This window comes from Lolium perenne, chromosome 6 (genome assembly GCF_019359855.2).
Source record: "Lolium perenne isolate Kyuss_39 chromosome 6, Kyuss_2.0, whole genome shotgun sequence".
Classification (NCBI taxonomy): domain Eukaryota; kingdom Viridiplantae; phylum Streptophyta; class Magnoliopsida; order Poales; family Poaceae; genus Lolium; species Lolium perenne.
In genome coordinates, this window is record NC_067249.2 from 148,290,113 (window position 1) to 148,362,201 (window position 72,089).

The window sequence follows — 72,089 nt, forward strand, 5'->3', positions numbered from 1 at the left end:
CAAATACCTCACACTTTTAATTGACTTACTCGGTGAGCTCCCACATTTTATATGCATTTCTGCTGTACATATATATTTTCCATCAGGCCTGTTATATCTATCTGGATGTCTTGAGTTTGATTGGTTTTTATGGTTTACAAATATAGTCTGCTTGTGCAATGCAAAACTTTCAGTAGTAGCAGTTGTCATGGTACCTAAATTTGCGTCCTAAAAACATTAGTAAATTGACCATCAGTTACTTTCCTTATATACTTTGTACTTTATAGTGTGAGAAATTGGAGGTCCTAAATTTTTGTAGCTGGTACACTTAAAAGTTGCACACTCTACAATCATTCTAATGTCGTGGAAATTTTGGTGGCTACGCAATGCGTGTTTGTTGGTGTGATCCTTAGGTGCCAGGAGTTGATCGACTCCATCTTTGACAAAGCAGAGTTGTGACAGGTCGCTGGAGTCAAGACACTTTGACAGACCATTTCTAGTTTAGATATTGTTGCCTTTTGATTTACTATTTGTTTAGTCCTTTTTGGGGTTAGATAGATAATGAAGGCTCTTCTTTACCAGTTCCCTGTACTTAGTTTTTGGTTAAATACACTCTGTAATATGCAATAGCTGAAAAGTCAGTTATGATTTCTTCTTGGGAAATCTTGTTTAATTTCAGTGCTATTTCCCCTCAACGCGTCAGTACTTTTGGTTTTCTCTGTTTACAAGTTTGTCTAAAACCTTTGGCTTACGTGTAAGCCTATATGTCATTCTGGCATAGGAACTGTACTCCTGTGAACTCTAAATTGATAAAACAATGCCATAAGTCTTCTAGTGATAACAATATATGTAACACAACTGCTCCAGAGATATTTTCCTGCAAAGATTGCATCATCTTGTATGTAGTGAAAGTGAGGAGGAGCCATTTGCTTGCTAGAATAGGAGATGAAAGTTGCTGCACAGGCTGCTTTGGAGATTGTCTAGCAGAAGTGCAGAACCACTTCCATGTGCATGTGTAAGAGAAACTGGAGGCAACATTGCATACACAATAGAGGGAACAAGTATTTCTAGATTCTTGTGTCTCCACACTTCAAGAACCACAGAAACAAAAAAAAGATGTTGCTGCTCAGGCTGCTTTGAAGATTGTCTAGCAGAACCACTTCCATGCGCATGTGCAAGAAACTTGAGGCAACTTCGCGTATACAACAGACGGACTGCTAACAGAGGTATTTCTGGATTTTGTGTCTCCACGCTTCAAGAACCACAGAAACAAAACAAAATTTTGAAGGAATGATGGAGCAAGTGCGGTCACGCCAGAAATTGTGGAAATCGTGTGGACAACGAGGCATCACTCGACATCTACAGATAAAACATATGTACCCATTTAAGCTCTTAGTATTACCCTTTTGCACCAAAGATGAGGTTGTGATTAATCAGTGCCAATTGGCAAATATGATGGAACTAACTATTCCTGTGCAATTGTGCAGTTACATAGGAACGTATCCGGTGCAAATGGGGTAGATCCTGAAAATCTGAAAATTTTACATATGGACCATTGGATTGTACACCAACGTTCAGATTGTGAACAACCATTCCACGTCCATCCACTTTGCAAATAGCCAAATAGGTACCCACATATGTTTTCTGTTTCAAAATGTCACTCCTTCTCTCATCTCTCGCCTCCCCTGTCTCTTGCTTTGTATTCAGAACACACAGACTTTATCTTAGCTAGAACATCTACGAAGACATGCAGGTGGTTTCCGGTAAGGTGCTGCACGTCGGCGACGACGCAACGAATCAGATCGGAATCACCCTACGCTCGCCACCGCGCTACCGCGGCTGATGCTAGATCCGGCGCCCCCGTCGCTCCCCACCACAGAGCACCGGCCATCTCTTCACGTCCAACTCTGGACTTTTCTCTACTTATGTCCAGATCAAGCTCCTTCATATCTGGCAGATTCAATTTTGATTTGGACTCCAGATTGTTGGATTCTTTTGGCCATGAATTTTGAGATGCGTTTTTTCTGTTCAGAATGGCAAAATGAATTTTGAGAATGCGTTTTTGAGATACTTATCTCACGTTTCAGGATCTATGCGACCTGCTAGTTCTTCAGATCCATGGCCAACTCCAAGTCTCCAAGGATACAGCGAAAAGACACATGTGTGAAATCTGTGTAATATATCTTGGCTCCAGGGGTTTTCTGCATATGTCTGTTGGTGGGAGGAAGTGTAACACATCTGGCCGTCCATACACGATCTAGTGGTCCATATCTGAAATTTTCACGTTTGCAGGAACTACTCGTTTCCACCTGATATGTCCCCGTTACATAGGTACCCACATATGTTTTCTGTTTCAAAATGTCACTCCTTCTCTCATCTCTCGCCTCCCCTGTCTCTTGCTTTGTATTCAGAACACACAGACTTTATCTTAGCTAGAACATCTACGAAGACATGCAGGTGGTTTCCGGTAAGGTGCTGCACGTCGGCGACGACGCAACGAATCAGATCGGAATCACCCTACGCTCGCCACCGCGCTACCGCGGCTGATGCTAGATCCGGCGCCCCCGTCGCTCCCCACCACAGAGCACCGGCCATCTCTTCACGTCCAACTCTGGACTTTTCTCTACTTATGTCCAGATCAAGCTCCTTCATATCTGGCAGATTCAATTTTGATTTGGACTCCAGATTGTTGGATTCTTTTGGCCATGAATTTTGAGATGCGTTTTTTCTGTTCAGAATGGCAAAATGAATTTTGAGAATGCGTTTTTGAGATACTTATCTCACGTTTCAGGATCTATGCGACCTGCTAGTTCTTCAGATCCATGGCCAACTCCAAGTCTCCAAGGATACAGCGAAAAGACACATGTGTGAAATCTGTGTAATATATCTTGGCTCCAGGGGTTTTCTGCATATGTCTGTTGGTGGGAGGAAGTGTAACACATCTGGCCGTCCATACACGATCTAGTGGTCCATATCTGAAATTTTCACGTTTGCAGGAACTACTCGTTTCCACCTGATATGTCCCCCAGTTACATATGCATATATTAAAAAAAACAGTTATGGTTTTAATGTTTATGATTCAGAATATTGTTGTACTTGTTTTATGACTTCATCAGATTTAATGTACACATGCTGAATCTACACCATCCAAATAAGTTGTATATATGTTTTCTATTTATCCTTTGATTAATGTGGAAATGATGAGCCCGTTTTTTCTATTTTCCAATTAATTAATGTGGCAATGTTGATCCAATGCAGAATCCCATTTTACCTCGTGTAGTAGTATAATCTACTAATGGAGTATGATGGTAACCACATCAATTTTTTCTTGCGATGCAATGCATTATGTGTATGCTCATGCCCATCAGGACATTATACTGCACTAGCATAGTTTTTTTTTCGTGGGGCATTTAGTTGTGAGTATGCTGGTGAGATATTAACTAACAAATAGCTGTACGAACGAAGTATTAAAGAGACAGCAAATGCTAGACAGACATACCCTGTGTATCTTAATGCCGATTGTCTAACTGAAGATTTCCTGAAGGACGACCGTGCTCTGTCTCTGGATGCCAACTTTTATGGGGACGTGGCAATGTTTATAACCATGTGTAATACTTATTTTACTATACTTCATCGTGCAGTTGCTATTTTAAACATTAATGCATAATGATCCTTCGCAGTCTTTTTAATACATGATATTTTTGGTGCCCATTAGTTACCCCTTTTCTTTACGATTTTGGACCAGGTTAGGCTATTTGTGGATTATTGGACACACACTGTTCGGAGTTAAAGCTGTATAAAAATGCCTCCCCAAGAAAGAAATCATAGAAAATATGATGTAGCTAGCTGAATTCCCTATGCAATTGTGCGGCTACACATGCATGTATTATGACTTCAACAGGTTCAATGCACCGTCCAAACAAGTTGTATAAATTTTCCTCGTTTTCCTTAGATTAATTTGGAAATGTTGATCATGTTTCTTCCTCTTTTCCCTTCAACTAATGTGTGGCAATGTTGATCCAACGTCAGTGTTAATAATTTTTGGCTGACTCAATGATCAATCGATCAGTTAGTCACTACGCATAGGGTCACAAAGTAGCCAATTAACCGAGTTAATCATTTGATCCGCCTAATTATCTCTACCTGCAAGCCAACCGAGTTACCGATTAATGATTTGGTCAACATTTTCCAATGTAGGAGAACCCGTATTGACTTTGTATCATAATATAACTGAGCATGGTGGTAACTGCCGCTTTTTTTCTTGCAATGCAATACATTTCGAGTATGCTCAGAGTCTCAGTCAGTGCAAGACCGCCATTTTTCTCCTGCCAAGCTTACTGACAACTCGAAGCGTTCTCCTGCACCCACCCACTAAAAGGTGTGCATGTCCTAGGAGATGGGTGACGAGGGTGATGCTTATGGACAACGGAAAATACGTGATCGAACCTAGGTACTCATGAACCTGGTAACGGACCGGCAGGGGCGGAGCTAGAACTATTCATGGGTATGCAATGAATATCCAATGTTTTTGCCAAAAAAAAAAATAGTATTTAAGCTCCTATATGCATGCATATATATGTTAGAGTTCTTTTGTACGTGTTTAACTCGTCTGTAGGGAAACAACGTGCTGTCCAGGCCATCCCGAGTTCAGCCCCTCCAATCTGGGCCAAAATACCCAATTTGGGCTTTCACCGGGCTGGTTCCCCTTGGTTTGGCCTGCAGCCAATCGAATCCAGCTCCTGGAAGCGACAAGAGGCATCGAACGACACCGCCCAACGCGAACCGCTCCTCTTCCTCTTCGTTCCGCCCTTGCTCGGGATCGATCTCTTGCTCGCCGTCGCCAGACTCCCGGCGCCCGTCCGCCCCGCCCGTCGCCCTCCTGCTCGGCGCTCTCCACTCCCTGCCGGCTACCACAAAGGTATGAACCGACTCGCGCAATCGCGCTGTCCCCTTTCTACTGGGCTTCACCCTGACGCCGTAGAACAAATTGAATCAATACTCAATTTAGTCGATATGAATCATAGGATTAGGCGAACGGCGGATCAGCGGCACACCTAAATTCCGGCACGATCGCTGCAGCACCATACAAGAACCAGCAGTTCATCAATATTGTCCGTCAGGCACTACTGTCAGTGAGTGAATTCACAAGAAGTGACCAGTTCACTGTTCACGCACGGTAAGAATAGCTTCAGTTATAATATGTGATTCTATTTTTGTCCAATTGTGATTCTCCTTAATTAGTAAAAAGAATCATTTGTAGATCTAAAAAATGAAGCACAAGCAGCTGATTTGAAACGTTTGTGGGATAAAGCTGCAAAGAAACCGAAGATAGTTACTGAGGTTGGAAGCCAAAACCAAGATGAAAATGTGAGCAATCCTCCTTCCAATAAAAATGTGAGTTAAATAGCATTTTTATTGTTCTTCCAATACAATTTATTTACTTGAGAGCTGAGAGCGTTGTCACTACTATGAAGTATCAATAATTTGTAATTCCGTTCTTGTTATTCTGAAGCTACATATATTAATTATATTGTTGTGTTGGATTTTTTTTAAAACTTTGAATACCCAATATAAAAATCATGGCTCCGCCACTGCGGACCGGACCCAAAGTTTGTATTCTCTAAAAGTTCTGAAAAAAGAAAGGCATGTAGAGAACACATTACGTGCCAATTTTCATACTTAAATTTGAAAATATGTAGCTTAGCTAAAAATGGTAAGTTCAAGCACGAAGAAAACCCCCTCCCAAAATCTATGTAACTTAGAGGTTGGTTAACTATGTAACTTAAAGTCATGTAAGTAATATCGGGTTCAGGAGTACCCATGTTCAAAATATTCCCGTTAATAGACAACCTCAATGATTGTTACTTTCTCATATATATATGGGTGTGTGTGTGTGTGCACGCACGTTTGCTTGGGTAGCGATGTTGGTTGTGTGCACCCACATGTTTCACGGCTTTTGAGGTAGTTGTAATGTTGGTTTTTTTTTTGTTTTTCTTTAATTAACCAGGCAAGAATGCAAATGACAATATTTTGTCTTATTTTAAAAGTAATAACTTACACATGTTGTAGTACTAGCATGTTTGCAAGCCCACTAGAAATTTGAGCCAATTTGCATATAAAATATAAAATTTATGTTATAAAAGATATACCATTGTATTTATATTTGAAAGAAGTTTTCAAAGGCTTACTTTTGTGCAAATAAATCATATCTTGCTAAAAGCAAAAGATTCAGATGAAACCTCACTAAGACCTTGTAGCAAAAAAAATGTTGCGGCGTTTTCCCCCCTTGGTGGGTTAAAAACCAAAAATACATTGTAGCATTTCAGAAACACCGACGCAGGAAAAATAATATGAGTATGCAACAAAATTTGTGCTATTATGACATCGTAAACAAAGATTCGGAGTATGTGAGCCTTTTGCTACTCGCAATGATGAACAGTAAACCGCACCATCTAGAGGCACATGTTGGTTCCGGCACGGCGGCACGCTATGCTTGCGACTCACGTACGGAATAAGCGCTTCATCATTGTTTCTTCCTTCCTCGGACACGCATGTTTCGGCTCCCCTTTAAGACTGTCGTCAGTGATCGATCCAACACGTACCTAGACGCCAGTGGGTATACACGGTACATAACATGTAGTCGTCGCCACCACGTCGCCACCAGTTGCTGCATCGTAATCTCTCACACATCGAAGATTAGCTTGTTACGATCCCACTTGATACAGAGCAGAGGGACTATAGGATTTTGGATTGTTCTGGCTACTCGAATCTAGTAGGAGAGGAAGAGGATACGCTGAAGAGGGAGATTATTGTCGGTTGTGTAGGTCTTGGTGCCTTCAGTTTTTTATTTTACCTATGATCTTTCACAGAACTTTGTTTAATAAAATAATAAAGAAAATCGTATGCATCTATCGATGTACAGGCTGAGATATAACATCTATTTCGAAAACAAAACTAAAGAGAGATCAGGGAGGAAGGAGCCAGTCCTCTAGTTCATGTTCTAGTTCTTCAGACACCGCATCCATTTGCTTGGATCTACCGTTGCTCGCTCCCTTCTGCTTGTAGTGTAGCCTCCTCGTGGCAGCAGCCCATGCTGCAGCGTCCTAGACGGGTTCCTAAGAGCATCTCCACCTACACCTCCTAAATAAGCGTCGGTAGGAACATCAACCTAATTTTATTAGGGGCTACGGTATTACCTCCTTAAGTATGTGGACGGTGGTTCCACACCAGCATGCCCCATAAGACCAGCCCCCAAAAATTTAGTTTTTTGAAAAACTTCACAAATTTAAATAGAGGTTGAAATTCATTGAAATTTGTACGACACATTACGAAATTTAAATTAAAACATTAAAAAAGCTAAACTAATAGAAGGCAAGGTAGTCCCTACTCTCCGTGACATCGACGTCGTCGTCGGAGGAGGCCAACGCGTCGTCGAGCCTATCGTAGTCCTCCTCCTTTGGGGTCGAAGCCGCCTCATCCACGAGGTCGACGACATTGCCGACGTCCATTGCCGAGCACCATTCTGCGAGCCGGTCGCCTGTCGCCGAGACCGTTTTGAACGAACGGTTCATCAATGCCGCCTGGATCTCAAACTCAATCTCCCACCACCGCTTCTCCTTCGGCGGCAGCGATGCGGGGAGGACGAGCTTCTCCTTCAAAGCTGCCTCCTTCTTCGAGTGCCGGAGGTACGGAAGCATGCATGCGCAGTGGCGAAGGAGGATCCTCCTTCTTTACCGCCTTCTCTTCTTCGTACGAAGGAACGCTGGCACCAAAGAAGACTCGTACGGGCGTCGTGGATGATGATGGCTCGTTGTGGTGGTGAGTACGGCGTGGAAGCCCGAGCCCGACCGATACTGTGTGGCGAAGGACGCTCCCCGAAGGACATGGTCGCGTCGCGGGCGGTAACCGTGCATGGCGACCATCTGGTCGACGTCTCACCCATACCACCATGCAAGCCTGCCGATGCGGTTGAACCGCCCGAAGAAGCGGGCGGTCTTCGCCTCCCGCTCGCTCTCGAATCCCATCCACTCGCCACTGTTCGACGTCGATGTGAGGTCGTTCTGCTGCGACGACAGTAGATGCGTCTCGCGTTCCAGGATGAGGGTGCGGAGCTCCGCACCCTCCCCCCGGCAACGATGGAATCGCGCACCCGCCGTTCGACATATGCCAGTTGTGCGCCAAACTATAATCCGGCGACATGACGAGACGAGCTTTCTGAACCATCGGCACCTCCTCAAGATTGAGGTTTTCGCGGGCATTGCTCGAGCTCACCGTCCACGGTGCTGGTGCCGAAACTGCCGGCTTTATGGATGTGCGCCATCGCCGAGAAGAAGGTTGGTGGCGGCTAGGTTTTTCGGAGGAGCGACGGGAACGAATGGAGACGGTTGCACCGATGAGGGCGGTTTATAGTGGATGCCGACGCACTGAAGACAGTGGGAACTCTGCCATCGCCGCGTGGGTGGTTGTGAAGCAACCAGGCGGCGTATCGTCGCATCGCTGCCTCGGGAACCGCCGCGTCCATTGAATACGACGACCAGCCTCCTCCACGCGATCATTTAAAACGTGTTGCGACGTTTGTATCGCTGACAGAATGGCTCACTATTGAAATCATATGTGGCACGAGGCGCAAACGTGCCCATTTCACACGCCGTCTGTAAAGGCGGTTGATGACGATTTTATTGGACTCGAAAACTCACCGACGATTTATAAAACGCTCCAATATAAGTCCGAAAGCACGAGGCGGCTTCTATGAAACTATAAATTCCTTCTTAAGGTAGGCGATGGTGATGCTCTAACCACACTTACCCGCGCTCGCCTGTGCGTACGAGGAAGCAATACATACATGGAACCAACACGGCGCGTCGTCGTCGGCGAAGTACATACGCCGGTGCCGGGGAGACCGTGGCGCGCGCCGAGCTGGCGCGACAGTTGGGGTGGGTTTTGGAAGGTTTTTCTTTCTTTTGTTTATGTCGCTGAGATCAAGTTCGGTTCGGGTACGGCATGAGGGCATAAAAGAATGGCGCCACTTGCATGTCGCTTGCCGCTAGCTAGGTGCATGCACCCGGGCGAGGAGGAGGGCATCTTTCCTGGAGGGAACGCATGCGCATGCAGAGCAAGATTTGACTCCTTCCCCCCGAAATTTTCTCTTTAATTTTTGAGTGTAAATGTTGCGTGCAGCTGAGAGTCGATTCCGACGCAGGTGCGCTGTCAAGATTCCGACGCATTACGCCAGCAACCCTACGTACGCCGTGGTCTTACAAGGAGAAAAAAACCTTGATTTGACCTTAGCCACTCAGCGTTTTTGGTAGGTCGCACGGGCTTCTTTTTAGATAAAAAAAAGGGCACGGCCAACTTTAAAATAATAACACCTTTAACAGTGAAACGATACATGGTATTAAGGCTGATCATAGTGGGGAGTAACTTAGACTAGTAACATATGCTATGTTACTAGTTTAAGTTACTATTTATAGTGGATATGTAAGTTAGTAGTAGTAACTTATATATGGTGTCATGCATTGTGTCATTAGTATTTTGTAGACTCATTTTATATAGGGGTGTGTGATGTTATGGTAACATACACTAGTAGAAAAAGGGGCAACCGTCTGAGGTTTTAATACCGGTTCGCTTTTATACCGGTTTGTGCGCCCAGGTGGGAGAGGAGCATCTGTATCGGTTCGTGAACCGGTACGAAAGGTCTTTCGCCCGAATTTCAGGCCCATGTGGGGCTAGGGCTGGACCTTTGGTACCGGTTCGTAACACGAACCGGAACTAAAGGGTGCCACCCTATATTATCACATCGCCCAGCCCGACCCTGCTCTCATTTTCTCTTCTTCCTCTCACACTCTAAAATATTTTACACCTCTCACACTCCAACAAATCTCTATTTTTTCTCCACCATTTTAACAAGATTAACGGCATCCATCTATCCAAGGGTTCGCAATATCATCCTTCTTCCGGCGTTCCTAATTTAGCTCATTTCTTTGGTAGTTTTAACTCGTACTATTTTTCTAGTGCTAACAAGGTGTTCGATGAAATGCCTAAGTTAGGAATTTTATTTTTTTATATGCAATTTGAGCTCAAATTAAAGTATGTTTTGTAGGTTTTAGTATCATCCCCGTCCTCACCGCCGTCGATCACCAGCGTTGTCCCCTAGCCGGCACCGTACCACCTCGGTGAGCCTCTTCTTTTTTATAAAAAAAACTTATTTTTATGTGATGAACTTGAATATTAATTAAGTTGGTCACTCATATATCCATGATGTTGTGTAATTAATGATTTTTGATATACTTATATAATGCAGATGAGTCGACAATGGATGTACGGTGACCGGTGCCATCCCGACTTCATTAATGGCTGATGCGTGCAGTTAACACACGTCCGTTGGGAACCCAAGAGGAAGGTGTGATGCGTACAGTAGCAAGTTTTCCCTCAGTAAGAAACCAAGGTTTGTCGAACCAGTAGGAGTCAAGGAACACGTGAAGGTTGTTGGTGACGGAGTGTAGTGCGGCGCAACACCAGGGATTCCGGCGCCAACGTGGAACCTGCACACCACAATCAAAGTACTTTGCCCCAACGTAACAGTGAGGTTGTCAATCTCACCGGCTTGCTGAAAACAAATGATTAACCGTATAGTGTAGAAGATGATGTTTGTTTGCGAAGAACAGTAAAGAACAATTGCAGTAGATTGTATTTCAGATGTAAAGAATGGACCGGGGTCCACAGTTCACTAGTGGTGTCTCTCCCATAAAATAAATAGTATGTTGGGTGAACGAATTACAGTTGGGCAATTGAAAAATAAAGAAGGCATAACAATGCACATACATATATCATGATGAGTACTATGAGATTTAATCAGGGCATTACGACAAAGTACATAGACCGCTATCCAGCATGCATCTATGCCTAAAAAGTCCACTTTCAGGTTATCATCCGAACCCCTTCCGGTATTAAGTTGCAAACAACAGACAATTGCATTAAGTATGGTGCGTAATGTAATCAACACAAATATCCTTAGACAAAGCATTGATGTTTTATCCCTAGTGGCAACATCACATCCACAACCTTAGAACTTTCTCTCACTGTCCCAGATTCAATGGAGGCATGAACCCACTATCGAGCATAAATACTCCCTCTTGGAGTTACAAGTATCAACTTGGCCAGAGCCTCTACTAGCAACGGAGAGCATGCAAGAACATAAACAACATATATGATAGATTGATAATCAACTTGACATAGTATTCAATATTCATCGGATCCCAACAAACACAACATGTAGCATTACAAATAGATCATCTTGATCATGATAGGCAGCTCACAAGATCTAACATGATAGCATAATGAGGAGAAGACAACCATCTAGCTACTGCTATGGACCCATAGTCCAGGGGTGAACTACTCACACATCGATCCGGAGGCGATCATGGCGATGAAGAGACCTCCGTGAGATGATTCCCCTCTCCGGCAGGGTGCCGGAGGCGATCTCCTGAATCCCTCGAGATGGGATTGGCGGCGGCGGCGTCTCTAGAAGGTTTTCCGTATCGTGGCTCTCAGTACTGGGGGTTTCGCGATGAAGGCTTTAAGTAGGCGGAAGGGCGGAGTCGGAGGGCTAACAGGGGCCCCACACGCTAGGGCAGCGCCGACCCCCCTTAGGCCGCGCGGCCCTAGTGTGGCGGCGCCTCGTCGCCCCACTTCGTTTCCCTTTCGGTCTTCTGGAAGCTTCGTGGAAAAATAAGACCCTGGGCGTTGATTTCGTCCAATTCCGAGAATATTTCCTTTGTAGGATTTCTGAAACCAAAAACAGGAGAAAACGACAGAATCGGCTCTTCGGCATCTCGTCAATAGGTTAGTGCCGGAAAATGCATAATAATGACATAAAGTGTGTATAAAACATGTGAGTATCATCATAAAAGTAGCATGGAACATAAGAAATTATGGATACGTTTGAGACGTATCAAGCATCCCCAAGCTTAGTTCCTACTCGCCCTCGAGTAGGTAAACGATAACAAGGATAATTTCTGAAGTGACATGCTATCATAATCTTGATCAATACTATTGTAAAGCACATGAGATGAATGCAGCGATTCGAAGCAATGGTGAAGAAAATGAGTAAACAACTGAATCATATAGCAAAGACTTTTCATGAATAGTACTTTCAAGAAAAGCATGAATAAGACTTGCATAAGAGTTACTCATAAAGCAATAAATTCTTAGTAGAAAGCTTTGAAACAACACAAAGGAAGATATAAGTTTCAGCGGTTGCTTTCAACTTCAACATATATATCTCATGGATAATTGTCAACACAAAATAATATAACAAGTGCAATAGGTAAACATGTAGGAATCAATGCACACAGTTTACACAAGTGTTTGCTTCTAAGATAGAAAGAAGTAGGTAAACTGACTCAACAATAAAGTAGAAGAATGGCCCTTCGCAGAGGGAAGCATGGATTACTATTTTTGTGCTAGAGCTTTTCATTTTGAAAACATAGAAACAATTTTGTCAACGGTAGTAATAATTCATATGTGTTATATATAAGACATCCTATAAGTTGCAAGCCTCATGCATAGAATACTAATAGTGCTCACACCTTGTCCTAATTAGCTTGGATTAACATGGATTATCATTGCATAACATATGTTTCAACCAAGTGTCACAAAGGGGTACCTCTATGCCGCCTGCACAGAGGTCTAAGGAGAAAGTTCGCATTGGATTTCTCGCTTTTGATTATTCTCAACTTAGACATCCATACCGGGACAACATAGACAACAGATAATGGACTCCTCTTTAATGCATAAGCATTCAACAACAGATAATATTCTCATAAGAGATTGAGGATTTTGTGTCCAAACTGAAACTTCCACCATGATTCATGGCTTTAGTTAGCGGCCAAATGTTCTTCTCTAACAATATGCATACTCAAACCATTTGATCATGAAAATCGCCCTTACTTCAGACAAGACGAACATGCATAGCAACTCACATGATATTCAACAAAGGTAAAAGTTGATGGCGTCCCCAGAAACATGGTTACCTCTCAACAAGCAACTTATTAAGAAATAAGATACATAAGTACATATTCTTCACCACAATAGTTTTTAAGGCTATTTTACCATGAGCTATGTATTGTAAAGGCAAAGAATAGAATTTTAAAGGTAGCACTCAAGTAATTTACTTTGGAATGGCAGAGAAATACCATGTAGTAGGTAGGTATGATGGACACAAGTGGCATAGTTTTTGGCTCAAGGATTTGGATGCACGAGAAGAATTCCCTCTCAATACAAGGCTAGGCTAGCAAGGTTGTTTGAAGCAAACTCAAGTATAAATGGTACAGCAAGACTCACATATGAACATATTGTAAGCATTATATGACTTTACATCGTCTCCTTGTTGTTCAAACACCTTAACCAGAAAATATCTAGACTCTAGAGATCAATCATGCAGACCAAATTTTAACAAGCTCTATGTAGTTATTCATTAATGAGTACAAGGTACATGATGCAAGAGCTTAAACAAGATCTATATGAGCACAACAATTGCCAAGTATCACATTATTCAAGACATTAAACCATTTACCACATGCGGCATTTTCCGTTTCCAACCATATAACAATGAATGAAATAGTCCAACTTTCGCAATGAACATTAAAGATAAAGCTAAGAACATATGTGTTCATACGAAACAGCGGAGCGTGTCTCTCTCCCAAACAAAGAATGCTAGGATCCGATCTTATTCAAACAAAACAAAAATAAAAACAAACAGACGCTCCAAGTAAAGCACATAAGATGTGACGGAATAAAATATAGTTTCACTAGAGGAACCTGATAAGTTGTCGATGAAGAAGGGATGTCTTGGGCATCCCCAAGCTTAGACGCTTGAGTCTTCTTAAAATATGTAGGGATGAACCACGGGGGTATCCCCAAGCTTTGACTTTTCACTCTTCTTGATCATATTGTATCATCCTCCTCTCTTGACCCTTGAAAACTTCCTCCACACCAAACTCGAAACAAACTCATTAGAGGGTCAGTGCATAATTCATATATTCAGAGGTGACATAATCATTCTTTACGCTTCTGGATATTGCACAAAGCTACTGAAAGTTAATGGAACAAAGAAATCCATCTAACATAGCAAAACAAGCAATGCGAAATAAAAGGCAGAATCTGTCAAAACAGAACAGTTCGTAAAGACGAATTTTAAAGTGGCACCAGACTTGCTCAGATGAAGATTCCCAAATTGAATGAAAGTTGCGTACATATCTGAGGATCACGCACGTAAATTGGAAGATTTTTTTAATTTTTCTACAGAGACTACTGCTCAAATTCGTGACAGCAAGAAATCTGTTCCTGCGCAGTAATCCAAATCTAGTATTGGCTTTACTATCAAAGACTTTACTTGGCACAACAATGCAATAAAATAAAGATAAGGAGAGGTTGCTACAGTAGTAAACAACTTCCGAGACTCAAATATAAAATAAAGTGCAGAAGTAAAATAATGGGTTGTCTCCCATAAGCGCTTTTCTTTAACGCCTTTCAGCTAGGCGCAGAAAGTGTGTATCAATTATTATCGAGAGATGAAGCATTACCTCGGGCATTGCGCCCACCTTTCTTATTATTTTTCTTACCCTTTGATTTAGGGAATACATGTCTACCTCCTGGTGTAGAGGTGAATTTTAGGGTGCCTTCTCCCACATTTATGACTGCTCCCAATAGTTTCAGCAGGGATCTTCCGAGTGTGATTTGTCCTGTTCCTACACATTCAATAACAAGATAATCAGTGGATACTGTTCTTCCAAGAATGGTTGTATGCACACCCTCGGCTATTCCCTTAGGAATTATAACAGAGTTATCAATAAGTGTTATTCCTTCTCCCCCTTCAACGAGTCCCCAAAGTGTCAAAGATTCATAAATACTCTTGGGCATAAGGCAAAATTCAGACATAATATCACAATTGGCATGAAAAGTTTCACCACCAATAACAACTTTAATAGTAGGGTCCCATGTTGAAGGTTCAGAGTTCACTAAAACTTGATCAAGACAGTTACGAACATAACTATAATTTTCTTTTAACCAAGATGCACTTGTCTCAAGAGTGTTTAATCTATTATAGATGCTAATAAGAGCTGATTCAAAGTTATTAGCTGAACTATGTGATGCAACTAATTTTTTTATGGCATTAAAAGCTTGATCACCATCGCAATGAAGGAAATCTCCTCCCACTACAGCATCCAAGGCATATCTATAGCGAATCATAAGCCCAAAATAAAAATTACTAAGGAGCAAACTTAGAGTCATTTGAGGTTCAACTTTACGATAAGAATCAAAAATTCTAGACCAAGCATCTTTAAAACTCTCCTCATCCCCTTGTTTGAAAGTAAAGACTAATTCCTCAGGTGAGGAAGTAACAGGTACAGAGCTAGACATGATAATAAATCAAAGTAAATGCAAGTAACTAATTTTTTGTGTTTTTAATATAGAGAACAAGACAAGATAATAAATAAAGTAAAGCTAGCAACTAATTTTTGTGTGTTTTGTTTTAGTGCAGCAAACAAAGTAGTAAATAAAGTAAAACAAGACAAAAACAAAGTAAAGAGATTGGAAGTGGAGACTCCCCTTGCAGCGTGTCTTGATCTCCCCGGCAACGGCGCCAGAAATTTGCTTGATGCGTGTAGTTGACACGTCCGTTGGGAACCCCAAGAGGAAGGTGTGATGCGCACAGTAGCAAGTTTCCCTCAGTAAGAAACCAAGGTTTAATCGAACCGGTAGGAGTCAAGAAGCACATTAAAGGTTGATGGTGGCGGAATGTAGTGCGGCGCAACACCAGGGATTCGGGCGCCAAGGTGGAACCTGCACAACACAATCACAGAACTTTGCCCCAACGTAACAGCGAGGTTGTCAATCTCACCGGCTTGCTGTAAACAAAAGATTAGATGTATAGTGTGGATGATGATGTTTGTTTGCGAAGAATAGTAAAGAACAATTGCAGTAGATTGTATTTCAGATGTAAAGAATAGGACCGGGGTCCACAGTTCACTAGTGGTGTCTCTCCCATAAGATAGCAGATGTTGGGTGAACAAATTACAGTTGGGCAATTGACAAATAAAGAAGGCATAACAATGCACATACATATATCATGATGAGTACTATGAGATTTAATCAGGGCATTACGACAAAGTACATAGACCGCTATCCAGCATGCATCTATGCCTAAAAAGTCCACCTTCAGGTTATCATCCGAACCCCCTCCAGTATTAAGTTGTAAACAACAGACAATTGCATTAAGTATGGTGCGTAATGTAATCAACACAAATATCCTTAGACAAAGCATCGATGTTTTATCCCTAGTGGCAACAGCACATCCACAACCTTAGAACTTTCTGTCACTGTCCCAGATTTAATGGAGGCATGAACCCACTATCGAGCATAAATACTCCCTCTTGGAGTCACAAGTATCAACTTGGCCAGAGCCTCTACTAGCAACGGAGAGCATGCAAGAACATAAATAACATATATGATAGATTGATAATCAACTTGACATAGTATTCAATATTCATCGGATCCCAACAAACACAACATGTAGGATTACAAATAGATGATCTTGATCATGATAGGCAGCTCACAAGATCGAACATGATAGCACAATGAGGAGAAGATGACCATCTAGCTACTGCTATGGACCCATAGTCCGGGGTGAACTACTCACTCATCGATCCAGAGGCGATCATGGCGATGAAGAGACCTCCGGGAGATGATTCCCCTCTCCGGCAGGGTGCCGGAGGCGATCTCCTGAATCCCCCGAGATGGGATTGGCGGCGGCGGCGTCTCTGGAAGGTTTTCCGTATCGTGGCTCTCGGTACTGGGGGTTTCGCGACGGAGGCTTTAAGTAGGCGGAAGGGCGGAGTCGGGAGAGTCACGGGGGCCCCACACGCTAGGGCCACGCGGCCCCCTCTAGGCCACGCCGCCCTAGTGTGGCGGCGCCCCGTGGCCCCACTTCGTCTCCCCTCCGGTCTTCTGGAAGCTTCGTGGAAAAATAGGCCCCTAGGCGTTGATTTCGTCCAATTCCGAGAATATTTCCTTACTAGGATTTCTGAAACCAAAAACAGCAGAAAACAGCAACTGGCTCTTCGGCATCTCGTCAATAGGTTAGTGCCGGAAAATGCATAATAATGACATATAATGTGTATAAAACATGTGAGTATCATCATAAAAGTAGCATGGAACATAAGAAATTATAGATACGTTTGGGACGTATCAGGCCCGACGCAACATCTAAAGGGTGAGGGTAGGTTAGCCCTCACCGCATTTAAGGATAATGGTGAACCGGAGCATCCCGAAGAGCACTGCCGCAAATTTAAAAATCAAGCCGGAGTTCTTGTTAGGGACCATGTACCGATCATCATTCAAGAGTGGCATAAGCCGAAGAACGCGGAGACTGAAGCTAGTTATGTCAATGACGCGCTGAAAAAATTTCTTTGGGAAAGTCTACTGACACGCTTCAGCCTACCGGAAGACATGATGGAAGGCCAGAAGCATAAAGTCAAAGAATGGACTCTCAAGAAGATGGCCATACAATTCCAGACCTGGAAGAAAAATTTATGTGACAAATATAAGAATGAAGATCCAGTATTCGATGATAATCTAGTGAAGATAAAAGATCACTGGCCCGCATTTAAGAGGTATAAGCAATCGTCTACTTTTGTGTCCCGATCGGTCACAAATACGAAAAATGCTTCAAAGAAGAAACTTTGGCATCATTTGGGGTCAGGTGGCTACAAGACTTTGATGTCTACGCCCCCTCCTTTTCCTGTAGACAGTGTTGGGCCTCCAAGAGCAGAGGTTTGTAGAACAGCAGCAAGTTTCCCCTTAAGTGGATCACCCAAGGTTTATCGAACTCAGGGAGGAAGAGGTCAAAGATATCCCTCTCATGCAACCCTGCAACCACAAAGTAAGAAGTCTCTTGTGTCCCCAACACACCTAATAGGTGCACTAGTTCGGCGAAGAGATAGTGAAATACAGGTGGTATGAATATATATGAGCAGTGGCAACGGCACCAGAAAAGTGCTTTGCCCAGGACAGTAAACAAGCAGTAGTAACGCAGCAGTAGTAACACAGTAAAACAGTAAACAAGCAGCGATAGCAGTATTTAGGAACAAGGCCTAGGGATCATACTTTCACTAGTGGACACTCTCAACATTGATCACATAACAGAATAGATAAATGCATACTCTACACTCTTGTTGGATGATGAACACCATTGCGTAGGATTACACGAACCCTCAATGCCGGAGTTAACAAGCTCCACAATTCAATGTTCATATTTAAATAACCTTAGAGTGCATGAAAGATCAATACGACTAAACCAAGTACTAACATAGCATGCACACTGTCACCTTCACACCATGTAGGAGGAATAGATCACATCAATACCATCATAGCAATAGTTAACTTCATAATCTACAAGAGATCACAATCATAGCCTACGCCAAGTACTAACACGGATGCACACACTGTCACCATTACACCGTGCAGGAGGAATAAAACTACTTTAATAACATCACTAGAGTAGCACATAGATAAATTGTGATACAAAACACATTGCAATCATAAAGAGATATAAATAAGCACTTCACTATGCCATTCATAACAGTGAATAAGTATTCTGTGAAATATAGCCTAAGAGACCCACACGGTGCACACACTGTCACCTTTACACACGTGGGACAAGGAGTCTCCGGAGATCACATAAGTAAAATTCACTTGACTAGCATAACGACATCTAGATTACAAGCATCATCATATGAATCTCAATCATGTAAGGCAGCTCATGAGATTATTGTATTGAAGTACATAGGAGAGAGATGAACCACATAGCTACCGGTACAGCCCCGAGCCTCGATGAAGAACTACTCCCTCCTCATGGGAGACAGCAGCGCTGATGGAGATGGCGGTGGTGTCGATGGAGGAGCCTTCCGGGGGCACTTCCCCATCCCGGCGGCGTGCCGGAACAGAGACTCCTGTCCCCCAGATCTTGGCTTCGCGATGGCGGCGGCTCAGGAAGGTTTCTCGTACCGTGGCTTTTTCGTATCGAGGTTTTAGGTCCAGGGGCTTTATATAGGCGAAGAGGCGGCGTCAGAAGGTCGAAGGGGCGACGACACCATAAGGCGGCGCGGCCAGGGCCTGGGCCGCGCCGGCCTATGGTCTGGGTGGCCTGTGGCCCCCCTCTGGCCTCTCTCGTGTGTTCTGGATGCTTCCGGGGATTCTAAGATCTTCGGCGTTGATTTCGTCCGATTCCGAGAATATTTCTTTACTAGGATTTCTGAAACCAAAAACAGCAGAAAACAGCAACTGGCACTTCGGCATCTTGTTAATAGGTTAGTTCCAGAAAATGCACGAATATGACATAAAATGTGCATATAACATGTAGATATCATCAATAATGTGGCATGGAACATAAGAAATTATCGATACGTCGGAGACGTATCAGACTTCCATTCCGAAGTGGACAACGTTTGAAAATAAACTGATGGATGCAGGAATCACTCCACAGACATGGGACTGGCCCGACCGGTCCAAGTTCTGGTTTTTCACACATGGGGAAGGATTGGACCCAAAGACAGGGCAGATCGTTGCGTAGGGAAAATGGAAGGAAAAAATTGAAGCAATCACGGCGCATCTTGTAGATGCAATTGAAAAGGTCAGAAAGGGAGAGTACATTCCTGATAGAGAGAATGACGAGCCCAATGTTCTTCTCTAACAGTATGCATACTCAAACCATTTGATTGTGAAAACCGCCCTTACTTCAGACAAGACGAACATGCATAGCAACTCACATGATATTCAACAAAGAGTAGATGGCGTCCCCAGGAACATGGTTATCGCACAACAAGCAACTTAATAAGAGATAAAGTGCATAAGTACATATTCAATACCACAATAGTTTTTAAGGCTATTTTGTCCCATGAGCTATATATTGCAAAGGCGAATGATGGAAATTTAAAGGTAGCACTCAAGCAATTTACTTTGGAATGGCGGAGAAATACCATGTAGTAGGTAGGTATGGTGGACACAAATGGCATAATGGTTGGCTCAAGGATTTTGGATGCATGAGAAGTATTCCCTCTCGATACAAGGTTTAGGCTAGCAAGGTTATTTGAAACAAACACAAGGATGAACCGGTGCAGCAAAACTCACATAAAAGACATATTGTAAACATTATAAGACTCTACACCGTCTTCCTTGTTGTTCAAACTCTTTACTAGAAATTATCTAGACCTTAGAGAGACCAATTATGCAAACCAAATTTTAGCAAGCTCTATGTATTTCTTCATTAATAGGTGCAAAGTATATGATGCAAGAGCTTAAACATGAGCACAACAATTGCCAAGTATCACATTATCCAAGACATTTTATCAATTACTACATGTAGCATTTCCCGATTCCAACCATATAACAATTTAACGAAGAAGAAACTTCGCCATGAATACTATGAGTAGAAACTAAGGACATACTTGTCCATATGCAACAACTGAGCGTGTCTCTCTCCCATACAGTGAATGCTAGGATCCATTTATTCAAACAAAACAAAAACAAAAACAAACCGACGCTCCAAGCAAAGCACATAAGATGTGACCGAATAAAAATATAGTTTCATGGGAGGAACCTGATAATGTTGTCGATGAAGAAGGGGATGCCTTGGGCATCCCCAAGCTTAGATGCTTGAGTCTTCTTGAAATATGCAGGGATGAACCACCGGGGCATCCCCAAGCTTAGACTCTTCACTCTTCTTGATCATAGTATATCATCCTCCTCTCTTGACCCTTGAAAACTTCCTTCACACCAAACTCGAAACAAACTCATTAGAGGGTTAGTGCATAATCAAAAATTCACATGTTCAGAGCTGACACAATCATTCTTAACATTTCTGGACATTGCCCAAAGCTACTGGAAGTCAATGGAACAAAGAAATCCATCCCACATAGCAAAAGAAGCAATGCGAAATAAAAGGCAGAATCTGTCAAAACAGAACAGTCCGTAAAGACGAATTTTATTGGGGCACCAGACTTGCTCAAATGAAAATTCTCAAATTGAATGAAAGTTGCGTACATATCTGAGGATCACTCACGTAAATTGGCATAATTTTCTGAGTTATCTACAGAGAATTTTGCCCAGATTCGTGACAGCAAAGAAATCTGTTTCTGCGCAGTAATCCAAATCTAGTATGAACTTTTCTATCAAAGACTTTACTTGGCACAACAAAACACAAAACTAAGATAAGAAGAGGTTGCTACAGTAGTAAACAACTTCCAAGACACAAATATAAAATAGAGGTACTGTAGCAAAATAAACACATGGGTTATCTCCCAAGAAGTTCTTTCTTTATAGCCATTAAGATGGGCTCAGCAGTTTTAATGATGCACTCGCAAGAAATAGTAGTTGAAGCAAAAGAGAGCATCAAGAGGCAAATTCAAAACACATTTAAGTCTAACATGCTTCCTATGCAAAGGAATCTTGTAAATAAACAAATTCAAGAAGCATAATGCAACAAGCATAGAAAAACTAGACAAGCTCAACTTCAAGATTTTAAGCATATAGAGAGGTGTTTTAGTAACATGAAAATTTCTACCACCATATTTTCCTCTCTCATAATAACTTTCAGTAGTGTCATGAGAAAACTCAACAATATAACCATCACATAAAGCATTCTTATCATGAGTCTCATGCATAAAATTATTACTCTCCACATAAGCATAATCAATTTTATTAGTACTAGTGGGAGCAAATTCAACAAAGTAGCTATCATTATTATTCTCATCAAGTGTAGGAGGCACAGTATAATCACAACAAAATTTACTCTCCATAGTAGGTGGCACCAAAAGACCACTATCATTATAATCATCATAAATAGGAGGCAAAGTATCATCAAAGAAAATTTTCTCCTCAATGCTTTGGGGACTAAAAAGATCATGCTCATCAAAACCAACTTCCCCAAGCTTAGAATTTTCCATAGCATTAGCAACAATAGTGTTCAAAGCATTCATATTAATAACATTCCCATTAGTATGCATATAAAGTTCCATGGGTTTTTTAATTCTCTCTTCAAACACATCATGTCCTAATTCAAGATAAAGTTCATAAAGATCTCTCATATTTTTGTTGTTTTCCATTATGCCTAACTAGTGTAAACGAGAAACAAAAAGTTGCAATTGCAGGATCTAAAGGAAATAGCTTCGAGCACACACACAATGGCGCCAGAAAAGTACTGTTACCTGGAACCGGAGTATGAGTGCCTTTTACCTTTCCTCCCCGGCAACGGCGCCAGAAAATAGCTTGATGTCTATGCCCCCTCCTTTTCCTGTAGACAGTGTTGGGCCTCCAAGAGCAGAGGTTTGTAGAACAGCAGCAAGTTTTCCCTTAAGTGGATCACCCAAGGTTTATCGAACTCAGGGAGGAAGAGGTCAAAGATATCCCTCTCATGCAACCCTGCAACCACAAAGCAAGAAGTCTCTTGTGTCCCCAACACACCTAATAGGTGCACTAGTTCGGCGAAGAGATAGTGAAATACAGGTGGTATGAATATATATGAGCAGTGGCAACGGCACCAGAAAAGTGCTTTGCCCAGGACAGTAAATAAGCGATGTAACGCAGCAGCAGTAGTAACACGGTAAAAACAGTAAACAAGCAGCGATAGCAGTATTTAGGAACAAGGCCTAGGGATCATACTTTCACTAGTGGACACTCTCAACATTGATCACATAACAGAATAGATAAATGCATACTCTACACTCTTGTTGGATGATGAACACCATTGCGTAGGATTACACGAACCCTCAATGCCGGAGTTAACAAGCTCCACAATTCAATGTTCATATTTAAATAACCTTAGAGTGCATGAAAGATCAATACGACTAAACCAAGTACTAACATAGCATGCACACTGTCACCTTCACACCATGTAGGAGGAATAGATCACATCAATACCATCATAGCAATAGTTAACTTCATAATCTACAAGAGATCACAATCATAGCCTACGCCAAGTACTAACACGGATGCACACACTGTCACCATTACACCGTGCAGGAGGAATAAAACTACTTTAATAACATCACTAGAGTAGCACATAGATAAATTGTGATACAAAACACATTGCAATCATAAAGAGATATAAATAAGCACTTCACTATGCCATTCATAACAGTGAATAAGTATTCTGTGAAATATAGCCTAAGAGACCCACACGGTGCACACACTGTCACCTTTACACACGTGGGACAAGGAGTCTCCGGAGATCACATAAGTAAAATTCACTTGACTAGCATAACGACATCTAGATTACAAGCATCATCATATGAATCTCAATCATGTAAGGAAGCTCATGAGATTATTGTATTGAAGTACATAGGAGAGAGATGAACCACATAGCTACCGGTACAGCCCCGAGCCTCGATGGAGAACTACTCCCTCCTCATGGGAGACATCAGCGTTGATGGAGATGGCGGTGGTGTCGATGGAGGAGCCTTCCGGGGGCACTTCCCCGTCCCGGCGGCGTGCCGGAACAGAGACTCCTGTCCCCCAGATCTTGGCTTCGCGATGGCGGCGGCTCTGGAAGGTTTCTCGTACCGTGGCTTTTTCGTATCGAGGTTTTAGGTCCAGGGGCTTTATATAGGCGAAGAGGCGGCGTCAGAAGGTCGAAGGGGCGACGACACCATAAGGCGGCGCGGCCAGGGCCTGGGCCGCGCCGGCCTATGGTCTGGGTGGCCTGTGGCCCCCCTCTAGCCTCTCTCGTGTGTTCTGGATGCTTCCGGGGATTCTAAGATCTTCGGCGTTGATTTCATCCGATTCCGAGAATATTTCTTTACTAGGATTTCTGAAACCAAAAACAGCAGAAAACAGCAACTGACACTTTGGCATCTTGTTAATAGGTTAGTTCCAGAAAATGCACGAATATGACATAAAATGTGCATATAACATGTAGATATCATCAATAATGTGGCATGGAACATAAGAAATTATCGATACGTCGGAGACGTATCAGACTTCCATTCCAAAGTGGACAACGTTTGAAAATAAACTGATGGATGCAGGAATCACTCCACAGACATGGGACTGGCCCGACCGGTCCAAGTTCTGGTTGTTCACGCATGGGGAAGGATTGGACCCAAAGACAGGGCAGATCGTTGCGTAGGGAAAATGGAAGGAAAAAATTGAAGCAATCACGGCGCATCTTGTAGATGCAATTGAAAAGGTCAGAAAGGGAGAGTACATTCCTGATAGAGAGAATGACGAGCTCACACTCGCTCTGGGGAATCCTGAACACGTTGGACGGGTACGAGCTCGCCCAGGTCTCACCATGAAGGAAGCGTGGCCGGACAGCGCTGACACTTATAGAAGATTTCGCGAAAGAAGAAGAAGGAGTCCGACAGGTTAACGGAATTTTATAAATAGGGTGGAGGCGCTTGAGAAAAATCAGAGGGCACCTGATCAGCCGTTGTTTCTACAGGATCATCAAGCCGATGCTGCCCCATCTCAGCGAAGAAGCAGTGTGGGTTCCTCGCATCTTGACGGATGTTTGAGGAAGCTACCCCGTGGATTATGTCACGGAGAAGACAGATTGCGAGCTACATATGTTATTTAGGACCGCGTCCGTTAAGGTGGCGGTCGGCTATGTTTACCCAAGTGAAGATGGAGCAACGCACCATCATATGCCCATTCCACCTGGTTGTGTTCGTGTCGGGGTGGATGAAGTTGTTCCGGGTTTTGAAACAGTGGAGCTTGATTTTCCTAGAGGTGACGATGAGAAGACACTGTCCGATGTCAAGCACGGTTTCACCCTGTGGCCCAAGAAATACATCGTCCTTTTGCAAAGACCACCGACTCCTCGTAGCGGTCCACATGAGCAGCAAATGCCATCGACTCCTCCTGGTAGCAGTCCACATGAGCAGCCAAGTCCACACCTACCCGAGAGGGACCCCAGCGTGAGTCCACCATCTCGAAATCCTCCGCATAAGACAGCGCCCATTAAGCGAAACGGTACGCTGCCTAGGAAGGGATCTAGAAAGGAGAAACCACTGCCGCCTATTGAGAAGTTACCTTGGGAAAAAAGTATCCAGAATGAAAGGACGAGATGTCGCCTAGAGGAGGGGTGAATAGGCGTTTAAAAACTCTTGCGGATTTATCTTGTAAGAATGCAGAATTAAACTAACTTTAGTTTACAAGCACAAACCCTAAATATGCTAAGCTCAACTAAGTGTAACAATAACAACTAGAGCTAAGCAAGATATGCACAAGATATATGTAGCACAAGTGATAGCAAGATATATGTACTTCAAGCACGATGGCTATCACAAGGAAAGAGAGCTCGGGTATAGAAATAACCGAGGCACGTGGAGACGAGGATGTATTCCCGTATTCCCTTCCTTTGCAAGAAGGCACGCCACGTTTGGAGGAGTGGAGGTCCCACGAAGGATTCCCCGCGCCACGAAGGCTCACCCTATTATATGAGCCACACCCACGAAGGATAATGGCCCTTTACTTATGGTTAGCTTTTCCTCCGCTCCGGAGATGGCAAGCTCCACAACCACTTCACAAGCTCCACGAAGGAGAAGCCCGGGCCTCTTCACAATCTTCCTTGAAGAGATCACCGGAGCACCAACCGCCAAGCCAACTAGGAGGTCTCCCTCCAAGATTAACAAGCTCACGGTCTCTCACTCGAACTAATCGTGGTGGAGAGCTCAATACTATGCAATGATGCAAAGCAAGAACACTAGAGGTGTTCAGGTCCTTCACACTCAAATCCCACCAAAGCAACAAATGCTAGGATGAGATTAGAGAGGAAGAACAAAGAGGAAATCAACAAATGACTCCAAGATCTAGATCCAAAGGGTTCCCCTCACTTAGAGGAGAGATGGATTGGTGGAGATTGTAGATCTAGATCTCCTCTCTTAGATCCCTCAAGAATGAGCAAGAATCATGGGGGGAATCAAGAGAGAGGGCAAGTTCTTCAAAGACAACAATGGAGGAGAGAGAGTGGAAGAACTAGCTCAGCTCAAGGTGGAAGAAGGCTATTAATATCTAGGGGGGAAATAACCGTTGGGGAGAAAAAGGCACTGAAAAAGGCACAGGAAAAATCGGCCCAGCCGGTGCACAGGCCGACCGACCGGACCAGGCGCTGAGGAGGCCGGTCGGCGGTCCGGCCCAGCCGGGGCAGAGACCGGACGGGGCTGGCAGGCCGCGCCGGGCGAGCAGGCCGCAGGGGCGAGCAGACCGCACCGGGCGAGTGGGCAGCGGGGAGAGGGCCCAAGCCGGCAGGGAGGCCGGTCGGTCCGGGCCGCACACCGAGCAGGCCGGGACCTGGGCCGGACCCTGGCCGGATGCTTACAGTACATGGCCCGGTTGCCATAGGCCCACCAGCCGGCGCGAACCGAGCAGGCCGGTGGCAGGCCCGGTCGGCCGGGCTGCAGGCCGCAATTCTCAGGCCCCTTTTTTTTTTCTTTAAAGTCCTTTCCCTTTTTCTTTAATAACAAATGCTCCCGAACTCCGAATTGAATGAAACCAATTTTGTTTGAAAGATAACAACAAATGCTATCCGATAGAAAGTGAAAACACAAGAATCTGTAGGAGGGGATTTTATCATGAATATAAAAGGTAGAACCTTATATCATGAATAACCGATAAAATCATCCAACCTTGAAAGTGTCATAGAAGAGTCATACGAATTCCGTTTTCGATGAACATGGGCTTGTTGTAAAGCTAGCAACAAGCTCAAGAACCTCTCACAGAGAAATACCAAGAAGCAATAGGGATATGCAGAGTATGCAAAGGATTGAGCTCCCTAAGACGATGTGATCAAGTTACCCAACCGAAAGCCCCTCTTAATAGTGCGGCTATCTATCCTATAATCCGGTCTCCCATCAACCACCTTGAGACCGGTAAAAGGAAAACCTATCAAGGCCATACCTTTGCCTTGCGCATCCCGCTTGATCTTGATGATAACTCTTCAAGCTCCACTCAAGCCGGAATGCCTCACTTGATCATTGTTGCTTCGTGAAGACTCACAAATGCTCCCCCATACACTATGATGGGAAAGCTCCATTGATGCACATCTTCACATGTCCATTATCACCAAATGGACGGCAAGCTTCAAGCATGTGATCCACTTGAGATGCTCATCTTGAACTTTCCCAACTCAACCTTGTATCTTCTCATACTCTATCATACTATCTTGAGGTGTATAAAGAATTATTCACTTGGAATCAAGCTCTCAAGATCTTGATCATTCATTGCTTATCACATAGGATAGAGCATGGCTAATATTGAGTTCCACATAAGAACTCCATCTTCATTTCTTCTTCTTGATCATATCACATATATATCTTCAAATCGATGATCTTGATGCCAATACACAAGGTATATCTTTATCTTCATGGCATCCATACTTGAATCCAACACATGGAATACAAGTAATACCTATGGAATATTCCTTCATATAAACTCAATGAAAACATTAGCCATAGGGGTTGTCATTAATTACCAAAACCACACATAGGGGCAATATACCCTTACAATCTCCCCCATTTTGGTAATTGATGACAACCACAATAAGAGGGTTTATATAATGAATATTAGAGACAAGTACGCAGCTTATCCGAGAGAATAAGTTGTATACAAGAGGTTGTATTTGATATGGTCAAGTAACACAAAGCTACTATCCCATATCAAAACTAAATCTACTCACACAACTACAACTAATGCAAGGGATGTGAGTAGAACCAACATATATAGAGTAAACTCCCCCACAATGTATGCACATGTGATGAACATGAATTCATTGCATACATTGTCAAGATTATCCTTCGGGACAGTTTCCACTATATATATACAACCATGCAAGACATATAAATATGGAATGCATGAGAGGCAGAACACTTAAGCACAAACCAAACTTAAGTATAAAACCATTCCCTTAAACCATCTAAACTTCTCCCCCATTGGCATCAAGTGCCAAAATGGGTGAAAAATTTAGAAAGCCAATATAATGTGAGTTCCTCCCAAGGTGTGCACTTCTCATAATTTGAGTGGAATCAAATGCACATATCCAATGATGAATACTTGAAGGAAGTCAAACTATATTGAGGATCAAAGATTGCACAAGGATAACATGGTGAAGAAAGATTTAACAAATAAAGCAAGCAATCAAAGATCCAATTGGCCGGACAAACAAAGATATCATGATAAGAGAGATATAGTGCTATAAATGAAATAAGGAAGCTCCCCAAGGTTCGTGCATAATTTATAATGTTTGCATTTGAATATAATATACACAAACATGGAATCCTCACTCCCTCTATATAATTTAGAACACAACCAAGATAAAGAGAATATTCTTATCAAGAACAACTTGAGTCCACCAATTACGAGATATGAGTGTATTAAGAAAAACAAATAAACCAAGCACTCATAAATCTTCTTTACCAACACCACTAAAATCAAAAAGGATAAAAAGATGGTCGGCAAAGAACAAGGATATCAAGGTGATGGATTAACACTCTCATGTATATAAGTTTCTAAAGTGGACAATGTGATCCATAAAGAAACATGCACACACAAGAGGTTAATAAAATAAATAAGACAAGATATCCAAGATGAAGTCATAAAATATACCAAAGGATGTTTGCTTTCAAAAGCATATATAACCTATGGCTCCAATTTTAACTTATGGTATATAAATGAGCTTCAACCAAGAAAATCTCAAAAACATCACAACTTACAATAAGGGAAGTAAAGCTAGTTGGAATGTTTTGAGAAAGGCAACAAGTATCACAAATATAGATTTATTTTAAAATTTCATCAATATTGCACATAAGAGCTCGTTGAGGAATTGATATGCAATAAATTTCTAGAGGGCATATTTGTGATAGGTGAATCATAAATATGATATATATATATATTCCTATCATATGCATCTTCTCAAATTTACTCAAATGTACAATAAGAAGTTTTCCTTTAAAAAGGATTTTTCAAGAACCGTAATATTTTCAAAATAAATAATTTCATGCCAAGATGCAACCTACAAGAGGTTGGATGCTATATGAGTATGCATGAATAAGATACTTGTTACCGAGATAGCAATGGCATGATGTAGTAGATATGCGTTCATCAATCATCCTAGCTTGACTCCAATTCTCATATGGTGACAACACCTTCCTTATAGATGAGACAAGCCTCCATTGCATCTCCAATGTACCTAAAACAACATTCAAGTACATCTTGGTCCCCAAACTTATTGGGTCCAAAATGGTTAGACTAACCACAATACATAGGATACACTCCATATCAATATGTGCATATTTATAGATGAAGTTGGAATTTCATGCACATCTTAGCCATTTAGGATTTGATGGAGTATACCCTATAGAATGAATCAAAGAAAGCAAGCATGCTACAAGTATAAACAAATTACATATAAGCATGCACAAAGACTTTAAAGATCCAAGAAAGATACAATTTGGACAAAACATCAAATGAATTCAAGAAGGCATAAAAGTGTGACCAAATAAATTTGTTGTCCAAATTATATCAAAGACGCAAATCACAAAAGATTTGTTAAAAAAAGTTCAACAAATAAACTAAGTAAAGATCATTGAGCATAAAATATGAATAAAGCCACACATGCTCAAAGATTTATCTCATTCAAGAAAATAAGATATGTAAGAAGGAATGAGATAACACACTCCAAAAAGAGCAAGGTTCCAACAAATAAACCAAACCCTCTACACTTTTCACAATGGCACAATGTACCGTAAAGAAAAGTTTTGTCTTCCAAAACGAATACTTGATATGAATCAAAATAATTTATCAAAAGATTTTTCAAAGGGACAAGAAATAAACATGGGAGCAACAAAGATTTCTTGGAAATAAAATAAGGCAATAAGAAGCAATCCAAGGTGAAGGTGATCCATAAATTTAACCACATACAAGGTTATCAATTGTCAAAGACAATGAGAATATTGGAATTAACTTCCGGTGGTATATCAACAAGGATATTAAGGATCAATTTCACAATCAAAGGCATAGGATAAGTATATAGAATTAAGCACTATGCACGGATGAAGATTCTTGATAGCTTCAACTAGTCAAACAATCACGCACGGCAATGATTAGAATAACTTGAAGCAAACGGTGTCCCAAATAAGATATAGAGATATGTATTTGAGGAAAAACCGTACCAAGAATTTCTTACTCAAACAAGAATCCATAAGATGATCAATAAAAGCTTTTTAATAAAAGTGGAGCTTGTTTGAGCAACCATGCCACTTAGGAACAATATAATTAAGAGTGTCAACTCTAAGTGGCATAACCTCATATGTTCACATTTTCTAGGCTTGTGATATGTACAAAACATATTACTCCCCCATAATGTGATAAAACATTTCTTCTAATCAAGAGGCAATTAAAATTGACTAGAGATGATTAATGGACATTTAGAATTTGAATTTCTCATGAGTATGACACACCACATAGTGACTAGATAATCTTGTAATATCAATACTAAGTGGTGGTACCCATGAACACACATTTGAAAGGAAGAGTGATGCACAAGGTATATCACTCCCCCAAAATGGGATGTTCCATTAATCACTCAAAGAGAGCCAAATAAGATGTCATCAAGATGCATAGGCTCAAAAAAAATATACAAGTATATGATGACTCAAACAAACATACTTGAATACACAAGATAGGTAAGTAAGACACAACTCATACAAACACATATTTGGTACAAAACCAAACATGCAAAGGGGCAAGTAACTTACAATAAATATGATGAGTTGAAGTATAAGTTACCGCAAAGAGGAACATTGGATATAAGATATAGATGATAATCCATACGACTTGGCTTGGTCAAAATATAATATATGAAGATCCCTTAATTCTTCATGAAGTAGACAAGTCTTTAATCCCCTCCACATGCACCTATTGATCAAGTTTGAGCTTGTTGGTCCCCAACCAAGTTGGGTCCTAAGAAGTTAGTCACAATAGGCTTGGCAACCCAAATGGTTCTTTTCTTGAAATCACTTTGAGTTCCAACAAACTTGGCAAACACATTGCCATCCCTATCCTTACCAAGAGAATAATCATCATCAACAGTGATAGGGTTGGATAAGGTACCACTTAAACATGAAGAAGCAAAGTGCCCCTTCTTACGGCATAAGTAGCAAGTGTTCCCCTTTCTCTTCTTTATTGATTTCTTCTCTTGGGGAACTTTATCTTGATTCTTCTTGGGAAGTGGCCTATCTTCAACTTGAGGTCGAGCATGACTTGACCTTGACCTTGTGGCTGTTTCCCTTGTTGTTTCTCACTCAAGTGCTTCTTCTTCTTCAATGGGCATGATCTAACATGATGCCCTTCAACCTTGCACTTGAAGCAAACCAACTTGGCCGGATCCTTGACTTTGTCTTGGCCCTTCTTCTTGTTGCTCATGCTCTTGGACTTGTTCTTATCATTGAAGTTGAATCCAAGTCCACTCTTGTCATTGGGGGATTGTTGCACACTTAGCATCCTGTCAAGTGCGGATTTCCCTTCATGACGCTTTTCCAAGTCTTTCTTCAAAGAAAGGACTTGGGCCTCGAGCTCTTTGATTTCCTCTACATGGTTAGTAGAAATACAAGTACTAGAGGAAGTAGAAGCTTAATTGTTAGAGCAAAAAGGCAAGGCAAGTAATCCAACACAAGGTGTATCACTAGTTTGACTAGATGGATTACAAGGACTAGCACATGGAAATATAGAATTTGTAGTAGAGATTGTGCTAATGTCCACATGAGGCTCACAAGATGTTACCTTAGTGATACTAGCCTCATGAGCTAACTTTAGCTCATCGTAGGAAGTTAGGAGATCCTCAAGAGAGTGTGAGAGCGTTTTATTGCTTTCTTCCAATTCCCTACAATTGCTAGTTAGCCAATCAAGTTGAGCCCTTAGCTCAACATTCTCCTTTAAGATAGATGCTTCACAATAAGTAGAGTTAGTAGCACAAGCATCAACAATAGATTTTTCATTTTCAAGCTCATAGGATTCAATTTTTTGTGTAAGCATAAAGTTAGTATGCTTCTCATCTTTTAGCTCTTGCTTGAGGACATTGAATCTCATTCGCCCATTTTCAACATGGGACTCCAACTCCACTATGGTTTCCCTGTATTTATTCAAGGTTTCCATAGAGTGTTCAAGATTAGCACGAGCTTCTTTATTACCATGGAGAGAAGCATATACCATCCCCATATCATGCAACAAGGTATTATATTCTTCATCATTATCATCATCATCATCCTCATTATTAGAGGATGTGTTAGGAGTCAAAGTAGGGGATACCTTTGATCCATTTGCCATAAGGCACATGTGCATACCGGAGGATGGTAATGAGGATATTCTTGAATCCCCATTTAAAATCGTGTCTTGATCCATAGAGTGTTCGGTTTCCTCTACATTGTTAGTCAACAAACAACTAGAGGAAATAGAAGCATTTTGATTATGGAAACAAGACAAGGCAAGCATATCATCATGAGATCTATGTAAGCAATTTACACATGATATGCAAGGACTATCAACACAAGCATGTAGACTATTTTTAGTGCTATACGTGTTCAAGTCCAAAGAGGAAACATTACAATGGGATAGAGATGAAGAATCATCACTATTGAGCATAATATCAATATTGCAATTTTCCTCACCACTCACCATATCATTACCTTGTGTCTTGCAACACGTTGGTGAAGTGGAAGAAGATGATATATCATCACGGCCGGAGGTGGAAGCAACTTGGAGCTCTTCATGATGTGAAGGGGAAGAAAGCTCCTCGGAGACACCATCGACCAAATGAGAAATGGATCCATCAAACATTTCTTTAAGCTTGATCCACATCTCATGAGACGATTTTCGCTTTATATATATCAAGAACCTACGAAAATCTGGTCTCAAGGAGAATAAAAGCTCATTAGATACTTGAGCTTCAAGATGTAAGTTTTTCTCATCCTCTAAAGATAGATTTTGAGGATCCATCGAAGGAGAAAAACCTACATCTAGAAATCGCTCTATATTTGGACACAAGGTCCGAAGATTACAAAGCAAGCAATTTCTCCACAAAAGATAATTTGTGCCATTAAAGATACTTGTGTCATTGTGCACTATATATTGGTTTCCAGTTATTGGGTTTGTGAGAAGCCAAGAGTCGACGGTACAGACGATGTCGACGCATCAGACAAGTTGTGTCGTCGTTTCTATCGGGTGCGCGACCATTGCTAACGGGTGTCCTAGCCGTGCGGGCGGCGGGGCGACGATGGTTCTCGGTCGTGTGTGGGATGCTTTGTCTGCTCGCACCAGATTCTGAAGGTCAGATCTCAAACTTTCATCTGGCTATCTCAGCCTCGCCAGTCTTGTCTTTCAGTGTCCTTGGTGTCGGCATAGAAGCTGGATGGGGAGCTTGTGGGTCGTACCGAGACTGGCATAAATCATTGATCGCTCTGACCATAGAGACAATGACACCGGGTGCCGTTTGACTTCATGCATGTGCTCTTGAGGTCTCATCTCCCCACCCCTACATTCGTGTCATGTGATTTCTCAAAATCTACTTCAGATTAGATGGCGGCGACGCTATGGGCTTCATTCCCTTCTTGGAGGCATCGTATGGGGTTTGGTGGTAGGCGATGATTGTTGCCATGTTTGGTGGGATTCTGATGGCGGTGTGGTTGAGGTGTTGACTGCGACAAAAGTGAGGACAACGTATGTGTCTCTTTGATTGGGGTTCATGTTGCAGGTTGTAGCGTGATCATTCCTCGGGCTCATCTCTGCGGTCATTGTCCTGCTCTTGCCGTCCGTGCTCGGCTACGTTGCAGCTTCGTGTTCAGTGGTGGCTCCCAAATTTACCATTTGTCGTCTTGGGTGTCATTGGTTTAAGCTATAAGCTGTGCTCGTCGTAGCGAGGAGGTCTATATGGTCCAACCTTCTTTGGTGGTCTCCTTGAGTGCACCTCTCCTCGTTCCAGGGTGAACGTCTCCTCATTTGACGGTGTGGCGCCATTCGGACCAATAGAGGTAGCCACAAAAGCTTCATGCATTTTTTTTAACATCTCTGTTTCTTGTATACTAATCGAGAAAGATCGTTTAGATTTCTACCACGTATGATGAAAGAGACACCATATACAACATGTTTAATTAACCCGAAACACAGAATCATCTCCACATAATTACTCATGTTATTTATTAGTTTGATTTATTCTCTTGGTACCTAAAATACTTCCTCCGTTTAAAAATAGGCGCGCGTGTCATTTTTATCTAAATGTGGATGTATCTAAACAAATTTTAGATAAAGATGCGTATGTATCTAGATAAAGTTGAGACAGCTATATTTAGACGAAGTGAGTATAAGTCTGTGGCCTTATTTATACAGTAGTACTATATATCGTGGCCATCCGTTGGACCAGCTGCAAAGCGCCGCATTTGAACACGTATAAAATCCAAGGCTAGATTTAGAAGAGGAACCAAAATGGAGCGGCAAGATGCAGTCGGCTTTCCCCTTTGAGCGCTGAAACCCGGCCGGGAGAAAGGCGCCGATGGATCGGAGTTTCCACTTGTAGTTGTAGGTCGACGGTACGCACCCTTCGGGCCTGGGCGCGTCTCCTGTCGGTCCCCACGCCGCCACACGGCCCGAGAAAACCAATCACGGGAACCCGTCTCCCCTTTAAAGCTCACCACTCTCCGCGCTCGCCGGTCCCTCCCTCCCTCCTCCCCACTTGCAGCGTACAAGAATCAGGTCGCCGATAGGATTAGGAGGTCACATCGATCGATATTCCACGCGCGCAGATCGTAACCTCCGACGTCCCGGCCGTCGGTCCACGACCGGCCTCTCGCCGCATGCAGCTAGCTAGCTGCGCCGCCGGAAGGGAAGGGGTCACTGCTGCTAGGTAGCTGCATCTAGCTAGACTACATGAGGAGGTTCATGCCGCCAGGAGGAGGAGGAGGAGGAGGAGGAGGGGAGCCCACCTCGTCGTCGTCGTCGGGGCAGCACGGGGACCACCCGGGCAACGAGGCCGCCGGGCTGCGGTACGGAGGAGGCGACATCTCGCTGGGGCGCGGGAGCGACCTCCACCGCGCCCAGTTCCGCGGCGAGGAGGAGATGAAGGACCAAGGGGCGGACTTGCTGGCCCGGCACAGCAGCTCGCCCGCGGGCTTCTTCTCCAACCTCATGGTCGACGACGGTAAGACGCGCGGACTATACATCCGTGATTACTTTCTAGTCCTACTGTAAGTTTCTGCCATGATTCTCGATGTCTTTCCTTCCCCACGGAGATGGATCGAGCAGCATTTTCGCGCGCGCGCGCTTCTTTCTTCCGAACTTTCGGAGGAAGGAATAAAGCAGCGCTGTTCTTACCTGGGCGCCGCAAAAGCGCAGCTCCACTAGCACGAGAGCGAGCTCGCCGACCGCTTCCTGCAACTTGCACCCTGTGCGTGCGTCCATGAGGTGGACCGCGCGCGCAACTTTACCCACCGCTCTGTCCTGTTTTGGTCAAGTTAGCTTTTCTTTAAATGTACATGCACGCATACTAGTAGTTCCTTTTTCGCCAAACCAAAAATATACTACCGCTACCCATAAAAAGATGTTCCAAATTTATCTAAATTTTGATGTATCTTGACATCTTTTTTTTTTTTGACGGGGTATCTTGACATCTTTTAGTGTATGGATACATCTAAATTTAGATAAATCTCTAACATCCTTTTTCATGGATATGATAGCAATATTCCCTTTGACGATGCATATTACTTGTCACTGAATTTGGTACAAAGTTGTATTGTCCTATGCTTGTTTTCCCTCTTTTATCTTTTTTAGAAGAAAATATTGAACGGAGTCTAGACTTTAAATTAATAACGTCACAACAGCAGCATTCAAGGTTTCAGCAACAACATCAACAAAGTAATAGAGGTTCTCTTATCTTGGTGCTGATATATATACTTTCTGCGTTTCAAAATAAATGTTACTCTGATTTTGAAACGTACGGAGGGGGAGTATATACATCTCTACTAGGAATTTCCTCGGAAGGGATGCAAAACTAAGGGCTACGATAGCGGTTTCTCTTCAGACAACACGCTTTTGCTCTGTTTACATGTACTTTCATATTCCCGTGTCTCTAATTTGTCATGTTTTATAAACCCTACTTGCAGTTCCTCGCTTGTTTTCTTCCCCCCACTTGCACTGATCTGCTTGCTTGGCTTCTCGCTACATATTCTTTTGCTTAGAACGGCACGAAAAGCCAGGGAGACTTTGAGAGAAGGGTCAATGCTTTCCTATGGGCCCAATAATGATTTTATCTAATGCTGCTTGCACATTGAAGAAGATTAATGGATCAGTTGGTGCCTCATCAAACCCTAGCAACGGTTAGCTTAAACTATATAATGCCATCCAACTTGCCTTGATCTAGGGTGGGCCAGCGTGGCTCACCCACTTGGCCACTTGGCATGGTGGGCGGGGCGCTGTCTTCCGTCCAGGTTCAACTCATGACGAATCCTACCACCATGGCGTCATGGCATCCTCTTCTAAAAGTAGTAATGCGCGGACGAACACGCAGTCTGCTAGCTAGTCGTGCGCACGCCGCAATCACGTGCCCGCCTTTCCTCTATTAGATGATCAACAATTCATTATTAATCAATAATCGTCCCTGCTTTGTTTAATCTGAGGACAACAAGATTCCATCATTAAATGGCTTAGATGTCAGATGGATGGATGCTGTATTAAAAAAAATTAAAAAAAAATGCGAGCTAAATTGCACCACATGTCCATGCACTTGGCTGGTAGGATCAGTTTAGCTCGAAAAAGGCTTGGAAATCGTAAAACTAGCACCTGAATTTGGATAAGTTGGTGCACTTGTTGTATTCCAAACGAGTCTTGGCTGCAAAAAAAACACACACTTGGCATGCTAGTTGCTAGGTGCCCTGTGTTTTTGTGCACGATCTTGTCTATTTCTCTTACTCCTCCTGATAGTCCTTCCGACCTTTTGTGTCTTTCGCATTTCGTCGATCATTTCATTCTCGACAAGCTCCACATCTTCCCATATTGCATGAGGTGAAATCTGTCTAACTTGAGAATAAAGTCAGCGGCAGGGAACTAGAATAATTAACAGTCACAGAAGTGTGTAGTTGAGCGCAGAGGTTAAATTAGAGGTAGACACAGGCAAGGTACAACAATGGATGACATTGGCATGGTATGATAGTTGAGGTCTTGGGCGACATCTGTGCTGACTGTAGGGGGAGAGGCAGAGTACGCTGAAGCTAGGGTTTGCACACATCTATGGAGAAAATCGATGATGTAATTGTATTAGGCGGGGAGTTTGCAGCCGCTCATGACTCGGCTACTCGTACACCAAATGCCCCATATATGTACACAACATGCATGCAATAGACGTTAATCTTGAAGGCACAATATAGTGTACAACACCATCATGTTGCACTCATGGATGTGGAAGCCATAGATGATTGTCCTCAGTGGAGGTACGGTCGATGCCCCGACTCCCAAACCACAAGCCGATATATGGACGGGCGAAGAGGTTGCGTCTGCATGTGTGCCAATTTGACGTTATTTAGCAAAAAAAAGGTAACAAATATGAAGGGGATTTACTGAAAAAAAATCTTGGGCTAGCTGCCACAGCCCTCCCAGCCGAACTACAAATACCTCCGCCCCTGCCACTGGTGGTGGCCAAAACTCCATGAAGCAAGGAATAGTCACTATTATTCCTTGTTGATAGACATGCACACCTCCATCATCCTCTCGGTACATCTTAACTAGCGAGGACAGTGCTGGATTGGTTGTGTTGATAGTATTGTTGTTATTTTTTAGGCATCATAAGTGTATCGGGCATTTCCACCTATGCAAAATATGATCTGACATTGCGATGAGAGACAATATTCTAGTATCATATTATGGCGCAATATTGGAGCACACCAATGGTGGAAGGTTAGTTAGAAATTCTACTAGATCATATCAAATATGACGATAGTACAATATTATAGCACATCAAATGAATTAGTGAAGTGTACTCTACTAGTTTATGATATTATACAATGTGGAGGTAGTGAATGCACTATGCTACTATATCATGACACTATGCAATGTAAAAGTCCTTAGGGTGAACTAGAGGATGAAAACTAAGTGAGATGTGCTTTTATCGGAAAAAAGCTCCATTACATGTTCTTAAACTTTCCCAAATGCAAGATGTGCATCTGGACCTCCTATGTGGTTTGTCTGTTAGCAAATTGAACCTAAATATGCATCAAATAACCAAATTGGGAGAGTTGGTTTGTGGGTTTCAAGTGATGGAATAAAAGATCTATCATTCACAAACCTCCAAAAAATCCAAAATTTAAATAGCAAGCTATCCTTCTTAGCGGCGATAATTTCTTGGCGCTAAGAAATCTATATCGAAGCTATAGTGGAAATAAGTCATTTAGCGTTTTTTCTACAAAATAAGAGAACTCCTAGAAACATTAGGCATCGAACATTAATATCATTTATACATACGACATGAAATTCAATAATACAAACTTGTGCTCAAAAATCATGATGATTGTAGTAATAAAAGTAGTGCATAAATACATACTACATAAGTAGGTGTAACTTTTTAATGCAAATATTAAATATTTAGGATTAGCGGATAAATAGCGTTATTTTTAGCCCGATTTAACGTTTTAGCGTGATGTAACGAGCTATCAGTGAAATATTCTATTTAGCGCTAAAAGTGCTTATTTTTAGCGGGGGTGTGGTAAATCTGCTATAGCGAAGAGATAACGCGCTATTTAAAACTTTTAAACTTTTTCAAGAAAACCGGAAAGAATCGGGTCCTAATTAGAGGGGTGTTATATTATATGCAATAGCTTGGAATTTACATCCAATAAATAATATGGATTTTCTTACAACCAGTCGACATTTTTAGTCTTTACTCTTTACTTACACTTTTAATACTACACAAGTTTACACAACCAGCTTGTCAGTTTACTCTTTACTTACACTTTTAATACTACACAAGTATACAGTAGTTGCACAATTTTACTTAGGATTTTGGGAATTCTTGCTTTGCTTGTGCTGCTAGTTTCGTTTGTCTGTTTTTCTTTGTTGTGGGCTTTGTACTTGTGTTTCTCCTTTATCTAATGAAAAAAAGGTAGCATTCTTGCGTGTTTCTGTAAAAATGAAGTGCAATTGTATCTTTTTTTGTTTTTTACCTGCACATTTTGTCTGGTTTTGATGCATGCTACATATATTCTAGTTGCACATTTGGTAGATTGATTACTTACTATGCAAATGTTTTTCATATATGAACTAAACGAAGTTTAATTAACAATGCCTGACGTACTATTATTTTTCCGTTTGCTCGGCTTCTTGGTAATCAGGATCAGGATTTCATGGCGCAAGAGCCGGAGGAGGCGGCGCCGAAGCACATCGCAGCGCCACAGGCAGCGCGAAGATGAAGTCCCAGCTACGTTTTGCGGCCGGTGGGCCGCCGCAGGGCACCGCCAACCTGTCACGGATCTCCGAGGGCGCCGCCTTGTTCCCCGGCGCCGGCGGCGAACACGCGGTGTCACGGTCCTTCTCGACCGGCGGCAGTACTACTGGGGGCTTTTCCATCGTGGGGCCGTGGGACGAGTCGAGAGACATCATCGGCACGCTCGACCTAAGCGGGTACGAGTCTCAGTTTAGCGGCCTGGGGAGCTCGTCGTCGCTGGAGCTGGCGGGAATGGACAAGTACATGCAGGCGGCGCAGCAGCAGCAGGACGGAGTGGCATTCAAGGTGCGGGCCAAGCGCGGCTGCGCGACGCACCCGAGGAGCATCGCCGAGAGGGAGCGACGGACGCGGATCAGCGACAAGCTCAGGAAGTTGCAGGACCTGGTGCCCAACATGGACAAGGTAAATCGCAGATTTCTTTCTTGCACACCACCACAGGTCGTCCCATGCATGTTACATGGTCTAACCATTGTGGATGCAACAGCAAACGAGCACTTCAGACATGTTGGACCTCGCGGTTGAGCACATCAAGGGCCTCCAGAGCCAGCTTCAGGTATATATAGATATGTGTGTCGTCTATACGCTAAATCCATCCATCACTAGCTAGGCGTCATCATGGAGCTTTTAACAAGATCTGTCGTCTAACCTTGTGGTGTCTCTGCAGGCTATGAAGCATGAACAAGAAAAATGCACCTGCTGCAGCAAGCCTTGAGCTATCAATTAAGCAGGGGGGCAAGAACTGATCAGCACAATGCAAAGGGTTACACTTCCACTCGATAGAAACTAATGTATGCATGGTGATACTATTGGTCATCGAACACGTGCAGGCGTGCAGCTAAGTTACATGCATACAGGCGTAATTGATGCATGCATGCCAAATGCTAAAGGTGCGTATAGAGCTCAACGTACGGTTCCAGCTTCTTCAAGGCGAAACACTGGCGGCCGTTGTGATCCTTAATAAGTGACTAGTTAGCTAACTTGTAGTTTGAGTTCCTCTTTTTGTTTCCACAAGAATATTGATTTTTTCACTTGTCAAGATTGAGGATTTTTGTACGGTTTCCAACTTTTTTTTTTTCGAGAGTACGCAATTGGGTACCTTAGTTTTATAGAAGAGAGAAACAAGGTACAAATTACAAGCATGACAAAACCGTTGTGACAACGTTTGTCAAGAACACCACACCACACCCACACTTCCAACTTCAAGTCGGCAAAAACTGGCAGCCATTCGGATCCATCAACTTGTTCGCAATCTTTTGCCTTAATAATATGATGATTAGTTAGCTAACCTGTAGTTTAAGTTCCTCTCTTGTTTCCACCATCGAGAATATTGATTTTCTCAGGTATCAAGATTGAGATTGTCTATTCCAATTTCTTGTCGGCCAAACAGAGATGATGGGTTATTCATTTTACAATATGTTGATGACACCATCTTCTTTCATGAACCACCATTTGGAAAATAATAAACCTCAAACTAGTGTTATAAACTTTTGAGAAGCTTCTTAAAATTAATTAGTATAAGAGTAAACTATTTTGTTTTGGAAAGGCAAGAAGCTGAAGCTCAGTACACACAGACGGATAGTTGCACCAGGCCTGCTGATGCTGCACTTGCTGCTGCTGCATCTGATGCGAATGTTGCAGCTCCTGCTGAAGTGCTGATGCCGCCCCTGTCCAAGTGCGAGGCTGCTGAAGATGTTGAGATAAATGCTTAACCTATGGAGTTTGTGGATCCCATTGCAGCTCTGTGTGTCTGATGTATATTCTTGTTGGTAATCCTCCTGGACTTCTGCCTAGACTTAGTGACACTCAGATTGTTGAGGCCAACTACAAGATTGTGAATACAGATGGACCAGCACGTGCTATCCATAAGTGCATTCTGCAGATTAATACGATCAACACTAACAAAAGCAGTAAGAAAGCTCAGTTGAAATAACTGATATCTCTATTCGCAAAAAAGAGAAGAAATAACTGATATCTCTAAAGAGTGATATCAACTTCCTTGTTTCAACCTTTGAAAATTTTGGAGGCGTCACCGGGCTTGTGACAAATTGTGCTAAGAGTCAAGTGGCACCAATCCGATGCGAAGGCCTTGATCTTGATGATATTTTGCAAGCCTTCTCAAGTCCACACACCACCTTCCCCATGAGATACTTAGGCCTTCTGTTGTCCGTGCACCGTCTTAGAAGAATTTATTTCCAACCTTTAGAAGACAAAGTGGCCACCATGCTTGTTACGTGGATGGGAAAGCATGTCACTATGGCTTGCCGGGGCACCCTTGTCAAGTCGGTGCTTACAAACATTGTCATTTATTTTGTCACGGTGCTTGACATCCCTATGGAGGTCCTCATGAAGATAAATAGTATAAGAAGAGCGTTTCTTTGTGCCGTGTGTGACAAGGTCACCTGAGGGAAGTGTAAGATTAATTGGGAAATGGTTTGCAAGCCTAAATAGTTTGGTGGCCTTGACATCCTCAACCTCAAGAAGTTTGCCTCGGCTCTTCGCATGCGGTGGCTTTGGAGCGAATGGAGTGAAGACCCAAAGCCCTGGGTTGGTCTTGGGACGCCTTGAAATGCGCATGATAAGGAGCTATTTGGGAAGGCAACGATTGTCACAATAGGAAATGGGGAAAAAGCTTCCTTTTGGTATGCGTCTTGGCTTCAAAGATTGCCCCCAAAAGACATTGCTCCACTCATCTTCGACCTCTCAAAAAAGAGGAAATTTTTGGTCAAGAAACCTTTGGAGAATAATTTTTGGGTGTTATCACCAGAATTTGACCGAGTCAGAGGTGGGCCGCGATCAAGATGGACTTGAAGAATATACATGGAAGAAATGCGTGAATCGGCCTGTTATGCAAAGTTTGGGCTAGTTTGCCCGTGTATCTGTAATATAGTAGGATACGTGTCGGTTAGTTAGAGTTTGTCTCGTGCACGGTGGGGATTATTCCCACGTTAGAAAGTCTACGGACTATAAATATGTATCTAGGGTTTATGAAATAAACAACAATCACGTTCACCACAAATCAATCTAGGCGCATCGCCAACTCCCTTGTCTCGAAGGGTTTCTTCCGGGTAAGCATCATGCTGCCTAGATCGCATCTTGCGATCTAGGCAGTACAAGTTTATTCGTCATCCATGCGTTGCTCGTACTGAAGCCTTTTTGATGGCGAGCAACGTAGTTATCTTAGATGTGTTAGGGTTAGCATTGTTCTTCGTATCATATGCTGTCGTAGTGCAACCCTTAGACATCTAGCCGCCCTTACACCTATTTTAGGTGTAGGGGCGGCACCCCGCTTGATCATTATTTAGTAGATCCAATCCGTTATGGTTGCTCCTTGTTATTCAAGGATTAGTTTAATATCTGCATAGTTAGGCCTTACAAAGGGTTGGAGGATCCAGCGGCGTGTAGGGTGTAGTTTGCTAGTCCTAGACAGGATGTTCCGGGGATCAACCTCGCGTTGGTTTTTAGGCCTTGTCTAGGATCGGCTTACGATCACCGTGCGCGGCCGCGAGGCCCAATCGCGAGTAGGATGTTCCGATTATGCGGTGAAAACCCCAAATCGTCGTAGATCGTTTTAGCTTTATCTTGATCAAGCAGGACCACCATATATTCGTACACCTCGTGCGAATCATGGGTGAATCGGCTCTTTGAGCCGATTCACAGGACAACCTGAGAGCCGATCGAGGCTCGTATTTAATGTTTACGTGTATGCCATGCAGGAAACTAAGCGAGGCATCTCCATCACCTTCCTGACCAGGTATAGGTCAGGTGGCACGCCTTTGCACCAGCATCGGACGTGCGTGCCGGAGTCTTTGCGGGCCGTCGCTCGGAGGGACCAGGGCCTGCCGCAGCCCTAAGTTGCTCCCGGCTCTCCTGTGTTGCCCGTCGCTGCTCGCCGGTGGGTTTCTGACCGCAACACATTCTGGCATGCCCGGTGGGACAATCTTCTACATCAACCACATCGCCATCTACATCTGAGATGGCGGACGGCACCCCAGTCACGTACGAGGATCTGACCGATGAGCTCAAGAAGAAGTATGACGAGGTCAAGGCGATCCTCGAAGCCGACCTCATCGGCTCTTTTCACAGAACCCGTTCACATGGCATCAGGTGGAAATGGTTCTCGCCTGGAGGTGCGCTCGATGGAATAGACCTATCCGCCCCATCAGAAGAACGCACCAGGTCCCTGCGTCAGGAGATTAACTACATGGTGGCTCACTCGCTGCACCGCCACTCTGAGAACCTGGTGAACACTTTGGAGCGTGTTGCTCTTCGGGTGATCCAGGAAATCATGAGGCACCAGTACTCTCCGTCAGGACCAGCTCTCGGGACATACCAAGGAGAGATGCCACTCCAGTCCCGTCCACCGCTGCCATTCGCGTTGGCAGCACCAGAAGTGCCGAATTCACCGGCATTCGTCGTCTACAAGATCGGTGGTGACCCTAGCGACTACCAGTTCTTGTACGAGGCGCCTAAGGAGATCCCTCCCGGATACACGTGCACATACGTGCCAGACTGCAGTAACTGGGCACTCACAAACCAGACTGCAACAGCAGGGACTTCTGGAAAAGCAGGAGGAACGTCAGCGACAGATCTTGAGAAGCAGACGTGGCTAGCTAAATATGCCACTCCGACAAACCTCCAGAGCTCAGCTCCTGCAGTTGGCTCAGAGCTGGAAAAACAAACATGGCTGGCTAAGTATGCCACTCCGGCGAATCTTTAGAGTTTGACTCCTGCAGCCAGCACCGCGGATCAAATCAGTACCATACTGAGAGACCAGTTCGGCATGGTGCCGAAAAGGAGGACAATCGGCTATTCCAAGCCGTACCCCAACGAGCACGAGTTGATCCCGCTACCACCCAAATATCGGCTCCCTGATTTCTCCAAGTTCAATGGATCAGATGGTTCCAGCTCCATCGAGCATGTGAGCCGATACTTGGCACAACTGGGCACGATCTCAGCAGCAGATGAGCTACGTGTGAGGTTCTTCGCACAGTCCCTCACATGATCGGCTTTCGGGTGGTACACTTCGTTGCCACCAGACTCGATCCGGACTTGGAAGCAGTTGGAAGAACAGTTCCACATGCAGTATCACTCAGAGGCTTCCGGGTCTGGCCTTGCCGATCTCGCACAAATACGTCAGAAGCATGGAGAAACTGTGGCAGAATACGTCCAGCGCTTCAGAAATCTTAGGAACCGATGTTATTCGGCTCGTGTGACTGAAAAAGAAGCAGTCGAGTTGGCAGTGGTGGGCCTTGCATCACCAATCAAGGACATGGCCACCCAAGCAGACTACCCTTCACTGGCGCACATGGTTCAGAAACTGTCGTTATATGAATAGCGCCACCCGGACTTGTACCAGGACAAATTCAAGCGTGCGGTAGTCCTGGTTGAGGCAGATGAAGACGAAGGCTCTGCGGGAGATCAAGAGGTAGCAGTGGCTGAATGGACTCGGGGGGCAACCCCCGTGTCCTGCAAATGGGTTAAGCCACCAGGTCCGCCCAGAGGGTTTGATTTTGACGTGACTAAAACCAAGCAAATCTTCGACCTCCTACTCAAGGAGAAGCAGTTGAAGTTACCCGAAGGCCTCAAAATCCCCACGGTACAGGAGCTGAATGGAAAGCCATACTGCAAATGGCATAACTCGTTCTCCCATGCCACCAACGACTGCAGGGTGTGGCGTCAGCAGATCCAAATGGCGATAGAACAAGGACGTCTGATTTTTAACCAGTACGCCATGAAGGTCGACACCCACCCCTTCCCCGCCGTCAACATGGTGGAGTGCACTTACCCTGAAGGTTGCCAGCCAGGATTCTCGTTCAACATCAATATGGTAGGACCTGGACACCACTCTGGCAAGGATGGAGACGAGGGCAGCTGCTCTCGTAGCAAGGACATAGAGGAGGCCGCTCCACGCGATCGGCTTCGGCACGATGGCAAGCGCTACATCACAGAGGGAGAAGTAAGGAACATAAGATATCAGCGACCTCTCTCTGATCACCTCCTCAACAAGTACGTGAGTCAATATAGCCAACGCCGACGATCCAGCGACGATGATGACAGAGACCGTCTGGCTAGGGACGCTAGGAGACATCGTCGGCATGATCGCGATGAGGAGGAATACGAGCGCCGTGCCAAGGAAAAATCGAGGGAGCAAGACGACGAGGATAGGCACTGGGACTGCCCCTTCTTCAGACACTGCTGGGATTCAGGAATGAGCCGATTGCCTACAATCGGCAACTTCCCAGAATGTAAACAGAAGAGGAAGGATGCAGCTAACGTGTCCGTGTTCAAACGTCTATGGCCTCTCCCACCTCGAAGCAAACACGCTGAGTCCCCTCGGATGGAAGATCTCGAGGATTTGGAAGACGAGGAAGAAGAAGAAGAAGACAGGTACCACCGGCCAAGGTGGTGCCCTGATGGACTCAGCCGTTCCCAAAAGCGTAGGGTTCAGCGATTGCGCGGCTTGGAGGAAGCCGAAAGGTTATACCTGCACACGCTAAGGAAGGCGCGGCCTGATCTGGCCGTGAAAATTCAGCGAACCCTGGATGAAGAGGGTCGACCACAAAAAATGGAGTGGCGCCCCAAGCAAAGGAAAGCCGATGATGAAACATCGGCTGGCACAAACATGGTGTTCATCCTTCCTACGGAGTTCAGTGCTCCAGGATTAGACGAGGCACCTGTGGCACAACTTGACTGCAGCCCACGGCCGGTTATCTTTGAGAAGCCACGAGAAAGAAGCTACAGACATCTGAAGGCTCTGTACTTGCGAGGTTATATCGATGGGAGGCCTGTCAACAAGATGCTGGTGGACACCGGAGCGGCAGTCAACATTATGCCATACTCTATGCTACGTCGGTTGGGATGCTCTAGCTCGGATCTGATCAAGACCAACGTGACATTGAGCGATTTCAACGGCCAAGCGTCTGATGCACAAGGTGTTCTGAACGTGGATCTGACCGTAGGAAGGAAAACTATCCCTACGACGTTCTTCATCGTCGATAGCAAGAGCACCTATGCTGTTCTGCTAGGAAGAGATTGGATCCACGCCAACTGTTGCATTCCCTCCACGATGCACCAATGCATAATACAGTGGGATGGAGATGAGGTAGAGGTCATCCAGGCCGATGACTCAGCCGAGATTTCAACGGCTGGCATGAACGCTTGGGAAACAGCAGGCCAAGAGCCACTCTCAGGTATCAATTTGGACGACTGCGAGCGCATCGACGTGACGAAGGGCAAGGTTAGGCTGGTCTTATCCACCGGCCTGACCGTGTAGCAAGGACAAACCGATGAGCAAACGTGGCGAGGCCGATCCTTGGGATCGGCCCCAAAGATCTATGAAGGAACATTACAAAACCTTCATTGAACGCTTCGATCAATATGGAGGCCGATTCCAGCAATCGGCCAAAATTATCCTCACCACATGTTCTGCTTGTGTTCAACATCGATCTACTGGGCAGCGGTTTTACGTTGGCTGATGAATTAGGAAAAATCAACATTGGTCCTACCGGAGCCGACGTGCAAATACATGTGCCTTGGTTAACTACAGAGCCGATATCTGCAGTTCCCTGACAGATTCGGCTCGGGGGGCACCTAATTAGAGGAACATGTGCAGATGAACATGTGTGCAGTGAAATATTGGGGGCCGATAGGAAAAATCGGCCAGTAAAAAAAAAATTTCATGGTATACAACCGTGGTATACAGCCGATGCAAGGACATCGACTTTAGAGCGGAGAAACAAAGCCGATGCACAGCCATCGACTCTAGTACAATTACACAAGATCTACCGGCTGCGTGTTCAAGACACGGATTTCGACCAGGTCGGTTTTCAGTCCAGTTGTGATACCTTCTGCTTCCTCGAGGGAGTAAACAATGAGCCGATTTTGGGTACCTGAACCTTCTCTTCGAGGACTTCCAACCCTTTGCGACAGTTCAGCAGTACTGGCAGAAACGTCAGTTTTGGCACAAGACAACCCTTTGCTCTTTAAGCCGTTGGTACTTCATCTGCAATATCAGCTTTCAAAGGAAGAAGGGTGATCGGCTCTGATGCGTCTACAAGTTGGCTATTTTCCCAGCTACGTTCGTAGACATGATTAGGACCTCTGCATGGTGGCTGTCTCAATTTGCCTGAGTTCAGGGCCCTTGGACTGAACTGTGTATCCTCGCCACCGTTCTCACTTTGACTGAGGCTCGGGGAGCAGCTGATTTGATAGACACTCTGTTTTTGGAGCCGATTGGAGTTGCATCGGCTGACCCTGCACTATAACCTTCTCCGAAAGCGGTGAGTCGTTTCAGAAGCAGACTGCTAGAGCTACGGAGAGGAGCCTGAAAGGGAAGCCGTCGTCATCTACAGGGTTTGGACCGTCCTGTTACTGCAAGAAAATGAAGGAGACTGGATTCTCAAAACAACCGATGAACAGCCATCGGCTGTAGGATTGCGGAATATTATGGTCAGATATCAAATCGCAGTCTGAATTTGAGAAGTGCTTGACTGACGGTTTAATCAGTATCTGAGTCCGGCTTCATGGGCGTCTAAAAAATCCGATACGTTGCTATCGGTCTTGGTGTGGCGAGCAGAAGGCTTGAAATTGGATTAATTGAAAGTTAAATTGGAAGAACAATTCTTATTAATTCAAAGGAGCGGCTTTACAGGAAAGAGCCGATGGCTCTCAAAAGGGGGATCTTATGCCTAGTGCACTGCTACTACTAGTCCTGCACTAATTTGCCACTGTTCTAGGGGTCGCCGCTGTCCTCATCGTCGCCGTTGTAGCTGACGTCGGCGCTGCTTCCAGGGAGTTCCTCGTCACTGCTGCCCCAGCCCTCGGCCGGAGCTTCTTCTTCCTCGTCATCATCATCATCCTCGCTGTCCGCCCAAGAGCGGAAGCGCTTTGCCGGCGGATATCCGGCGGAGGAGGAGGATTCATCCTCCTCCTTTTCCTCTTCCTCCTCGTCATCATCATCGTCCTCGCTGCCCGCCCAAGCGCGGAATCGCTTTGCTGGCGGATGCTTAGCGGAGGAGGAGGAATCATCTTCCTCCTTTTCCTCTTCTTCCTCTACTTCTTCTTCTTCCTCCTTCCCGTCGGAGGAGGTGGGTTTCACCCAGGGATGGAGGTCGTCTTCGCTTTCGCTTATCAGCTCCCCTTCGATGAGGAACTTCAGGTCGTCTTCCCCATCGGTCAGAGGTAGGTCGCCATCTGACCCGACGAGTGCTTCGGGTGGGCCGTCTGGCACATGATCAAAGTTCCACTCCGGCTCGCTCGAGGAGGAAGACTAGAGGGAGAGGCCGGAGGAGACGGAGGAAGAGGAAGACATTGCTACAGGGAAAGAGGGTTTTTCGGTGCCGATAGCTGGAACAGAGGAAGGGGATGAAAAGGGCTAATCAATCGGCATAGTTAAATAAGGAGGAGCCTAGTGGAGATTTAATGCCATTGCAGTTTCCGAGGAAGTGATGCTAAAGCTATCAAGTTTTGCAGAGAAGCTGAGAAGACAAGGCATCATGATGAAGGGTACTGCGACGGTTCTGCTCTGCCACGACATGACCCGACGAAGAAAGAACAGAGTGATTTTGGAATTATCAATTCCAAAACCAGGGGAGCATGTGTTATCACCAGAATTTGACCGAGTCAGAGGTGGGCCGCGATCAAGATGGACTTGAAGAATATACATGGAAGAAATGCGTGAATCGGCCTGTTATGCAAAGTTTGGGCTAGTTTGCCCGTGTATCTGTAATATAGTAGGATACGTGTCGGTTAGTTAGAGTTTGTCTCGTGCACGGTGGGCATTATTCCCACGTTAGAAAGTCTACGGACTATAAATATGTATCTAGGGTTTATGAAATAAACAACAATCACGTTCACCACAAATCAATCTAGGCGCATCGCCAACTCCCTTGTCTCGAAGGGTTTCTTCCGGGTAAGCATCATGCTGCCTAGATCACATCTTGCGATCTAGGCAGTACAAGTTTATTCGTCATCCATGCGTTGCTCGTACTGAAGCCTTTTTGATGGCGAGCAACGTAGTTATCTTAGATGTGTTAGGGTTAGCATTGTTCTTCGTATCATATGCTGTCGTAGTGCAACCCTTAGACATCTAGCCGCCCTTACACCTATTTTAGGTGTAGGGGCGGCACCCCGCTTGATCGTTATTTAGTAGATCCGATCCGTTATGGTTGCTCCTTGTTCTTCAAGGATTAGTTTAATATCTGCATAGTTAGGCCCTACAAAGGGTTGGAGGATCCAGCGGCGTGTAGGGTGTAGTTTGCTAGTCCTAGACAGGATGTTCCGGGGATCAACCTCGCGTTGGTTTTTAGGCCTTGTCTAGGATCGGCTTACGATCACCGTGCGTGGCCGCGAGGCCCAATCACGAGTAGGATGTTCCGATTATGCGGTGAAAACCCCAAATCGTCGTAGATCGTTTTAGCTTTATCTTGATCAAGCAGGACCACCATATATTCGTACACCTCGTGCGAATCATGGGTGGATCGGCTCTTTGAGCCGATTCACAGGACAACCTGAGAGCCGATCGAGGCTCGTATTTAATGTTTATGTGTATGCCATGCAGGAAACTAAGCGAGGCATCTCCATCACCTTCCTGACCAGGTATAGGTCAGGTGGCACGCCTTTGCACCAGCATCGGACGTGCGTGCCGGAGTCTTTGCGGGCCGTCGCTCGGAGGGACCAGGGCCAGCCACAGCCCTAAGTTGCTCCCGGCTCTGCTGTGTTGCCCGTCGCTGCTCGCCGGTGGGTTTCTGACCGCAACATTGGGTCTCATGAATCAATATGCAAAGTGGCCTCTCCGTGGAGCAAATTTTCCAATTTTCCAAGCTATGGCAAATGCTTCAAAATGTTCATTTGGAAAATGACAACATCGACAAGATCACGTGGAAGCCTTCCAATGATGGGTGTTACTCGGTCAAGACCGTTTACAACATGAATTTGAGAATCTCGCCATATCCCCTTTCCCCACTATTGTTTGGAAGCTATGGGCACCGCCAAAGTGCAATTTTTTTGCTTGGTTGATCCTAAAAAATAGGGTGTGGATGGTGGATAGGCTTCAAAAAACAGGTTGGCTGAATTCTGAGCTATGCAAGCTTTGTAATCAAGTGCAAGAATCGGCTGACAACCTTTTCTTCAAGTGTCAGTTCACCATTGGAGTTTGGTCATCTTTGAAAGCTTGGCTTGACCTACATGATGTTGAACCAAGGCAATGGCAAGTAATGAGCACGGTGAAAGAATGGTGGCTTAAAGGCGTCCACAGGAGAGGGCAATCGAGAAGGGAAATGGCTTCGTTTGCCATGTTGGTTTCATAGGAAATTTGGAAAGAAAGAAACAGCCACGTCTTCCGCAACACTTCCCTAACGTCTACTATGCTAGTTACGAGAATTAAAGACGAGGTGGCAATGTTTTGCCTAGCCGGGGCAAAAGCGTTGAGTAGCGTTATGTCGCGAGAGTAGGCTTTTATGTATCCGCTTGTGTATGGTCAAGCTTGGTTTGTAAGACCTCGAAAACCTGTTCTCCTTAATCAATGAAAATAGCATTTTTTTTGTCTTGTTTAAAAAAAACTGATATCTCTAAAGGTGAGATTGCCGAGATCCGTGAACCTATCAATTTCCCTAAGTATAAGTGTTAGGAAAAAGGCACTGCTAATGCCTGTCAGGTTCGAAGGAACAATATACTGCTCGGTTATCCATAGTCTCACTTTTTGTCAGACTTTTATTTATTATTGTACAATGTTATATATTGTGAAACTAGGTGCCACCAATATTTGCCTAGATCTGCAGTCTTTTTTTAACATAAGGCCATAAGGACCGGCTTTATATATAAAGCCCCAACGACACGCCGAAGCGATCATAGTACAACATACACACACGTCTGATACCAAACACACACAGGGACCCTATCTAGAGGCTACAAGTCTGGTACCCAACACCCACACGGAGCACACGATACAACGACAAAGCATCCCTCCCCCGACACATACTGATAACTAGCAAAGAAGAAAAACCACGACTGCATAGTAGGCAGGTGCATGTATGCCGCCGAGCTCAGCTCCTCGTCCTCTCGTAGAGCCTCCTAACGTCGTCCAGAGCCGAGTCCAGCAAGTCCATGTCCGTCCGTCTAACCAGTACCCTCCAGCTCTGCATATAGATGGACATTTTGAAGATGGCGTTAGCTAGGCTATAGATGACGGTACCCTCTATAGCTAGCTTGTTCCTAATGTTCCAAAACGACCAACATTGTGCCACAAACGTGAACCAAACTAGCCTACGCAGTGGCCCAGCCAAACCCTGGACTATGGCCAGAAAGTCACCAACCCCTGTCAGATTCCAATCGCCTTTCAGGAGTTCCCTAACTACTGCCCACACGAACTTAGCCATATGGCATTTAAAGAAGATGTGGTCTGCTGGCGTGTAGGGAGTTAGAAATCCCTGGGGTGTAACAACGCCAGAAAAGTAGCTGCTTGTGATGAGCACATCAGCGAGTTTTCCCTCAGTAAGAAACCAAGGTTATCGAACCAGTAGGAGATGAAGGCCACGTGAAGGTTGTTGGTGAAGGAGTGTAGTGCGGCGCAACACCAGTGATTCCGGCGCCAACGTGGAACATGCACAACACAATCAAACTACTTTGCCCCAACTTAACAGTGAGGTTGTCAATCTCACCGGCTTGCTGAAAACAAAGGATTAAACGTATGGTGTGGAGAATTATGTTTGCTTGCAGAAAACAAAAAGGAACAATGATTGCAGTAGGTTGTATTTCAGATGTAAAAGAATGGACCGGGGTCCACAGTTCACTAGTGGTGTCTCTCCAATAAGATAAATAGCATGTTGGGTGAACAAATTACAGTAGGGCAATTGACAAATAGAGAAGCATATACATATCATGATGACTACTATGAGATTTACTTAGGGCATTACGACAAAGAACATAGACCGCCATCCAGCATGTATCTATGCCTAAAAAGTCCACCTTCAGGTTAGCATCCGCAACCCTTCCAGTATTAAGTTGCAAACAAAATACAATTGCATTAAGTACTGTGCGTAATGTAAACAATACAAATATCCTTAGACAAAGCATTGATGTTTTATCCCTAGTGGCAACAGCACATCCACAACCTTAGGGGTTGCTGTCACTCCCCCAGATTCAATGGAGACATGAACTCACTATCTAGCATAAATACTCCCTCTTGGAGTCACAAGTATCAACTTGGCCAGAGCCTCTACTAGCAACGGAGAGCATGCAAGAACATAAATAACATATATGATAGATCAATAATACACTTGACATAGTATTCCATATTCATCGTATCCCAACAAACACAACATGTAGCATTACAAATAGATGATCTTGATCATGATAGGCAGCTCACAAGATCTAAACATGATGGCACAAGAGGAGAAGACAACCATCTAGCTACTGCTATGGACCCGTAGTCCAAGGATGAACTACTCACGCATCAGTCCGGAGGCGGGCATGGTGATGTAGAGCCCTCCGGTGATGATTCCCCTCTCCGGCAGGGCGCCGGAGGCGATCTTCTGAACCCTGATACGTCTCAAACGTATCTATAATTTCTTATGTCCCATGCTAGTTTTATGACAATACTCACATGTTTTATATACACTTTACATCATTTTGATGCATTTTCCGGTACTAACCTATTAACAAGATTCCGAAGCGCCAGTTCCTGTTTTCTGCTGTTTTTGGATTCAGAAATCCTACACAGGAAATATTCTCGGAATTGGACGAAACAAAAGCCCACGGTCTTATTTTCCACGGAGCCTTCCAGAACACCGAAGTGGAGATGAAGAGGGGCCACTAGGTGGCCACACCATAGGGGGGCGCGGCCCCACCCCTGGCCGCGCCTCCATATGGGGTGGGCCCCTCGGGCGTCCCCCGACTCTGCCCCTTCGCCTATATAATCTCTCTGGTCATTCACAACTCAACCAAATACAACTTTTCCAAATCTTGCAACCTTGTGAACTCATTTGAATTTGGGCAAATATTGCAAATTTTCAAATAGGGAACAATTCAACACTATTTGAAATAGTGCTCTACCTCAACCTAACCTGCCCCAAACTAACCTACATGTCCCCTTGTCCCCTCTCTTCATCACTCCACCACAGAAACCCTAAGGAGGACAAGCTACCTAGCAAAGACATGGCCATGCCGGCCATGTCACCACCATGCCGCACCACCCCTCTCTCCCTTCTTCCCCAACCAAGACCACCGTGTCCTCCAAGTCTCCCTGGATCTCCTGAGTACGAGGGTACAAGCCATTGATCGCAAGGACGCCGACAACCGCCGGAATCGCGCGCCCAGATCACCCAGCCATGCCGCTGGCGTCGCACGAGTACGCCGCGGACGTCACCGGCCACGCGTCGCACCGCCGTACCCCGCCGTACCCCGACCGCCTCCGCTCGCCAGGGTACTCGCCACGCCACGTGGAGCACGCCGGACACGCTCACGTCACCTGCCTGTACCCGTCGTCGCCGGAGAGGACGATTCCGCCCGCCACGGCCGCGTCAGTACACGCGCGCGCGACCAACGTACACCCTACCCTACCGCGCCGTTGACGCTCACAGGACCGCCTAGCAGTCGCCTACCTCGCGCCCCCATCACCCTGCCCCTTCGCGCCTCAGAACGCCGTCGCCATCGTCGACCTTCCCCGCACCTTCGGCCCCTCCTCGCTGCTATAAAAGGAGGACTCCTCCTCTCAAATTGAGCACGCCTCTCGACTCCCCTCTCCTCTCTGAGTAGCCTAGCCACCTCGCCTCGCCACATTGCCCACCAGAGCCGCCCAATTGCTACCTCACCGCCGCTCCCAGTAGCTGAAGCTCGCCGGAGAAGGAGGCCGCCTCAGACGACGCAACTGCTTCCAGGAGCTTCCTCATCTACTACAACGTCGCGGCGCACCCCTCCGACGATCGCCGGAGCTCCGACGACCGCTCCGACCCCCTGCCGCCATCGCCAGTGAGCCCCCTTCTCGTCGGAGATGACGAAGCACCAGCGCCGTCGATCTAGCCTCTAATCCAACGCTCCACCGCGCGCGTACCGTTTCGCGCGTTTAAGAGACGCTGACAGGTGGCTCCCACCTCGTCAGACGGCCCACGCGCACTGGATGCGTTGCTGGGTCAAGTTTCTCTGTTTTGAATTGTTTCGGCCCAAGTTCATTTCCCGCCGGCCCTTTTATTCAAATCTCGTTTAATTAAAGTCAAATCAAATTCAATACTGGACATGACTTTGAAATTAAATAGAATCTGTTTGGCTTGGCCAAATTTAACAAACTTGATGTTGTTAGAAAGCTACTGAAAAGATCTACAACATGCCACTGGTCTCACTGTGAGATCTGTTGTAGAATTAAAGTGACAAAAAGATTAAGTCAGGGACTTTTGCACATTCAAATAAATCTTAAAAATCAACCAAAACTGATATTTAGTTAATTCCAACTCTAATAGCTCACATTTAACTTACACTAATTGTTTCTGCAAAACTATTCCATGCTTACTTTGAATGATCATGGCCTAGCTTAATTAAAGGACTATATGGCTATTTCTAGTCAAAGATATTGTCCAAAACTAATAATAAATCACATGGGAGTTTTTCTCTCATTTAAATCTTGGCATTAACAATTCAAAATGAGGTAGAGACTCTGGTCATTTAGGTCTCATATGAATTGTTTGATGATATTAAATCTTTACCATATTAGGATTAAATTGTATGAGGTGCTTCACCTTATTTAAATCATTTTCTTAAATGATGATTATGAAGAGGTTGACTTAGTCAACCTAGGTCATATATTATTCATGAGAGAAATTAAATCTTAATAAGATAATGAAAGGAAATTATTTCTCTAAGTAATTAAAAGTAACACCTTAATTAGTATGAGAGGAACTTATTTTTCTTAAATAAGAAAAACACATCTACCCACTCCATAGTAATGGTGATTCTAGTTTAAGTTGTGTAAATCATATGAGGTGTTTCACTCCATTTAAATCTTGTCCCAAGTACCTTCATATGAAGTTTGGACCCCTGGTCAAATACTCTCACATGAAATACTTGGTGATTTTAAATCACAAATAGAATGGTTAAATTGTATGAGGAACTCTATCTCATTTAAATCATTTTCTCAAATGATGATGATGAATGTTTGACTTAGGTCCACCTGAATTCATGTGTGATGGTTTGAGAAATTAAATCTTAAAGAAGATTCAATGAGAGGAAATTATTCCTCAAGAACTATATGGAAACTATCATTTACCTATGAAATGAGAGGAAATTATTTTTCCTCAAGCAAGACCACCAATGCACCAATTTATATTAATTGTGTGAATATAATAGTTTGTGTGAATACATGTGATGTTTAGAATAGCCAATGAATTGCTTGGTGATTGTATCCTCGTATTCGTGTATAGACGCTAGTACCGGAGAATACCAGGAAGAGGAAGGATTCTACCCAGAAGAAGAAGAGCACTTTGATCACCTCAACCACCAAGGCAAGCTAACACCAATGCAAGCTCTATTGTTGCAAGATAATACTCTTGCAAAGTGCAAGCTCACCATGAGCAAGGCATTACCCATTTTCTTTATGTTCATGATCCTATTTCCCAGTTTTACTTTACAAGCTTTACTTACCTTTGTTTTATCAAAGTACTTTTTGATTCATGATTCACTTGGTTAGTATTGGATTAGTACAAGAGTATCAATGTTAGCCTAGAAGCAAAGCAAAGTACTTAGCACCCCTCATACTTAGATGCTAGTGCTAAATTAAAATTGACTACTCTAGATGGGAACTTGTGAGTTTGAAATGAATTTGAAAAACCTTGGAATGATAAGTCATTCTATTGAAAGATTTTGAAGGTGAATGTGACTTGTGAAAGACATGGTGAACTTTACAAAAACTGATGGTTGGGTTCGGATGCGATACCATTCCAATTTTACAAGTACCCCCACAATACCTGATATGGGTAGGGCTTAACTAGAAGTTTATGTATCTTAGTATGGGTTCCCTCTAAACAAGCGTCATCGGGGTTATGCCAAGGGCTGCCTCCAAAGAAATATGAAATGATGTGATATGATGTGAAATGAGGTGAATGTCCGGCCCAAGCCCTGTGCAGTTCCCAGGCTGACAGTTTGTCTTCACTGGGAGGCCAAGCTCATGGGGAGAGATGCCTATACTAGGGTATGTAAGTGAAAGGTTATGGTTGGTAGTCCGCACACGGAGTGTGATAAATCAGGGCCAGTTAACCCTGACGGATTATTGCAAATGTTGTGGCACAAGTGTACGACCTCTGCAGAGTGTAGAACTATTCGAATAGCCGCATCCACGGTTATGGACGGTTGGAAAGGCCATACTGTTCCGTCATCAGAACATTTCAAAAATGTGACATGTGAAGGGTGACTTGTGATTTGAAATTGAATTGGTGACTTTGAAACACAACTGAGTTGTGGGAATGACACTAATGTTCCCACTTGAGCTAGTTTAGCACATGAAGAGTCTTTATTTCAAATTCTTGTGAACTAAAATTGGCTTTATGCAAAAGAAACTAGAGCTTAGCACCCCCTTACTCTAATTGTTAGTACTTACATTAGTATTAGTTTGCAAGTACTTTAAAGTACTCACGGCTTTGTCCCTGGCTATTCAAATGGCCAGACTATGAAGAGGAACAGCAGTATGAAGAGGATGGACAGCAGGACGTCTACGACAACTAGGACTACTCCTGACGTCAAGCGTTGGCCTGTGGACTATAGAGTCCCCTTCTATCTACGCTTCCGCTATGTATTCGTGATGTGTGTGGAAACAATAGTTCAACTATTATTGTAATATTGGATCATGTGATCTATTTGTAAGACGACTATGATATGTAATGAATGATGACTTATGATATTCAACTGTTATGTCTCGCAACAACAATATTCCTGGGATTGCGATGTAGGGCATAACAGGCATCTGGACTTAAAAATCCGGGTGTTGACAAGTTGGTATCAGAGCCATTGTTTGACCTTAGGAGACCCTAGTTAGAATGGACGTCTGAAAAACTTAGTTTCAAAACCAATAAAGTGAATATTTATGAAAATATATTCTCACTCTTATCCTTGATAACTTTTTCAAAAAAGAGAAATTTATGCTCTACTTTTCTTTGAAATCCTACATAAAATTTGGCACACTGGATCACTTCACTAACTTACTTACCCTAATTGCTCACAGATGGAGTACCAATGGGAGTTCTATCAGCTTGGTCACGGAGGCGACCTAAGGTTCAAAAAGGATTTGAAGCAACTAGTGGAATATCTAGGACACCCGTATCCCGAGTTCTTCGGAATACCTCTCAATGATTAGTTGGGAGGACCCCCTCGGTGGGAAGTTTCTACAGATCTACGAAGAAAGCATGGAGCCCCGGTATGGGAAACCATATGGTTTTCTGTAACGGGAAGCACCTGGAAGGAAGGACTAGTCAGAGCTATGCAAGAAGCCATTGCCCGTCTATGTGGACAAAATGAGAACAAGATCCAGAACACTCGCTTCATCTACTACCCAAGACATGACTCCATGGGAAGATCGATGACCATGCCACCACACACGGAGATGAACCACTATGTAGCACCCCAGGACTTCAGGCGGTACAAAACCCGCAGGGATTTGGACAACGCCCTCGCCTCTCGCCAAGCACATTACCCGTGAAGACGAAGAATCCACTCGGAAGAGTAGTATCACTCCAGCACTTAAGTAGGTGTGAGTTGTATCAGGATCCCCTTGTATCGTAGAGCGAATGAATGGTTCTTCAAACCAACGGTGTGTTAGATTTGTAATGTGTGATGTTTGGTATGAATGAAAAAGTGTTGTTGGTTTTTACCCCCTCAACACTACTCCAGTTTTCAAGTTTTGAACTTTTTGAACTTTAAATCAAACAAACCATAGAAATTTCCCTCTTATCTTATCATCTACCTCAATATTCAGATGGCCCCACCAACCCGCAGCGCCACTCAAGACGCCATGATGCAGATGCTAGAGATGATGATGGCAGACTGCGAAGCCGAGGGAGCTGAACGACACGCCAACATTGCCGCACTGCAACAGATTTCTCAGAACAACAACGGCCATGGAAACCACGACCACCCTGGGTCAAAGCTAAAGAACTTTCAAAACACCAACCCACCTATTTTCAGCAAGACCGAAGAGCCCCTCGATGCCGATGACTGGCTCCAGACAATGTAGAACAACCTCGAAGTTGCAGGAGTTGAAGCCACAGAGAAAGTACTGTTCGCCACCCACTACCTGTCAGGACCTGCACGAGCCTGGTGGACCAGCGCCCGCGCAATGAATGCGGAACAGATGATGAACTGGGAAGACTTCAAGCTGAAGTTTAGCAAGTATCACGTGCCTCAAGGACTGATCAAGAAGATGAGAGACGAGTTCCATGAACTCAAGCAAGGCAGAATGTCGGTGGTAGAATACCGCGACAGGTTCCTCACCTTGTCAAGGTACGCCCCCGATGAAACCGACACCAATGAGAAGCGGAAAGAAAGATTCCTGAACGGACTGCATGATGAGATGCAGACAGTGCTAGTCAACATTCCCTTTGCTGACCTAGAAGCCCTGGTGGACTCAGCCATCCAGATGGAAGGGAAACTTCACCAAGCCAACGAGAATCGCAAACGCCGGATGATGAATCAGCATGGGTCCAGCAATGCCCAGAGGTACCGCGGCAATTCATCTGGAGGATTTGCCCCAAGATACAACAAGCCCACTGCCCAGACTTACCGCCCAAACTACACCAATAACCAAGGAGGACCCCCGAAGCCCGGAGGCAACAACAACAACGGGAACAACAACAACCACAACACCAACTGCAACAATAACAATGACAACCGCACCAACAACAACAACCCCAATACTGCCCCAATGACTGGAAGCAACACTGTTCCCGTCAACTCCAAGGACAAGTCCACCATCAACTGCTATGAATGTGGAGTTGTGGGTCACTACTCCAATGAGTGCCCCAAGAAGCTTGCCAAGATTGCCGCCAACACCGCTGCCCCTGCTCAGAACCAGCGCCGCTTTGCCGCAAGAAGGAACCAGAACAACAACAACGGCCGCCTCTACCACATGAATGCAGCTGAAGCCCAGGAAGCACCCCAGACCATGCCAAGTATGTTTTCCTGTTCAATCATATCGCCCAATCTCTCTTAGGAACCTAACTTTTCTTAAAATCTCGGGACGAGATTTGTTTAAGGGGGAAGGGTTTGTAACATCCCAAATTTTAAAACAAAGAGAAAATGAATTTCCTTTTTCCAAAAATGAGAACCAACAAAAACTTTTCTTACATTGGGTGCTATGCATAGTGCTCATACCTAATACTTGTGCTTTGCCATGATGAGTGTTACTATGTTTGTGCGATAAACCCTAAAACCCTAAAGTGATCAAGTGAAGATCACCAACCAAATAAAATAAAAGAGAAAAAAAATCAAATAAGAAAAAAACCTAAACCCTAACCTTCTCAAAAATCATTTGGATCTATTTTGAGAAACCAAAATAAAAGAAAAGACATATGTGGGCATATAGCCTACTAGGTAAATCTTGAACCCTACCTTTAATATTTTTGCTAAATAGTGGTGAACCATGGTGAACCCCACTAAACCCTAAACCTCATCTCTCTTGTCACAAATCTTTGAAAAACCAAAATAAAAAGAGGTGATCTTAAATAAGAAAAAGGCATTTGCAAGTCTATGGCTACTTTTTGCAAATGCTCCAACCTTGAGTGTTAACCTTGGTAGATGTTTTGAAATACATCAACACACTCAACAAAGTACTTACCAACCAATTCAAGTGAGAAACAAAATAAAATCAAACATATGCATAGAGGTATATGTGGCACTTAGCCAAAATATCAAATCTTGACCTAGGCACCCCCATTGTCCTAAAATGGTTTGAACCTTTGAACCAACTCAATCTAACACCAAATAAACCTCACTCTTGTCAAAATGAAGCAAAGAAAAATAAAAGAATAAAGGTTAGAAAATCACAAAACCCTCACATATGGTTTATGCCATTTTTCCAAATCTTTGACCTAGACCAATTTAGCCTTCACCATTAGTTGTATTATGTTACTAAAAATTTATTACAACTTTTGGAATCAAATGAACACAAATCAAATCAAATTCAAACTCAAAATTGGCTCACATACAATAATAGTCAAATCTGCCATTTATAATCTGGTCACTACTTTGAGCCCCTTTATCTCAAGTTTTGCAAACTAAACTTTCCCAATTCTTTGCATGTCATCCAAGAGTACATCAAGATGAACAACTTTTGTAAATACCATCATGCCAAATTCATTTTGGATCACAAACTATGCTCATGCAAAGTTGAGACTTTGTGTTAGGTGGAACAATCTCACACTTAGCAAATTTCGAAATTCTTTGAATTGAACAATCCCACCACCGCCTCTAATTCTCTCTGGTCATTCACAACTCAACCAAATACAACTTTTCCAAATCTTGCAACCTTGTGAACTCATTTGAATTTGGGCAAATATTGCAAATTTTCAAATAGGGAACAATTCAACACTATTTGAAATAGTGCTCTACCTCAACCTAACCTGCCCCAAACTAACCTACATGTCCCCTTGTCCCCTCTCTTCATCACTCCACCACAGAAACCCTAAGGAGGACAAGCTACCTAGCAAAGACATGGCCATGCCGGCCATGTCACCACCATGCCGCACCACCCCTCTCTCCCTTCTTCCCCAACCAAGACCACCATGTCCTCCAAGTCTCCCTGGATCTCCTGAGTACGAGGGTACAAGCCATTGATCGCAAGGACGCCGACAACCGCCGGAATCGCGCGCCCAGATCACCCAGCCATGCCGCTGGCGTCGCACGAGTACGCCGCGGACGTCACCGGCCACGCGTCGCACCGCCGTACCCCGCCGTACCCCGACCGCCTCCGCTCGCCAGGGTACTCGCCACGCCACGTGGAGCACGCCGGACACGCTCACGTCACCTGCCTGTACCCGCCGTCGCCGGAGAGGACGATTCCGCCCGCCACGGCCGCGTCAGTACACGCGCGCGACCAACGTACACCCTACCCTACCGCGCCGTTGACGCTGACAGGACCGCCTAGCAGTCGCCTACCTCGCGCCCCCATCACCCTTCCCCTTCGCGCCTCAGAACGCCGTCGCCATCGTCGACCTTCCCCGCACCTTCGGCCCCTCCTTGCTGCTATAAAAGGAGGACTCCTCCTCTCAAATTGAGCACGCCTCTCGACTCCCCTCTCCTCTCTGAGTATCCTAGCCACCTCGCCTCGCCGCATTGCCCACCAGAGCCGCCCAATTGCTACCTCACCGCCGCTCCCAGTAGCTGAAGCTCGCCGGAGAAGGAGGCCGCCTCAGACGACGCAACCGCTTCCAGGAGCTTCCTCATCTACTACAACGTCGCGGCGCACCCCTCCGACGATCGCCGGAGCTCCGACGATCGCTCCGACCCCCTGCCGCCGTCGCCAGTGAGCCCCCTTCTCGTCGGAGAAGACGAAGCACCAGCGCCGTCGATCTAGCCTCTAATCCAACGCTCCACCGCGCGCGTACCGTTTCGCGCGTTTAAGAGACGCTGACAGGTGGCTCCCACCTCGTCAGATGGCCCATGCGCACTGGATGCGTTGCTGGGCCAAGTTTCTCTGTTTTGAATTGTTTCGGCCCAAGTTCATTTCCCGCCGGCCCTTTTATTCAAATCTCGTTTATTTAAAGTCAAATCAAATTCAATACTGGACATGACTTTGAAATTAAATAGAATCTGTTTGGCTTGGCCAAATTTAACAAACTTGATGTTTTTAGAAAGCTACTGAAACGATCTACAACATGCCACTGGTCTCACTGTGAGATCTGTTGTAGAATTAAAGTGACAAAAAGATTAAATCAGGGACTTTTGCACATTCAAATAAATCTTAAAAATCAACCAAAACTGATATTTAGTTAATTCCAACTCTAATAGCTCACATTTAACTTACAATAATTGTTTCTGCAAAAATATTCCATGCTTACTTTGAATGATCATGGCCTAGCTTAATTAAAGGACTATATGGCTATTTCTAGTCAAAGATATTGTCCAAAACTAATAATAAATCACATGGGAGTTTTTCTCTCATTTAAATCTTGTCATTAACAATTCAAAATGAGGTAGAGACTCTGGTCATTTAGGTCTCATATGAATTGTTTGATGATATTAAATCTTTACCATATTAGGATTAAATTGTATGAGGTGCTTCACCTCATTTAAATCATTTTCTTAAATGATGAGTATGAAGAGGTTGACTTAGTCAACCTAGGTCATATATTATTCATGAGAGAAATTAAATCTTAATAAGATAATGAAAGGAAATTATTTCTCTAAGTAATTAAAAGTAACACCTTAATTAGTACGAGAGGAACTTATTTTTCTTAAATAAGAAAAACACATCTACCCACTCCATTGTAATGGTGATTCTAGTTTAAGTTGTGTAAATCATATGAGGTGTTTCACTCCATTTAAATCTTGTCCCAAGTACCTTCATATGAAGTTTGGACCCCTGGTCAAATACTCTCACATGAAATACTTGGTGATTTTAAATCACAAATAGAATGGTTAAATTGTATGAGGAACTCTATCTCATTTAAATCATTTTCTCAAATGATGATGATGAATGTTTGACTTAGGTCCACCTGAATTCATGTGTGATGGTTTGAGAAATTAAATCTTAAAGAAGATTCAATGAGAGGAAATTATTCCTCAAGAACTATATGGAAACTATCATTTACCTAAGAAATGAGAGGAAATTATTTTTCCTCAAGCAAGACCACCAATGCACCAATTTGTATTAATTGTGTGAATAGAATAGTTTGTGTGAATACATGTGATGTTTAGAATAGCCAATGAATTGCTTGGTGATTGTATCCTCGTATTCGTGTATAGACGCTAGTACCGGAGAATACCAGGAAGAGGAAGGATTCTACCCAGAAGAAGAAGAGCACTTTGATCACCTCAACCACCAAGGCAAGCTAACACCAATGCAAGCTCTATTGTTGCAAGATAATACTCTTGCAAAGTGCAAGCTCACCATGAGCAAGGCATTACCCATTTTCTTTATGTTCATGATCCTATTTCCCAGTTTTACTTTACAAGCTTTACTTACCTTTGTTTTATCAAAGTACTTTTTGATTCATGATTCACTTGGTTAGTATTGGATTAGTACAAGAGTATCAATGTTAGCCTAGAAGCAAAGCAAAGTACTTAGCACCCCTCATACTTAGATGCTAGTGCTAAATTAAAATTGACTACTCTAGATGGGAACTTGTGAGTTTGAAATGAATTTGAAAAACCTTGGAATGATAAGTCATTCTATTGAAAGATTTTGAAGGTGAATGTGACTTGTGAAAGACATGGTGAACTTTACAAAAACTGATGGTTGGGTTCGGATGCGATACCATTCCAATTTTACAAGTACCCCCACAATACCTGATATGGGTAGGGCTTAACTAGAAGTTTATGTATCTTAGTATGGGTTCCCTCTAAACAAGCGTCATCGGGGTTATGCCAAGGGCTGCCTCCAAAGAAATATGAAATGATGTGATATGACGTGAAATGAGGTGAATGTCTGGCCCAAGCCCTGTGCAGTTCCCAGGCTAACAGTTTGTCTTCACTGGGAGGCCAAGCTCATGGGGAGAGATGCCTATACTAGGGTATGTAAGTGAAAGGTTATGGTTGGTAGTCCGCACACGGAGTGTGATAAATCAGGGCCAGTTAACCCTGACGGATTATTGCAAATGTTGTGGCACAAGTGTACGACCTCTGCAGAGTGTAGAACTATTCGAATAGCCGCATCCACGGTTATGGACGGTTGGAAAGGCCATACTGTTCCGTCATCAGAACTTTTCAAAAATGTGACATGTGAAGGGTGACTTGTGATTTGAAATTGAATTGGTGACTTTGAAACACAACTGAGTTGTGGGAATGACACTAATGTTCCCACTTGAGCTAGTTTAGCACATGAAGAGTCTTTATTTCAAATACTTGTGAACTAAAATTGGCTTTATGCAAAAGAAACTAGAGCTTAGCACCCCCTTACTCTAATTGTTAGTACTTACATTAGTATTAGTTTGCGAGTACTTTAAAGTACTCATGGCTTTGTCCCTGGCTATTCAAATGGCCAGACTGTGAAGAGGAACAGCAGTATGAAGAGGATGGACAGCAGGACGTCTACGACAACTAGGACTACTCCTGACGTCAAGCGTTGGCCTGTGGACTATAGAGTCCCCTTCTATCTACGCTTCCGCTATGTATTTGTGATGTGTCTGGAAACAATAGTTCAACTATTATTGTAATATTGGATCATGTGATCTATTTGTAAGATGACTATGATATGTAATGAATGATGACTTATGATATTCAACTGTTATGTCTCGCAACAACAATATTCCTGGGATTGCGATGTAGGGCATAACAGGGATCTGGACTTAAAAATCCAGGTGTTGACATTGTGTTTGTTGGGATCTGATGAATATGGAATACTATGTCAAGTTGATTATCGATCTATCATATATGTGTTGTTTATGATCTTGCATGCTCTCCGTTGCTAGTAGAGGCTCTGGCCAAGTTGATACTTGTGACTCCAAGAGGGAGTATTTATGCTCGATAGTGGGTTCATGCCTCCATTGAATCTGGGACAGTGTGATACGTCCAAAACGTATCTACTTTCCCGAACACTTTTGCTATTGTTTTGCCTATAATTTGTGTATTTTGGATACAACTAACACGGACTAATGCTGTTTTCAGCAGAATTGCTCTGGTGTCTCGTTTTTGTGCAGAAACTCAACTTTCAGGAAAATCCCCGGGATTAATTCCAATGGGCCTATTTTCACAGAAGAATAACGGAGCCAGAAGACCAGAAGGAGGGGGGCCACGAGGCAGCCACCCCACTAGGCGGCGCAGCAGGCCCCTGGGCCGCGCCGGCCTATGGTGGTGGCGCCTCGGGCAGCCCCAGGTGCCCCCCTCTGGACTACTTAAGGGTTTCGACCTAAAAACGCACGGGGGTAAGATGGAATTGCTAGAAGACATCCAGAACACCGCCGCCATCACGAAACTCCTTCTCGGGACCAGAAACTCCGTTCTGGCACTCCGCCGGGACGGGGAATTGGAGGAGATCATCGCCATCATCACCATCGACGCCTCTCCATCAACCAGCCATGCTTCCCCATCCATGTGTGAGTAATTCCCCCGCTGTAGGGTGAAGGAGATGGTAGGGATTGGATGAGATTGATCATGTAATAGTCATAAGATTGTTAGGGCATAGTGTCTAGTATCCGTTGTTGGTACTTTTATGATATTGTTGCAACTTGTTATGCTTAATGCTTGTCACTAGGGCCTGAGTGCCATGATCTCAGATCTGAACATGTTATTGTTTCATGATGATATTCATTGTTTTATGATCATACCTGCAAGTTGTATACACATATTGCTGTCCGGAACCCGAGGCCCCAAAGTGACAGAAATTGGGACAACCGGAGGGGAAGGCGGTGATATGAGGATCACATGTGTTCACGGAGTGTTAATGCTTTGCTCCGGTGCTCTATTAAAAGGAGTACCTTAATTTCCAGTAGATTCCCTAGAGGCCCGGCTGCCACCGGCTGGCAGGACAAAATATGTTGTGCAAGTTTCTCATTGCGAGCACGTACGACTATATACGGAACATATGCCTATGGTTATTTAGTACTTGGATACCGCTTTATTATTATCTGCAAATGCCCTGCCTTGATTGTTACATGAGTTCTCTTATCCATGCAACGCCCGTTCATCCATCCCTGTGCCTACAGTATTTTAATCCTGCTGTTTACTATAATCACTACTGCTGTCTTTATTACTCTACTGCTTATATTTCACTACTGCTACTGCTATAAAACTGTTGCTACTGATAAACTCTTGCGAGCAAGTCTGTTTCCAGGTGCAGCTGAATTGACAACTCCGCTGTTAAGGCTTACAAATATTCTTTGGCTCCCCTTGTGTCGAATCAATAAATTGGGTTTTACTTCCCTCGGAGACTATTGCGATCCCCTATACTTGTGGGTCGTCAAGACTATTTTATGGCGCCGTTGCCGGGGAGCATAGCTTTATTTGCAAGTTCACCTGGATTGATATTGTTCGCTGCAAATTCTCCATCATGGGTAAAAAACCTCGCGATACTAAAGTCGCCATATTACCATCCACTACAAGAAAAGGTACAACTCTGAGTACCTCTGCTGCTCTTGATTCACCATCTGTGATAAGTCAACTTGTTTCACCACCACAAGCTTCACATGCTGGTACTTCTGCTGAATCTGGAAATTCTTATAATTTTGATGATGCTTCTGCTGTGCTTGATGATAGTGGTTCGTTAGGATCTTTTCTAGATGCTACAATTGCTAGGTCTAGACAAACTGAAAATACTGAAACTCCTAATGAAAATATTGTTACACCTGTTAATTCACCTGAGTCTGTTGAATACTCTAGTGATGACCTTGATGAAGATTATGTGGAACTTGATGATGATTTTATTGATAAATGCAATGCTACTACTGATGCAAGTAAAATTAAAAAAGCTTCTTGCACAACATACTGTTAGACATAAGCTGTCTCCTGATCCTAAATTTGCCACATCTCCTATAAACATTAAGGATAAGGATTATGATTTTTCTCTTGATTTATCTCATATATCTATTGTTGAGAAAACACCTTTTTGTGGTATTGAAAAAGAAAGTGTTGTAGAGCACATGAATGAGCTTTCTACTTTAAGTAGCTTGTTTTTTGATGATATTAAGAAGCGTACTTATTTTGTTGCTAAAATTTTTCCTTTCTCATTAAAGGATGATGCTAAAATTTGGTATAATAGTTTGCCTCCTGATTCTATTGATAGTTCAAGTGGTTTGCTTGATGTTTCTTTCGGAAATACTTTCCTGCTAGTGCTCAACATATTGCTTTGCAGAAAATTTATAGTTTTGACCAGGAAGATGGAGAGAAATTGCCCGAAGCTTGGGCAAGATTTTGCTCTCTTATCAGAGCTCGGCCTGGACATGATTTGGAAAAGCATGATTTACTTGATATATTTTATAGTGGACTAACCATTGAGTCGAGGGCATACCTGGATAGTTGTGCTGGTTGTGTTTTCAGGAAAAGAACTCCAGATGAAGCGGAAGAATTATTGGCTAAAATAGGTCGGAATCATGATGATTGGACTACACCTGAACCAACTCCAGCGCCAATATTGAAGAAGAGGGGTATGATTAAATTAAATGATGAAGATATGAGGGAAGCCAAGAAATCTCTTAAGGAGAAAGGTATTAAATCTGAAGATGTGAAGAATTTACCTCCCATAGAAGTTTTATGTAAGATAACTCCCCCTTCATCCATGATTGAGGTACATTCTCTTCAACGCTTTAGTAGGGAAGATATTCCGTACTCAAAACCTCCTGATCAATGTTTAGATGAGTTTGATAATTATATTGTTAAGAAAGATAACTTTAATATGAGAGTAGAGAATCATTTAATGAGAAATTCTCAAGCTATTAGTGAATTGCATGATATTGTGGAGAGAACCTCCAATGATGTTAAGATGCTTGTTAAACATTTTCATATGGTTCAAACTCAAATTGATCAACTCACTAAAGTGCAAAATGAAGTAACAACTAGAGGTGGTGTTTCTACTCAGGATCCTCTATATCCTGAGGGGCATCCCAAAAGAGTTGAACAGGATTCTCAACGAACTAAAGAAATTAGTGCTCCTTCTAAGAAAAAGAAGAAGAAACATAAAACTGTTGTAGAATCCTCTGAGCCTGCTAATGATCCTAATAGTATTTCTATTTCTGATGCTGAAATTGAAAGTGGTAATGAACATGATAAAGATAATGATAAGAATGATGCTTCTGATTAAGAAGGAGTTGAAGATGAACCTGACAAGCATGCTAAAAATAAAAAGTATACTAAAGAAGATTTTATTGCTAAGAAACATGGTAATGAAAGAGAACATTGGGTTCAAAAGCAAATGCCTTTTCCTGCTAAGAAACTAAAATCAAAGGAAGAAGAACACTATAATAAATTTTGTGATTGGATGAAACCTTTGTTCTTGGAAATCCCTTTGACTGATGCTATTAAATTGCCTCCTTATTCAAAGTATACGAAAGATATTGTCTCTAACAAAAGGAAAATTCCTAATGAGGAGATTTCCACTATGCTTGCTAATTACTCTTTCAATGGCAAGGTTCCAAAGAAGCTGGGCGACCCATGTATACCGACTATTCCTTGTTCCATCAAGAATAATTATGTTAGAACTGCTCTATGTGATTTGGGAGCAGGAGTTAGCGTTATGCCTTTTTCTCTTTACAAGAGACTTGATTTAGATAAGTTGATACCAACCGATATATCTTTGCAAATGGCTGATAAATCTACTGCTGTTCCTGTTGGTGTATGTGAGGATGTTCCTGTTCAAGTTACTCAAAATTGCTTAATATTAACTGATTTTGTTGTGTTAGAAATGTCTGAAGATGATAACATGTCTATTATTCTTGGAAGACCTTTTCTTAATACTGCAGGGACTGTTATTGATTGAAATAAAGGAAAAGTTACTTTCAATGTTGATGACAAGGAACATACTGTTTATTTTCCCAAGAGGATTGATAAAGTATATGGAGTTAATACAATTTCTAATTTGAGATCTATCAAAGTGGGAGATATTGATTGTCCAATATATGAGCCTAAATAAGAATATCAAACTCTTGTAATTGGATCCATATCAATACAATATAAGGTAACATGATTGATTTGAGGTTTATTTCTTCTTATGACATGTAAAAATTATTTGGTGGCAAGACTTGATCAACCTTGTTAACAAATATATTTTATATGCATAGAAGAGCTAAACAACATTTCTTTCTTTCTCCACTTGTTTCACTTGTTGTAGCATTACTTGTTTTGCAAGATGCTTTGATTGTTTAGAGGTTTGAAAATTCTTTTTTTGCCCTATAATAATAATTTTAATACCCAAAAATGTGCATTTTTCAAAGTTTTCAAAAATTTACAAAAATTATACCGTTGGTCTTATTTTTCGAAGAGCAACCTGGGAGTGCCTGGGGCTGACCAGTGGGGCACCCCAGGGCTGCCCCCCATGAGCCGGCGCGGCCAAGGAGGGGGGCACGCCACCCTGTGTTGTGGGCCCCTCCTTGCCCCACTAAGTCATCTCTTCCTCCCATTCTACTCTCTCTCCCGAAAAAACTCGTACCAAATTTCTCTCACTCGCGTTTTTGCTCAAGAGCTCAGGATTCTTCGATCTCTTTGCTCAGCCCAGATTTCTGTCTGAAATTTGGCACATTTGCTCTCCGGTATGTGACTCCTCCGATTATCCAAATAGAATTTTGTTTGGTTGAGTATATCTTGAATATTTTACTACTGTAGGTAACATGTTAAGTGAGCTTGCATGCTTGTTCTAAGTTGTAAAAATTAGTTTTGATGCATGTTTAGTACTCTATCAAGTTCCTATAGTAGTTTCCCTCATTTATATGTCTCCAAATCAACTTTTATAATGTTTGTTGAAAAATTTCAGAAAAAGAAGATGAATAACCATACCTTTGGAGAAGTGTTCGAAAGAGAGGCGACAAGCACGGGGAGGCCCTCAAGGGAAGCCACTCGAATTATACGATCCTATAATGAGGATGTCATCGCACCGAGCTTCGAAGTTGAAGAGGATAATGGAGTTCCTAATGCTTCATCTTTTCCATGTTATGACTTTTTGCGTAATGCAGGGCTGCTTGATGATTTCTTGTTCCTCATCAATAATGTGGGCTTATCTACCTATATAGAAGATGAGAGGAGTCAATACTACATGCTAACTAAAATCTTTGTTGAAAGCTTTCAGTTCAACAACTCACACTTCTCACCAACAGTTACATTTAGGATCTATGACATGCCTATTACTATAAAGTTGAAAGATTTTTGTGCTGCATTGGATATTGCTCCTGTAGGTACAGCGAAGAAGATTGAGAAAAGCCCCAAAGCTTTGATGGAGCTCTATCGAGAAGTTACCAATGATGATGACCGCGCTATTCAGCGCGGCAAGATAAGAAACATTCAACTCCCTGCCATTAGATATTTCGCTTACTATCTTGCTACTAGCATTCTTGGTAGGGAGAACACTAGCAACATTTCTAGTTATCATCTTGCTTTTCTAGTTGCTGCACTTACTGGGAAAACATCTTATCATCTTGGTGCTCTTGTTGCTCGTCGTTTATCCAATAAGGGGCCTATTTTTGGAGGAATTGTTGCCTCACGTATTATAGCATATCTAGATCTTCCTCTTGATCCTACTGATGAGAAATTAACTCCTATGAGGCTTGATATTGCTGCTATGAAGAGTCACCAATTTGTCACAACTGACTCTAGTTTAGAAAATATTGTCTATAAAATGTTGTTTATTGACGGGGATGAGAAGGAAATCCCTTTGCCGCAGGCCGACTTGTTCAGTGTTCACAGGAGACCGTGGTCGCGCTCTAAGGAGGAGGTGGATGAGCAGCTGAAGATACAAGGTTTCCACCAGCAGCATGACTCCGAGGACGCCGAGCCCTCCTACGGGTACACCGTCACGTATCCTGGTGCGTCTTCCAGCACATACCCGGAACAGGATCCTTCTTCGTCATACTACGGAGGTGCCACTTCATGGGCACCATGGGATTGATCTCCACTTAGGCCAAAAGCCTAAGCTTGGGGGGAGGTATACCGGCATCACTCATTCATTGCATATTACAATTGCTGGATACTTGTATATGCTTGTTTAACTTCTTAAGGTGGTTTCTAATAAGAGGGAGATGATATTTGGGGAAGTGCTGTTTGAAAACAGATTCTGGACTGATACCAAAAAAATTCTCAAAAACAGCCAGAACTTTATTTTGCGAAGCCAATTTTCGTGCATGTTCCCCAGGTTATTATCTAACTTTCATTAGTTGATCAATTTTCGATTTGAGCAGCGGAAGATTTTCGTAAAAATAGATTACTGTACTGCTGTCAAGTTTGGCAGATTTCTGTTACTTTGTGTCTATGTTATTCTTTTAGTTTTCATTCTCTTGTTTTTGCTTTGTTTCTTTCCTAAAACACAAAAAGACCAAAAATATTTATGTTGTTTCTCTTCACCATTTGTTTATTTTGGTTTCTTGTTCTTATTTTGCTTTATTTGCTATCGTTGGTTTGCTATGAGAAAATCCAAAAAGATTTTGCTTTGTTTGCCTGTTTCCTTTTGTTCTTGTTTCCAATTCAAAAACACCAAAAATATTTGCTGTTCTTCTTTGGTTTTGTAAAGTTCACTGTGGAGTTCAGCGGTCTTCGGTGGTTGGAGCTTGGTTTTCATTCCATATTATTCAAGCTACACAAGTGAAAGGCAATAATGATGATCTACGACAATCTGACTGTGGTGAGAGGCTGGTATGAACTCTATTTGTTTTCATTTTTGTACATATACTCATCCATGTAAGCATGCTTAGTTGGTTCATGTGAGGTATATGTCATTTAATGAAGTCTAGTAGTTCATGATCTCTCATGTTTAGCTCCAATT

General features: G+C 43.5%; 1 protein-coding gene and 1 long non-coding RNA gene across 3 annotated transcripts; both read left to right on the forward strand.

Annotated features, from left to right (window-relative positions):
• The first annotated feature begins 4,737 nt into the window (after positions 1 to 4,737).
• On the forward strand, positions 4,738 to 10,773 carry LOC127309516 (uncharacterized). 2 transcript variants are annotated; one of them, XR_011746578.1, is made up of 5 exons: positions 4,738 to 4,897; positions 5,004 to 5,155; positions 5,240 to 5,373; positions 10,079 to 10,151; positions 10,280 to 10,773. It is a non-coding gene; the product is annotated as an uncharacterized lncRNA (long non-coding RNA). The 2 variants fall into 2 exon arrangements; XR_007857194.2 differs by lacking the exons at positions 10,079 to 10,151; positions 10,280 to 10,773 and having other exon boundaries at positions 5,240 to 5,509.
• A 23,928-nt stretch (positions 10,774 to 34,701) lies between these two features.
• On the forward strand, positions 34,702 to 40,558 carry LOC127307249 (transcription factor bHLH128). The gene is made up of 4 exons (XM_051337976.2): positions 34,702 to 35,215; positions 39,393 to 39,907; positions 39,990 to 40,058; positions 40,170 to 40,558. Exons 1-4 carry the CDS (start codon positions 34,945 to 34,947, stop codon positions 40,215 to 40,217), a joined length of 903 nt encoding a protein of 300 aa, XP_051193936.1. The 5' UTR covers positions 34,702 to 34,944; the 3' UTR covers positions 40,218 to 40,558.
• The last annotated feature ends 31,531 nt before the right edge of the window (positions 40,559 to 72,089 follow it).

Bases quoted from the DNA above. Each gene is read 5' to 3' on its own strand.
- LOC127307249 (XM_051337976.2), top strand. From the start codon at position 34,945: ATGAGGAGGTTCATGCCGCCAGGAGGAGGAGGAGGAGGAGGAGGAGGG. The intron at 35,216-39,392 runs GTAAGACGCGCG...CTTGGTAATCAG, and splicing joins CAACCTCATGGTCGACGACG to GATCAGGATTTCATGGCGCA. The intron at 40,059-40,169 runs GTATATATAGAT...GTGTCTCTGCAG, and splicing joins GCCTCCAGAGCCAGCTTCAG to GCTATGAAGCATGAACAAGA.